Raw genomic sequence first — 72,089 nt, forward strand, 5'->3', positions numbered from 1 at the left:
AGAGAAAGATGCAAATTGACCATACCTTCACCATGTCCACCAGCCAATCAGGAGTGAGTATGCAAATTAACCCAACAAAGATGGTGGGTTAATTTGCATACATAGGCACTGAGCAGCCGGGGGCAGGGAGGGACGCGGGTTGTGCAGCCCCACCAGCTGCTCCGGGCTTCTGGGCAATGTGGGAAGGCGAAAGGCGGCTCTAGGCCAGAGTGAAGGCGGTGCCAGCAGCCAGGGGAAGAAAGGCCCATTCTTGCACGAATCTTCGTGCAGCAGGCCTCTAATGTATCTATAATAACAAAAGGGTAATACGCTAATTAGACCGGACATGCTTCCTTCTGGATGAAGCCGCGGCGGGTGGGGGCAAGGCATAGGTGGCCACTGTGACAGGCAGTAGCCAAGGCATGAATTTTGTGCTTCGGGCGTGTGTGTGTGTGTGTATGTGTGTGTGTGTGTGTGTGTATGAAGAGAAGAAAGAAGAAAAAGCACACAATTTAAAAGGTTTGACAGTCCTTCTCTGATGTGGACTCAGACATGGTAGACCAGATGCAAAGCAGATTTGGGGCCATTTGATTAAAAAATATTAAATTTTCCATTTGCATGCCATAAAATGATTTCATTTTTCTTAAATAATATTTTTTGTGAAAATTGCCAGAACATGTTTATGTGTAGTCAGTTGTAACCATTAACAAAATGATGCAAAAAACCGACCAATACACAGATGGGTAACAAATTTTATACACACAAACATATTCTTGCCACAGTTAAGAAAAGATATTTTACTGATTGAGGGAAAGAAATGCTTCTTATGCTATTACCGTAGATTTGGCAAATTCAAGCATATAAACCCTAAGTGACAATAATGTCCTTAATAAAACAAGGAGAAACATCTGTGTTTTTAAAAGGAGTATTATAATTGATGATATATGTGCTGACATTATCCTAATTATTCAAATTTGTTAATAATTGTCCTCCACATAATAGTAGCACAAGTACAACCTTAAGATGCCTATGTTTTGCTAATGTTAAGATTAGCTGATTAATATTGATGGCAGCAAAGGCCAGTGGCTAATGTCTGACATCTGTTTGGGAAATCAGTGTTCCAATTGAGAAAGCTGGCATTTCTGTTGGGGTTAGACTGAGGGGTTATTGTGTAAGGAATTACGATTAGGGTTTGTGTATCGTTAAGGTTAGGAATAGGGATATGATCTCTTTCATTTCTGTTCATCTCAGTGTATTTCTGGTGTCAAGCTGCTTGCTCTATTCTGTGTTAACAGAGAGGTCTCCCCCTCAGTTCCCTTGAGGCATGTTTACTAGGGCACATTAGTTCACTTGCTCCTTCTGTGTTAATGGACCAGCCGATCTCTTTTTCTTCTCCTTGTGAGTCCTTAAACAATCTTTTCATTTTGGACAGAGGCATTTCTTTTTGTTTCATTTTTTTTTCTTTCTCTTCCTGTACCACCACCCCTCCCAACCCCCCCAGTACACCTAGACACTTGCACCTATTTAAAGTCAGGGGTTAATTTTTATATCATCCTTTTCCAGATGCTAACCTCAATCTTGATAGCAAAACCACATCAAAGGGCATTTTAGTTTGATGAGGGAAAGGTAAAAACAGATTTGTCTCACAACTGTGAGGAATTTTTAAAAAATACGTTTTTATTGTTTTTTTTAGAGAGAGAGGAAGGGTGACAGAGAGAGAGATCAGAGAAAAACATTGATTGATTGCCTCCTGTATGCACTCTGACCTGAGACTGAACCTGTAATCTGGGCTTTTGCCCTGACTAGGAATTGAACCAGCGACCTTTCGGTTCACTGGATGACTCTCAACCAATTGAGCCATACTGGCCAGGGCTGTGTGGAATTTTTGTGAATCAAAAACTATAAACCAAAAAGAAAAAAATGTCATAAAATCTTTGGTATTTATTCAGGCATAGTATTATTTATTTTATTTCTCTATTTCTAGTGGACTTCAATTGGCTCAAAATTTTAACTGGTTGTGTAGAAGAAGTAAAAAGCAGAGTACTCACACAGCATATACAAATACAGTGGGGCCTTGACTTACGAGTGTCCCGACTAACGAGTTTTTTGAGATACTAGCTGTCTCTCAGCCAATTTTTTGCATTGCGTTGATAGAGTAATTTGAGTTAACGAGCTCCTTAATGAGCTCGGTCTCGGAACAAATTAAACTCATAAGTCAAGGCCCTACTATAGAGCAATGCAAACGTTGTAACCCACTATTACAAAGAAGGGACAGTAATGAAGTGAAGTAGCCACAAAAATTCAGAAAATGGATCAACTGGAAAATCAGAGAATGTTGGAACCTTTCAATGTGTTGAACAAAAAGCTCAATTTATTTCCACTTTGCTTCAACTGAAAAAATCAAGTAGAAAAATGAGCAAACCTTAAAAATTCAGGAAAATTTTTCACAAACATCTGAGGATCTTTCTATATTAACTAGAGGGCCAGTGCACAAAATTTGTGCACTGGGCAGGGGGGAGTCCCTTAGCCCAGCCTGCACCCTCTCACAGTCCGGGACCCTTCACTCCATAACACCCGCCTGCAGCGGAGGTGGGAGAGGCTCCCGCCACTACCGCTGTGCTCACCAGCCGTGAGCCTGGCTTCTGACTGAGCAGTGCTCCCCCTGTGGGAGTGCACTGACCACCAGGGGAAAGCTCCTGCGTTGAGCATCTGCCCCCTTGTGGTCAGTGCGCATCATAGCCACTGGTCATTCTGTTCAGTCGATTTGCATATTAGGGTTTTATTATATAGGACAGTGATGGCAAACCTATGACATGTGTGTCAGAGGTGACATGCGAACTCATTTTTTTGGTTGATTTTTCTTTGTTAAATGGCATTTAAATATATAAAGTAAATATCAAAAATATAAGTCTTTGTTTTACTATGGTTGCAAATATCAAAAAATTTCTATATGTGACACAACACCAGAGTTAAGTTAGGGTTTTTCAAAATGCTGACATGCCGAGCTCAAAAGGTTCGCCATCACTGATATAGGATGTGCATTGCTTCATTGATGTTCGTAATGAAGACCATAAAGCCATTGAGTCAATGTGACTAAGACATTTTGTACCATACAGCGGGAAAATGGAACTTTAACACATTCTTGGAAGATTATTTTGAAAACTGCTTTTTAAAAAAGACTGTTTTTTATGTACAGGTTAATGTTAACACCAAAAAATATTTTCTTGGTAAACATCTGTCTATGAGGAAAGCAAATGAAATCAGGCAAAAGTTAAAATTAGCTGAGAACATTCTAGGTTTGGGCTAGAAAAAGTGGTATTTTCTGTTATGATCTGGACAAATCACTGTTAACTTTTAGACAAGGACTTTCTTCCCCACCCCCATTTCAATAAAATATCCCAGTCCCCCAACTTCAAGCTTGGGCAAGGTGCTCCTCAAACTTTCTATGCCTAAGATTTGACATCTTTAAAATGGGCATAGTAATAGGGATACTGTGATGATTAACGAAGTAATCCGTATTACACAAGAAGGCATGTCTGCTAGTAAGTGCAGAATAAATATTTACACTAATAAAAGAGAAACATGGTAATTAGCGTACGACCACTACCCTTTTCATTGGATAATCAGTGAGTATATGCAAATTAACTGTCAGCCAAGATGGCGGCAGGGAGCCAGGCAGCTGAAAGCGAACATGAGGCTTGCTTGCTTCAGTGAAGGAGGACTCCAATGTTCCCCGCCTGCACTGCCGGCCTCTGAGCTGGCAGTTTGAAACTTTGTAACAAATATAGAAGCTAAACAAAACCACAGGGATCTCAGAGCTGGAGTTATACATTGTTTCGATTATAGAACGCAAATAAACCAGCAGCAGAAGCCTCAGAGCTAGAGCCAGAGCTAAAGCTGGCTCAGAATAAAAAAAAGAAAAAAAGAAAAAAAAGAGCGGTTGGGAGCTTCAGTCAACAAAACGCCAGCCTGAAAGCAGCCCTCAGCCCCTCACCCAGACTGGCCAGGCACCCCAGTGGGGACCCCCACCTTCAAGGGTGTGTGACCAGCTGCAAACAGCCATCATCCCCTCATCCAGGCTGGCCAGGCACCCCAGTGGGGACCCCCACCCTGATCCAGGACACCCTTCAGGGCAAACCAGCCAGCCCCCAGGCCTCTATCCTATATAGTAAAAGGGTAATATGCCTCCCAGCACCGGGATCAGCAGAGCAGCGAGGCCTCCTGGCACCGGATCAGCATGACAGGGGGCAGCGCCCAAACCCCCTGATCACCCTGCGGCTCTGTGTGTGAGAGGGTGCGGCGTCCCAACCCCCTGATCGGCCCTGCTCTGTGTGTGACAGGGTGTGGTGCCCCAATCCCCTTACCCCCCGACAGGCCCTGCTCTGTGTGTGACAGGGTAGAGCCATAACCTCCCCATCGGCCCTGCCCTGAGTGTGACAGTGGCAGCGCCCCAACCCCCTGATCGGCCCTGCTCTGTGGGTGATAGAGGGCGGTGCCCCAACCCCCTGATCCGCCCTGCTCTGTGTGTGACAGGGGGTGGTGCCCTAACTCCCCTATCGGCCCTACTCTGTGAGTGACAGGGGGGAGCTCCTCAACCCCCTGATGGGCCCTGCTCTGTGCATGACAGGAGGTGGCGCCGCAACCTCCCCATCGACCCTGCCTTGAGTGTGACGGGGGACGGAGCCCCAATCCCCCAATGGGCCCCACCTTGAGCGTGACTGAGGATGCCATCGCAACCTCCCAATCCGCCCTGCTCTGTGCATGACAGGGGGTGGCGCCCCAACTCCCCAATCAGCCCTGCTCTGAGCCTGACCAGGGCTGCACCTAGGGATTGGGCCTGCCCTCTGCCACCTGGGAGCAGGCCTAAGCCAGCAGGTCATTATCTCCCGAGGGGTCCCAGACTGCTAGAGGGCACAGGCTGGGCTGAGGGACCCCCCTTCCCCCTGAGTGCACAAATTTTTGTGCACCGGGCCTCTAGTTGTTTCATATTATAGAAGTATGAATATTATCTGGTGTAACCCCCAGTATTGGCTCTTTTCTTAGTATGTGCTCAATAAATGAATGAATGAATAAATAAAATATCCATAGCATCCCCATAACAATAAAATTCAAGGAAATTATAGAAATTTAGAATTAGGAGTTATTTATTATACTCTCTTACTTACTATGGCAGTACTCTAACTTCTGTAAATGGATTAATATTGTCCTGCAAAATATTTTCCTTTAATTAAGATAAAATGTGAACACATTTGTCATTTGCTTATTGGTGTGAGCTTTAACCTCTGAAATCTCACAGAGTTGGTTATATAGTAACACTAAATATTGGAATACTCTCAATCAACTTGGTTTTCTCAAGAACTGATTCTCAATATTATTATTATTATCATTATTTTTATTATTTTGGTTAATCCTCACCTGAGGTTATTTTTTCCCCATTGATTTTTAGAGAGAGTGGAAGAGAAAGAGAGTAGAAGAGAAATTTGTTGACTCCTGCACATGCCCTGGCTCTGGGCTGGTTTGGGGCCTGCAACCCCAAGTACATGCCTTTGACTGAGAATTAAACCTGGACCTTTAGGTCCACTAGCTTATGCTCTAACCACTGACCAAGCCAGCTAGGGATTACCCAATCATTTTGATTTGTAAATGTCTTCTTGCATATACCTCCGCTAGAAAAGAATAGACTTCAGAAAGATCAAACTATGCCCAGTGGGATTAATAACTATTTTTACCCCAGCTAACAAAATTGTAGCACTTGTTATGTGCTAGGTACTGTACTGAGGCTATAGATGATTTAGTTGTTGTTCAGAACTCTCACAAGGCAGATTTCGTTACAGTCAGTTCTTCTCCTTAGTCTAGCCTGATTATATCAAGCCTCAGGATTTGCATCTCTCCATGAGAGAGCCAAATCTCAAAAATTTGTCTTTTCTGATAGGAAAAAAAAAGAGCTTTTACCTCTTCACTTGGCTGCTATATTTTCTGCCTTTTTCTGGATACTGTGATGTAAACCTTTGTATTTTTAAAAATATTTTTATTGATTTCAGAGAGGAAGGGAGAGGGAGAGAGAGATGAAAACATCAATGATGAGAGAGAATCACTGATAGGCTGCCTCCTGCATGCCCCTCACTGGTGATAGAGCCCACAACCCTGGCATGTGCCCTTGACCAGAATCAAACCTGGGACCCATTAGTCCACAGGCTGACGCTCTATCCACTGAGCCAAACCAGCTAGGGCTAAACCTTTGTATTTTTTAAAGATATGGCTAAGACCTTAAAAATTCACCAACAGTTAAAAAAAAAATTCCCCAGAAGTAGAATTTGGGTTTGAGTAGTTGATTAGGCTTCTGTATACCAAATAAAATTCCCGCCCAGAATGGGGGCTTTACATATATTATTTTAGTCAACTCTCAATTATGAGGTAGGTGTTATTATTGCCATTTAAATTAATAAATATCGTGTACCTCCCTGGCCACACATGAATCACTAATGCAAGGATATTGAATTTGCATACATCAGGGGTCTGCCCGCCCCGCTTTGTGAATAACATTTAAGATGGCATTAGCATCCTTGACAGTCATGGCATATTATTATTGCATATTAATCTGTGCCGACTAAAACAGTTTTTTCAGATGAACTGTTCAGTGGACATAGTAAAATCTTGTACCTCTGTGACTAAGGATCTAAAAGCTAGGTTCTTAAGAGAACAATTTATCAGATCATTGCTCTAATGGGCATCTTCCCCTAGGGGAGATTCATACTCAGTCTGGACTAATTCACTTCTGAGGCCCTAAAGTTACTTGCTTGTCTCTGCTGTCAACTAAAAGTAGTACCAAATAGCAACAGGATACAAGCACGAAAGCAAAGAAAAGGAAATGAAGAAAATTTAATGATTTGACATTTTGATTGTTGCAGAGCTCATGCCAATAAAAATCATTATTTAGACAGCATCAATGTAGTTACTGACTCAAGCAGTGTGTTCATGCATGCAATATTTTATTCAGATAGTCTTTATCTTTAAAAAATGATGATAAGGAATGGACGTACCCTTTTTCTGAAAGAAAGACCATAACAATATAAAGCAGTTTGGGCATGTGGTTTGAATAAATATTTCTAAAACACAGGTCATGAGAATGGGAGGGTTTTCCACCCATAATAGTCATCAGGAGATGGTTATTTTAGATCTTTGAATTAATTTAATAATGTAACCATCAAATCACATGCTTTATATTTTAGAAAATGAAATAAATAATTGGAATTATGGCAGCAAAAGGATATTTTTTAAACCAAGTGCAAAGTGAACCAAAAAATGAGACAAAATAATCAATATCTCAAACAGAAAAGTATGCTTAACACACAAAAGTGAGCAGTTTCCCAGGATGCTGGGACAGGGGAATTACCTCTTTCAATAAAGTGAGTCAATTGTAACCAAATTTCAAAATAATCTTTTAATATTTGATTTTTTGATTCATGATATTAATTTTACGGCAGACTTTTAATATAACAATATGTTACAGGCCTAGAGAACTTTCCTAATTGAGTATTTGAAACCTTGTGTAACGAAAATGTTTTCCTATTTTTATATTTTCTTGTAATAGCCTTAGCTTATGGCACTCTTTTGAGGGGCATTTTATTTTCCCTTGCTAAGTTTCTGTAAATAGATTTACTACAACTAGATGCATAAGGCGAGGTAGGTAATTTAACTGTCAAGCAAACTGTAGGCAATTAGACTACATAACAACTCTTTGTTTCTCTTCCATAAAAGTACCAGTTAAATAGCATTCATTTCCTCTAAAATACTTCCTCACCTCAACCTCTAAAAAGAATTTCAGTGCTAGTGTTAAAAATATTTTGAATCATTGGTCATAATGGAGTTTTAAAAACTCCCTGTGAAGTGCTTTAGGGACTCACCCTGTAGCATCTGGAGTTTTCATTCCTGTTCAAATGAGAGAATGGGCAATAAGACTGGCTATAGCGGTTGCCTGCTTTAAATGAATCATGTCCAGTGGAAATCAGAGAAAAAAACCAGACAGCATGGATAGTTAAAAGTAAGTTAGTGCTTCTGAAATCAGTTTAAATTGTTCTAATAGCTATTTATATTTTAATAGCATTCTGTAATATTCATATTTTGAAATTATACCTATGAAAATAGATGCTAAATTGAGAAAGTATTTGCATATTTAAAGGAATATTAATTTTCAGAACAGTATTCTTAAGACTGATATGAATTACCACAAATGCCAAAATCTGACACAAAAACAAAAATATCTCAAATTCATTTTTTGCTCTTTGCTTTCTGATTTTATAAAAAATCTACTTAAACATCTGAATCTTCACTAAACCCTATAGATGATGGCTGTATTTCCAGGAGAATGTTTTAATTATTCATTTTCACTTACATAGTATATTATGTTGCCTGGAAAGGTATTTATGTAGCAAAATACAATGACAGAAAAACAACCTCAGTAACTGAGAATTCTGTTGCATCAGGATCCATTATATATTTTTATTTATTTTTCAACTCGGGGTGGGCAGGTTTTACAGATCTGACCTATCCTTCCTTCTTTGTTTAAATATTTTTAAATTCTAGTCATTGTGCAGTGCGAATTTGCAGGTGTTTCTCAGAGAACTTTTTCCCCTCTAGCTGGATGTGGAAAGGACAATGCAATTAATAACAGATGGCACAGGATGACCACGTCCTTGAGAGAACGCCTTATTGGCACCTCCTGCTAATTGTATCACATATAACACAACTAAAAGCATAATAAATCTGAACTGGGGGACATTTTATGCAAGAGCTCCTCTCCTTTTCCAGACGGTAAATTGCTCAGCTCTTGAAATATCTATAACCTTGTGACACCCAACTTGCATTAGCTTAATTGCCTTTTTTCCTCCCCCTCCCGTGCTCGCTCGCTCTCTCTCTCTCTCTCTCTCTCTCACACACACACACACACACACACACACACACACAGACACACACACACACATTTTCTTTTCCTCTTGGGCATAAAAGAACAATTGAGCTTTTGTTTTTCTACCTAGTTTAGTACTGTGTATACAACAACTGTATTTCCTGGCTTGTGTAGAATATGGTTAGGGTTTGATCTGGCTTGAATGGGAAATTATTTTTTTAGAGACTTAAAATACTTGTTTTCATATTAATGTTGGAAAATGTATGTCTAACTGTTGACATAATTAATAAACATGTAGAAGAGATTTTATTTATAAAGAAAAACATGTATACTTCAGATGGACATATCTACACACACACACACACACACACACACACACCACTCTCACATACTCACATACACACACAGGCACAGGGCATTCTTCTTAGTGCACAGCTCAATATCCTGGAGCAGTAAAGACAATTGAATTGTCACATCATAATTTGTTCCGTGTTATTTTAAAAACATTTTTAAATCTCATCCAAGGATATTTTTTAAAATTAATTTGAGAGAGAGAGGAATAGAGAGAAATATTGATGTGAGAGAGAAATATCTATCCGTTGCCTTTCATACTGGGGATTGAACCCACAACCTAGGTATATAACTTGACTGAGAATCAGAGCCGCAACTTTTTAGTATATGAGATGAGGCTCCAACCAACTGAACAACCCAGCCAGGGCTTGGTTTGGTGTTAGTAATAATTTGTAAAGTAAAAGTTCTATAGTATGTTAGAATCATTCTAAACCCTTAGCAAGCATTTTTTTCCCTCTAAGAAAATGCTTTAGTGATTAGCCTGAATGTCATATTTGTTTTCTACACATGCATTTTCAGTTTTGGACATTTGCTTATAAGCAAACAAAGCAAACAACCAAGAAAGCAATGTAAATTATATTTGGAGAGGGTTAAAACAAGTACATCACACCCATGGAATATGTGTTGGAATTGCGTTTTGGCTGACTAGATGTGTGTACTGTGTGCTTTTCCTTAGATACATAGATTTCTATTTCTGTGCAGTGATTTATCCTCACTAGTGAGAGTAACCTTAGTATCTGTGTCAGTTGGATAAGCCAACCCTGAAATAATAAGATGAATAGTAGCCCACACAAGAAATGATTAAAGTAAGGGAAATCAACCATATTCTGAGATAGTCCTGGTATCAGTGTTATCTCTGGATCTACTATGGGCTACTTATATTTTGACACAACAACTTTCAGGCCGGTTCTGGACCTGGGACACACTTGAAATTAGATAGTAAAAAAAGGAAGATTCTGACCATTCTCCTTCTGGAGTCTGGTGAGACTGGAAGCATACTGTTGAGTTACCTGGTAGGCATATAATCTCCAATAGCAGGTTTGCAGCAGGGCAAATAAAGTCAACTTTACTGTGAACTCCAAGAGAGGTTGATTTAAGTCGCAGTCTTCACGTGTCGCTAATGAATGACCTTGGATGTGTCCCACCACTTTTCTGAGCATCGTCATCTTCCCTTACAAAGTGAAATATCAGGATTAGAATCGGTAATTGTCAGTGTTCCTTTGAAGACAAGGAGTTCTGCAACCCCCCTCTGTGGGTGTTGGAAAGGAGGAGAGGGAAAATGTAGAACGGGGTCCACTGTTAGCATAGCAATGTTGGTATTGTTTGTCGTTGTTGTATTTCTTTCATAATGGATTTCCTTTGAACAATGGTTTTGAATAGATGTTCTCGTGGCTAAAATTTTTTAAAGCAATTAGACTGCCTAATTGCCAAGGTTTCTTTCAGTGAGAAATTCTATGATATATATTATGATATTCTATGATATATATATAGCATGCTAATATATATATATATATATATATATATATATATATATATATAAGCATGCCTCTTATTTAATATGACTGCGTCTGATGTTCTAAATGAATGAAACATGGCATCCAGAAACAATTATTCTTTCTCCATTTGCTCTGCAGTTCATTTGAATAATAGACAATAAATATAGGGATGAATATCAATAAACTTCTTTGCACTAAAGGCCTATGTGTGTGTGTGTTGTGTGTGTGTGTTCAAAATGTTTGTAAGTTTGTGTCTATATTTTGCAGAAGCAGAGTCATTTATGCAGCAGGCAGGATCTTTTCAGCTGATGTGAGTAATGGATCTTCTGTTTTCCTTTGATTTCATGTTTGTCATCTTCATCCCTGTATATTTATCATCCAGAATCTTTAGGTCAATGCCGATGGATAGTTGCCAGTACATGAAGATATTTTTATAACACTTAGAAATAAAGACTGAAATCATAGAATTAATTGTCATGACATTTGATCTTTGTCTCTTCCGTGACCCTGTTTGTATCAGACATTTTCTGGGAGCAGATCTGTATTTCTGGTTCAGTGGGCAAATAAAGATGTTTCCTATAAACAGTGGAAATAGAGGCTAATGTAATAAGAACGACACTCATTACCTTGTATCTCTGCACAATAACTCATCCCATTTCTGACTTTTTACTTTCGGTTGCTTTGAGGACTAGAGCAATTATACAGTGAAGTATTTGAAAAACATAAAGCCTCAATTGAATACAATAGTCTCTTGTAGATGTGAACTTTCTCTTGCTTTTCTTTGTAGACACATGTCAATTAACATGTTTCCTAACCCATACTTGATGTTCAGATACACAAATAAATAAATGAGTGAATGACAATTATATATAACTAGAGGCCCATTGCATGAAGAGATTCGTGCAATAGGCCTTCCCTTCCCCTGGCTGCCGGCACCGGTTTTCCTCTGGCACCCGGGACCTAGGCCTTTGTTCCAGATGGAGCCTTCAGTCTTCACTCCGCCGCTTTACCCCTACGTATGCAAATTAACCGCCATCTTTGTTGGGTTAATTTGCATACTCTCCTGATTGGCTGGTGAGCATAGCAGAGGGACGGTCAATTTATATGTTTGTCTATTATTAGGTAAGATTCTGTACTTGGGCCAATGCATAAGATAAGGTGAATGCTACATGGAGTTGAGTTTCTGATCTCTGACTTATTTATAATAGGAATAATAGGAAACAATGAACATGTGTGTATATGCTGCTTTTCTATAGGTTATCATATATTATTGCAACAGCAAAAATAAAACAGATGGCTCTTAAAAAGATGGCTGGCTAGCCCAGCTGACATGGCTCAGTGGTTGAGCCTCTACCTATGAACCAAGGGTTCACGGTTTGATTCCTGATCAAGGTACATGCCTGAGTTACAGGCTCGATCCCCAGTGTGGGGTGTACAGGAGGCAGCTGATCAATGATTCTTTTCATCATTGATGTTTGAATCTCTCCCTCCTCCTCCTTTTGTCTCTGAAATCAATAAAAAAAATGTTTTAAAGATGGCTATATTTTTCCTGTATACAAATATCAATAAAATATTGTCATTTATTGGGGGTGGGGAAAAGACAATGCCAAAGATAAGAGGAGTCAGAAATAAAATGTGACCTTTTTTGGTTATAATAACCTTTTTCGTCTGCCACTCGGGGTTTTGCTATTCTTTTTTGAAACTAATTTTATATCTAGTCCACACATACAAGGTGATATCTCCCTTATGTCATTGTAAATTATTTACATCACAGATTCTGGGTAATGAAGCAGAGGTAATGGAATATTTTTATAAATATTTAAAATTTTAAAATTTTAAAATTTTAAAAATGTTGGGATCATGTCTTATTTTAAGCCTCTTACACTGATCATTTTATTTGTCCCGCATTAGCTTCTGGGTTTAGGTATTAGTGCAGTGAGTGGGATCAGGCAAACAGTAAGCACACTGTCCCTTCTGATTAATATTATACCTCAAATCTTTAGGTACTTGCTGATATATTTGGGTATAATCAGGACAAAGTGTTATACTTTCTATTTATGTCTGACATTGGATAAGTCATTTGAAATTGTTCAGATCCTTGTTCCTTTCAAAATGACAATGACAGTACCAGGTACTGACTCATTTAGAGTTTGAGATCATCATAATGGTGGGTACTTTCCCCGAAGTACCTAAACTGATAAGCATCAACTGTTAAAAAACTAGGTAACAACAATGCTGGCTTTGGAGTCCATCTGACTGAGATTCAATTCTTGGATTTCCAGTTACTATATGATATTGAAACAATTTCTCATACTCTAGGTTGCTTATCTATAAAATAGAATAAAATTGTCACATCAGATTATGTGGAAGATAAGAGATAATAAAAACAGAGTGACAGGTATGGTCTGTGCCTATCACATTTATTCAATATAGTGCCTCTTTTATAACTATTATTTAAGTCCTTGTTATTAACACAAGTGAAACTATGATTTAGATCGGTGGCTCTTAACTAGGGGAGGGTTTTTTGTTTCTGTTTTTGTTTTGTTTTGTGTGTGTTGTTATTGCTGTTGTTGTTGCTGTTGTTACAATCTGAAGACATTTTTGGTTGTCACAAGTTGGGTGAGGATACTACTGGAATTCAGTATGTGGAGTCCAGAGATGCTGCTAAACATCCTACATGCACAGGACAGTCCCAAACTATAAATTATTTGGCCCAATGTTTCAAGAGTCCTGAGATTGAGAAACCCTGGTTTAGATTATTTTGAGTCAAACCACTCTCTTGAAAAACAAAACCTGTAATTTAAATGAGCTACTTCAGACTGCAAGAATTTTAGCTAGAAGTATCTATACCAAATAGACTGAATATCCTTTCCATTATGTTATCTTGGTCTTGGGCTAAAGAAAATGGCTTCTGCCCTTAATATAACCTAGTAGAAATATCTCAAAATTTCCAGTCATTTAAGACATATTGTGTCTGAATTATAATTGCCTCCTGATCCAATTGGCTAAGTAGTTAAGAATTGAAGCCCCTATTGACCTGAATTAGTTATTCTGTGGTCTGTGTTTCGCACCACTGTTCGACTTAGCTATTTTCAGGAAATGAGAGGGATTATGGAGAATCGATGCCGCAGTGGATGGCTAAAAGCATAATTAATTTAGCTTAGCCCAAGTTTCTTTACTAACATTACTTTGAGTTCATATTATTTATTATATAAGCTCGTGTGTTTTATTCATATAATTCAATTTGGAATGTAGTCAGGGGTATTGTAAATGATTGGTTTAGGTTGGGACACAGCTGAGACAAAGACCTAATGTCATCATAATTGACAATAGCTTTTTTTTCTTTATTTGAAGGTAGATAAAACTATTTTTTTTATGTTGTCATTGCATAGCCATGTATTTTGGCAAGGCCTTGAAAATTACAGACTTTAAATACAAGATGACAGAACTGACATACATGAAAATCAAAGAAAACAGAAGAATCTGTGAGAATCATCCATTTATTTACCTTTATGAAAAGATAACTATTTCCAAAATATTCATATATTATATCAACATGGCTTTTGATCCTCAGAAGGAAAAAGCTAACATTTTGCTGTTGAAATTTGCCTGCGGTGGTAGCCCATGTAGTAACAAGGAGAGCGCCTGCTCCCTGCAAGTTTATGCTCCTTTGTTCCCTGTATCCTGACAAGTAGACCCAGACAGACATTTGTTGATTTGTGTTTTTTAAATGTTTTTCTATGTAGGAAGCAGTATTCTTAGACACAAAGAAGAGCACTAGCTTCTTTCAGCCAGATGTTTCCCCCCTGAACTCCCAGTGCCTTTCCTCTGCACATCTCCCTGCTCCTTTCCCTCTCACATTTCATTCATTTTGGGGCCCTTGTCTTCTATGGGTGGAGTATAAATAATAAACCCCAGCAAAGACAGTGTAGGTGCATCAAATAGATAAACTCGGTGAGGGAGGGAGGAGGGATAAGCCATGTTATATTGACAATCTGCACTAGAGGGCAAGAGAGAGAAGAATTCTAGCTTCAGCTACAGTTCTACAGAAAATACAGAAGGTAAGCTTGTACATTCACCCTTGGGAGGTTAGTAAATGAAATTTGTTTAAAAGTCTCTTTCAGATAGTCATGGCTTACTGGGGAATAAAAATGACTCCACAAAGTAGATTAAAAAATCTTTTCATATCTATCCCAGAAAAGAGTTCTTTGGTTTCTATGAAGAAGCCCTTAAAAAACAAACCAAAAACACCCTGGGAAAAAACTTTCACTTTGCTGGAACAAATCCACAAGGAAAACATGATAAAGCTTTAACAAGGAAAATAATCTTCCAAAAATCTGTAAGCTAGAAAATTCCTTGATGTTTTCCTTCTGCAATTTGTCAGTTGGTCATCTCTCCCTTCTGATGAGATTTTCAGTTGAGAAATTAATATGGTGAAGGTATCTTTGAACAAAGTACTTTCATGGGCTGGTGACATATCTCTTATTATAACAAACATGAATTCAAATGGGTAACATGGAGACATCGCAGTGGAAATAATAACACTTGCTTATTTATCTGTCATCAATGTACTGAACCATCAAGTAGGAGGAGATGGACTATCACCTGCTAGATCCCTAATTCATTTGCTTGTTTGAAACTGCATTTCTACTCCATGTGGCTAGAAATCAAGGAAAATATCTCTTTCTTACAATAGCAAGAACAAAAAACCAGTCTCTGCTCTTTGTGTATCTGTTTCACGTGGGCTGACTATACAGTATTCTTGGGTTTGTGAACAGAGTTGGGACCCATGTTTTGAACAATCTCTATGGGTTAAATAAGTTGGAATGCATTATAAATTCTAAAATCCAAACATATTGGAGATGTTGAATTAACTTGTAGAAGTAAACCCTAATACAATTACAAATTATTAATTTCAATGTAAAATCTATACAAATACAGAATAGTATATTGAAATTTAGGGAATATCAAGAGTTTATCAGAGGATTCTTATCAAAAATCATTATTCCTAGGGAATCATCCATAAGGTGTTTATAAGGACTTGTTATTATTACTTATGAATGCTCTGGAGGAAATGAACCTTTATGGTAGCATTTGAAAGGAGAAATAATGAGAGTAAAGGTGATTATTAAACAACTGGAAACTAGATTTTCTAATTCTGGAATTGGAACTTTAGGGGAGACACATAAGCTTTCTAAAATCTATTCTTAATATATCATTATACTTACATGTGGAAGAAAACTGGTTTAGATAGCTATTTAATATTCTTTTGGTTTTCTAGTAATTTGTCTTTTATTTGGTATATGTGAGTAAAACTATAATCACTCCTATTTCATACAATAGGAAAAAACAGCAAAAAATTTTAAGACTTCAAATTATAGTATTTGAATCAACTTGACAGGAAAAGAATAGTGGAATCATGTTGAACACTTTTCTAAACATTGCTAAACCAGGCCTGATGATTCTACCAAACAGAGCTGACTTCTGGGAATGAGCACAGCTCACCATAATAAGGAAGGGGAGACTAGTTGCCTAAGGAAGTGTAAAATCCAACTTGTCTCTTTTCATTTAAAAGGAGCCCCCTTTCTCTTGTGTAAATGTCACCATGCAGAATGTAATGAAAACTTGAGGAAACCCTGAGGGGGACCTGGTGCTTTTAGTAAGTGATGCAAGCCCCATTGACTTACAATGAAAATTAGTTTCTGGTGTATTTACTGCTCCCTTTGGCACCTGAGTGCACTCCATTCTTGCAGAAGAATCAAGAGAAAGAGGCAGAGAACATGCAACGTCATACCAGTGCCTTAGCAGGGGGCATGAAAAGCACTGGTATACCAGAAGGTTTATGCTTTCCTATGAATGGACTCACCTGACTAAACCTGTATAAGAAATGGTGCTTTGAAGGCAGGGGGACGGATAATCAAGCTAAACAAACATCAGAGAAAGTTTATTTGGGAAGTCGGTTGATGGAGGCAGAGTAGATATTTTGTATATAACTGGGCAACTTTTAGCACTTTAAAAAATTGCCAGTATTGTGTGCTTCCAATCAAACATGAACATACACACATATTTTAAACATGGATTTTTCTTCTCATTGTTTCAAAACAAGCTCTTGTTAACTCTTGAATACTTATTTACTTATTTCAATCAAATATTTGTTACCTGGCCTTTAACAACAACAATGAAAATATAATTCTGGACGCTTCTTAATAATGTAGAATAAGTTTTTAGCCCACAAAACACTTTATATCTTATGAGAAATTGCTCCTCAACTGACCAAGGCACTGACTTTTCCATAAAGAAATGTAAGAGTTTACTTTGTATTCGTCCCATGGTGGCCCATTCAGATTTACTTCCCCAGAAGATTTCTCACAAACCCAAGTACTCAGAGCATGCTTGAATTGTTGTGTTTCCAGGATGGAACCATTTCTCTAGATGTTTATATGTCTTTAAGATCTCTGATATAAAAGTCTGCCTATGTTTGGTTACTACTCATGCAGTACAAATGCAACTTTCATACAAAGCCAGTTAACATATTTAAAAAAAATTAAGGAATGAAGTAAAAATTTAAAACCCATTTATATAAGACAGGCATATTATTTACCATGTTATCCAAACAAATATTAAAACATTTTAGAGGTTGTTTTTATCTTCCAAGGAGGAATACAGAAGAGAATGATGAGAGGGGAAAAAAGAAAACATTTCCCCAACTATATATTTACAACATGAAGAGACTCTATGCAGTCATCTTCATTAGTAGGACATGTGACAGCTGTGCCTGCAGGTGGCACTAATATGTAACTAGACTGTTGGCCAATAGCTGATTGAGGAGTACTAGTGCTGTCCTACTCTTGCTCAGTCTGATTTAGCCACCTCCTCAGGCCTGAAGGCAGAGTTAGAGTCCACATACACAAGGAATATCAAACCAGGAGTCAATCATATTTCTGACCGAAGAGGTCAAGTATTGAACTTAACCTGCTGTGTGAAAAACAAGCCGCTTGTTAGATCTGTCCTAAGAACAGGGAGTCGGGTTCTTATTTCTTATATCTCAGTGGCAGCAGTGTCTTGGGTTTGGAATACTGGAAAAACAGAACTGAAATACTGTACTTCAAAACTAAAGTTACTAAAATGGATCTGGGGAGTATGTTTAAAATCAGTAATATGTCAAAAGTTTTATTTTCACATATTATCCCTAAACTATTGAGAAGTATATTTTTTCTTGTTTTTATTTTTGTATAATAAAGTGCCTCTCATTTACCAAGTGATGTAGTGGGAACTTTATCCATCATCTCCTTTAATTCTCACACACATACACACACAATGTAAATCTCATCTACACTTAATAACTGAGAAAGCTGAGGCTCAGGTAGGATGAATAGCTAGTATTGATACAGCCAGAAATTAGACCACTTCTCTCTAGAGCTAAAACACATGTTCTCTCTACCAAACCAATATGAACTTAAGTGTTGTGTGTTTTTTAAGTCACTGATCTCTGTTGCTTTGCCTTTAATTAATTGTTTAATATGTATGAATGTTTAATTTTTTACTGACGTTAATATGTTGAATGTCAATTATGGGCAAATAGATTTTTTTTATTATTATGACCAGAAAAAAAAACCAATGGACTTTAGTCCAGTTGATACTCTGATGATGTCAGTTTTAAGAATGGGGAAACATTTTTTTCTTTTATAAATTCAGACAAATACAATGTTTTCTTTTGTAATAAATATTATGGTATAAATATAATAGTTTCAAAGATAGTTAAGCTTTTAAAATTTAAGATTAGAGCTGCAGGATTAATGTGTTATATTTAAGACATAAATATAATCATATAGCCTGTAAGCAGTCTGGTTTTTGCTTTAATGAAAAAATTGAGAATGGCTTTAAAAGTATGCCCAACTATAAGCAAGAGATTAAGTTGATTTTGGGTAGTATAAAATTTAGGAAGGGTTATTAAATATATGTTGTTACAATTTCTGCTGTCCTGTACCCTCTGCTCTTTTTAACTAGTTAATGAACTGGGAAGATAGACATATCCAAAGATAAAAAGGGAAAGAACATTTCTGAGCGTCTGCTATGTGCCAGTGACTGAGCTGGGGTGCTCTTCATCCATTGCCTTCTTAAACTCAGGTAAAACTCCTGTTGCTTTCTCCTCAGGAAAACGAAACTCAAAGGGGTCAGCTGGTTTGGGAAATGGCACAACAGATATTTAAACGACATCTCCCTGGCTGTAGAAGCTTGGCATTTTCCTGCGACTTCGGGGTCTTTGACTTTCCTTTTTAATGCTGACAAAATAGATGTTTAAATAACATGAGGCTGAAACTTAAGAAACTTAAGAAAACCAGGGGAATCTTAATGATTCACATTTTGCCATCTCACTTCATATACTTCAATTCAGTTGCTAACCTGCCATAGGTAGATTGCGTAATTGGAAACTGAATTCAATTCTCTTTTTACATTGACTTTCACTTTAGTATCAATTGGGGGCTATATTTTATTTTCATTTTTCGTGCATCTTTAGTAGACATCAGTTCTTAATCACTTAAGCTTTACATGTCCCATTTAGGTTTTCAAGTGAGACCTGTAAAAATATGTTTTCAAGTACACTTATGTTTTAATGAAACAGTTTTATAAATTATTTTTGAATGCCAGTATTCTTTAACTTTTTCCTCCTCTTAATTTAGGACTGATTAATTTAATTTTATGTTGGGGAAGCTATCTATCTTTTCTGAAAAAAGGTAACTTTTTCGGAACTTTAAAAATAACAATGTTATGTAAACCATATGAGGTCTACTTTCATCCTGAGGTTAGAGAAGCCAATTTAGGAACAGTATGTTATGATGAAGAGAAGAAGGCAAAAAATAAAAACACCATGTCAGAGCCATCATGACATATAATCAGTATGGTCTACATGTAATTAATAAGGTTATAGTTTTCAAAAAATTAAGATTTTTCATTAAATAATCTTGTGAGTTGTCCAGTCATCACCAAATTACACACACACACACACACACACACACACACACTTTTTTTTACTAAAAAATTACCTGAAAATTAATTTACATTAGTTTGTTAAATGACATGGCCAACCTAATAGCAGACAATGTCCTTTTTTGACCCAGGACCTCTCCAAATTTATTTGACTGCAAAGTAATGTCTGCAACTAGAAATAAAAAGTCACATTGGGAAATACTGTTCTAAGGACATATCCAAAGCCACATAAGAGAGGGATTTACTGGAGCCAGTTTGAAAGAGTGATGAGAATAAAGATAGCCATAGTAGATTGCAGGAACTTGACATAGATGAGAGGCAGTGAACTCAGGATAGGATGTACAATTGATCTGATTTAGTGACTATTAGATGAAGAGGAAGGAGTCATAGCAGGTCTGGCTTGTGTGATGGTGAACCAGTGGTATTCTTACAGACAATGGGGAGTCCGAAGAGGAATTGTTAGGGTAAAAGGAAGGAGTTAACTTTTGGACAGTGGCTTGGAAATACTTGGAATTCATCCAGGTTGACTTTTCTGGTAGAAGCTAGAAATAGGTTTGGAGCATACAAAGAAAAAGTCTCAGAAAAGATGTAGATGTTGGAGTCACCATGCTGCATGAAGCTCCTGGGAGATGGATGGCACTCAGGATGACTTCATCTTCACGAGGTGGGGATCCAAATTACTTCCTTTAATGCATTAAGTAAAGCAAGATTTTGAAAAAACAAACTATACTTTGATATCATAAATCCTGTCTTTGAAAAAGGTAGGTAAGTAAATAAAAAATAAATTTACCTTATGCCTTACATATTAACTATTTTAGATATTACATGTGGCAAGGGATCCACGATGCTGAAATTGAAGTTGTCCCACAAACACACACACACACACACACACACACACACACACACACACAAGACAAAATTTAATATGGTAAGGCTCTGATGTTTTAACTTCTCTATGGGCTCATGCCAACAAATACTGCACTAAGTTTATAAATCCATTAATCAGGAAAAGAGGTGATGAATAATGATTCACCCAGAGCTTAAATAATCCTGTGATCTATTTGAAGCAGGCTGACAACATAGGAAATAGTGAATGCATTTCCTGTATAGCATTTGCTTGGTTCATTTACAGTAATTCCCTGTTCCTGCTCAACTATTCGCTTTTGTCTGAAACTGAATGTAGTTACATTCAGTTCAGTAAGCAGCGATGCCCACTGATAAATGGCGTGTCTGAGAAGGGTTGGTGTGCTTTCAGGTTAAGTGAACCTTGAGTTGATATCACTTCCCATTTCAAGAGGATAATAGTCAGAGTACCGGCTATTGTATGCTAAGTGTCTATTAGTGCCTTACTTCCGTAAGAGCTTTGCACATATTATCTAATCTTCAAATCAACTTCTAAGGGGAATTATATAATTGTCCTTTAAAGGCCTAGAAACTGAAGCTTTGAGTTAATATTCAAAGTTATAAAATCGGTAAGAGGCAGAGCTCAATTTTGATTATTAGGTTGAATGATTCCACAGTGTGTGGTCTTTCCATTGCCTCGTGCTTCCTATACATGGAAGATAAAAAAGATGGGAAGAGAAATGATCCCTTTTCACATCAATTAATTACATTACATAGAGTGACATTTATATGCAAACTTTTATACTGTATTTTCCTAATGTTTTGTAATAGCCATACACATGAGCAAGAATTTTATTTTTTAAACTTTGCTTTGTTTTAGAAAAACCACTTGAGCAATGGTGGGAAACAATTTTAAATACTAGTACTGTGGAAAGTGAAAAATGAATTGATTTAAAAATATAGATAGATTGCCCTGACTGGTTTGGCTCAGTGGATAGAGCGTCCGCCTGTGGACTCAGGGGTCCCAGGTTCAATTCCAGTCAGGGGCATGTGCCTTGGTTGTGGACACATACCCAGTGGGGAGTGTGCGGGAGGCAGCTGATCGATGTTTCTGATTCTCTGTCCCTCTCCCTTCCTCTCTGTAAAAAATCAATAAAATATATTAAAAAAAAAAGATTCTCAGCCATAAAAATATAGATAGATAGCCTTGACCAGGTGGCTCATTTGGTTGGGAAGTCATTCTATACACCAAAAGGTTTCGGGTTCAATTCCCAGTCAGAGCACATAGCTAGTTCGTGGGTTTGATCCTCGGTCAAGGTGTGTACAGAAGGCAACAGATCAATGTTCCTCTCTCACATTTATGTTTCTCTCTCTCTTTTTCCTCTAAAAGTCAATAAAATCATTTCCTTAGGTGAGGGTTAAAAATATATACCGAGATACATAGGTAGATACACACACACATACACACACACACACACATACATATGTGTAAGGAATGCCAAGTAATTGTCCCAACATAGGAGCTGAATTTATTTCTTTAAAGAAACACTGGTGCTTCCTTTTGTAAAAATACCCCTTTAAACATTTTTTAAAGAGGAAAGTACAGAATACATCGAATATTTCACAAAAATGCCCTGCTTTGCCTTTTAGACGCAATCAGAGGAGGAAGGTCAGTCAGCCAACCATTTATTCAAAATCTATTAAACAAATTAACTCATCATTGATTAGTTTCTCATACAGCATGATGAGTTGAGGGACTAAACAGGGGATTCTACCATCAGAGATATGCACAACTCTTCTATGTCCATGAAAGTCCTTTGATTCTAGTTTAATTTACTATCACCAATGAAATTCATTATGCCTTCTATTTCAGCTATGTGTGGGATCCGACTGTTAATATTTATATTTGAAATTACTGAATATTCTCTTAGAGTTCTGATAGTAATAAAAATTTACTTCAAAATTTGCTATTGTCAATATCTTACAGATACTGACATTGATCTATTTTTCTTCATGTACAAGTTTAAAATGAATTCTCACAGATAAGTAAGGTAAGTAAAATTGAAAACAAATTTAGTCAAAGGAAAGAAGATATGTGAAATATTTATATAGAGATGCCTTAAATGCTACCAACATGCATTAAGGAATGTGTTATATAAAAGCAACTTTCCTTATCTCTAGGTGAAATATCTACATTCAGGCTAAATGTTTTTTGATAGGTTTTGACATTTTAAAATGAAAGCTATTTTAACAAAACCATATTCAAGAAAAATGCTTAAGCATTTTAAATGCTGCCTGGTATGGTGAATATATTTTTGTTTCTCATGCAGATAGGGATTTTGTCAAATGACATTTTTGGTATATAATGAAAAAAACACTGAAAGTAATAATATGAATTAAATGCTTGCATTTTTGAGGTGGAGGACAAAAATAATTAAACAAATAGCATGCTAATATAGCATCCAACCAAATAAAGCTATCATCTCTAATACTTTTATATTTTTTCAAAGTTGTTCCCCTTCACTATATTTGATCTCAGCTAAAGAGATCACTGCTTACAGTTGTCTTTAGAACAAAGCAGAAATGAAAGTGTCTGTGGAATGGATTGTTTTGGGGAATATTTTACTGACTGATGATTGATTTGTAACTCAAAACTCATCTTAAAGGGAAATAACTAGCACTTCTGTAATGTTTTTTGCCTTCAAATAACTGATGTAATTAATTCTAATTAATCTTTACAAAACCCCTGTGAGGTGACAAATTGACTAGAACTGTTCCCCAATATTTATGTGATTAATTATGATCCTGTACATATATATTGAAAAAAGTTATATTTTACTCCTTAAATTTGTTTATGTCTTTAAAATTATGCAAATTGTATCATATTCACTTGAAGAAATAATGTAGTAAAAAGTGAACTGATTTTAAAAACATGTCAGTTGAGCGTTTATGGGAAAATCAGGCTTGGGCTTTGGATTTGCCCTTGTGGGTAGAGCATGTTTGAAGCAGTGGAGTGTGAGGGGGAGCACCCTGATCAGCACCTATAGGACCCTAGATTCTAGCTGTAGTTTTTTTTCATTAACTACATGCCTGACCTTGAAACTTATTTTTCTCAGCTCTAAGGTAGTGATAATGTTACCTGCCTTGCCTATATCACAGGGATATTTGAGGGTTAAATGTGACAATATATGTGAAAACACATTATTATTTTAAAGCATTTTCAAATATAAATCATAAAACTATGAAATCATAGATAACTAATACTATAAACACGTAATCTTAAGGACAGAAATGAGACTTCTGGGGACTTGCCTTTTAATCCATTAGGTCAAGATTTTAAACCATGTGTTTATTGAGTGTCTACCACCAGTGAGAGCACCCTCAGAGACACATGGGAAGGGCATGTATAGATGGGCAGGGTACATACACTGAGACTGTGTAAGATGCACATATTAATTATGATCCCAGTGGGCCAGGCCTATCGTAGCATTAAGTTTCTTAATGAGGACATTGAAAGGAGGAGCATGGGACTGTAAGACCTTCTGACTGGATCATCTGAGTTATGAATAGTGGAGGAATAAGTGGGTCTCATCCTCTTTGACATGTTTAATCATAAAATCTAAAAATTACTAAAACAAAGGCTAGCACTGGATGCAGCCTGTGTGCTGTTCACCTCATGACCTCTCTCTGTCCTTGGTCCCAGCCCCACGCCTCTCCACCTGAAATACGCAATCTGAGACACACTGCCTTCCTCAGGACCTTCTGTCCTACAGTGGAACAGTTCCCAGCCCAGGGACTGCCATCCTCATTTCTCTTCCCTGCTTTCTTCTTCTACTTGGAAGGTGTCTCCTTCTGTGGCTCCTTCGCTGGTTACGTCATATCCGTCCGACCTCTAAAATTAGAACACTCCACAGCTCACGGTATTTGGGCCTTTTTTTTTTTCCTGTTTGCATCAACTACCTAGGTTGTCTCATTTATTTCTCCATGGTTAGAATGCCACCAACTCTCAAATACCATTGACAGTTTCACATCTCTTGCCTACACTTCTCCCCTACCCTCTAGACCAGTGATGGCGAACCTATGACACGCGTGTCAGAGGTGACACGTGAACTCATTTTTTTGGTTGATTTTTCTTTGTTAAATGGCATTTAAATATATAAAATAAATATCAAAAATATAAGTCTTTGTTTTACTCTGGTTGCAAATATCAAAAAATTTCTATATGTGACACGGCACCAGAGTTAAGTTAGGGTTTTTCAAAATGCTGACACGCCGAGCTCAGAAGGTTCACCATCACTGCTTTAGAACCATATTTCCAATACCTAGTCATCATCTTGACCATCTATAATAATAAAAGGGTAATATGCTAATTAGACTGATGTCTTCTGGACATCCTTCCTAATGAAGCCGGGGCTGGAGGGAAGCTAGCCTAGGTCCTGTGTGCTGGAGGGAAGCCGGTGCCGGCAGCCAGGAGAAGGAAGGCCTATTATTGCATGAATTTTTGTGCATCGGGCCTTTAGTGTCTAATAAGCATCTCAAACTTAAGTCCAAATCACATTCCTGACTCTCTGTTGTGCCCACTTCCTCCCACCTTTATCTTTTCAGTGAGTAAATGGCAACTCCACTCTTCCAATCAAAAGCCTCAGGGTTACACTCTGTTTCCTTCAGTCTCATATACTCCACATATCTTACTGGCTCTACCTTCAAAACATATCCACAGTTCACCTCCTCATCACATCCACTGAAACACCCTGGCTTAAGCTACTGTTGTCTCTTCCTATCCCAACAGTCCCTTGCTTCCACCTTGCTATCCTCTAGTGCAGTGGTCGGCAAACTGCGGCTCGGCAAACCACGGCTCGAGAGCCACATGCGGCTCTTTGGCCCCTTGAGTGTGGCTCTTCCACAAAATACCGGCTCTTCCACAAAATACCGACTTCTGCACGTGGGCCACAAAGTTTCAATCACACTGTATGTGCGCGCCCCCATGTGGTATTTTGTGGAAGAGCCACACTCAAGGGGCCAAAGAGCTGCGGTTTGCTGACCATGGCTCTACTGCATTCATAATATATCATTTGTAATATATCATTAATAATATGTCATTGAGTTGTGGTTCTCAAACTTCATCATGAATCAGAATTACCTGAAAGTCTTGTTAAAGTATCGATTGCTGCCACTCTCAGAGCTTGTGATTCTGTCAGTGGGGCCACAGAATTTGCACTGGTAGCAAGTTCCTGGGTGATGTGAATGCTAATGGTACGGGGCCATCCCTTGGGAATCTGTGATGTAGAGCTTGGTTACTCAAGGTATGGTTCACTGACCAACAATATCAGCGTGACTGCAGAACTTGTCAGAAATGCAGAATTTCAGTGAGTTTCACTGAAGCAGAATTTGCATATTAAGATGATTCCAAGGTGATTCTTTTATACATGACAGCCATAGAAACACTAATGAAGAGTATTATTTTTGCATTTCAGGTAACATTACTTAAAATAGATTTTCATCTCAAAATGGATGAAACTCTAAATCTTTACCAAGTTTAGAAAGTGCTGCATGATCTGGCTTCCTGTTTATACCCTCTGACTTTCTCTCTTCCCACACTGCTGACGCTCAGCCTTCCTGCTGCCTTGATCCTTTGATCTCCCGTTTCTGCCCCAGCCAGGAATGCTTTCCGTAGTAACTATATTGCTTATTTTCTTGCTTTCTTTAGTGCTGTGCTCAAGGGTCACCTAATCAGTAACACCCATTTGCCAACAATATCTGGTTCCTGGCCCCTCTCTAACCTGCCATTCCTTTTATAGCTTAATCTGCTTTAGTTTTTGTGTAGCACTTTTCATGATATGACATACTGTATATTTATATACCAGCTAATTTTATTTCTAGAACATAAGATTTTGACTCTTTACATTTTTTTTATGTCCAACTAGAGGCCTGATGCACGAAATTCATGCAAGGAGCTCACCCTTGCAGTCGTGGCGGCTTGCCTCAGCCCTCACAGCCCCAGCTTAGTCCGGAAGGTCAACCAAAAGGTCATTCGGCTGTTTGGTCTAATTAGCATATTACACTTTTATTATTATAGATGACTAGAACAGTGACAGGCACATAATAGGTATGAAAATTTTTTGATCAAATACATAAGTTTTCTAAATCTTTTTCCAGGTCTGAATTTTTAATGGGAAAATATGAGACCAGGGTATTGAAGAGAGGAGGAAAACAAGTAAATAGAGTTCAGGATTAAGAGTCAAACAAGGGGAGAATGACTAGAAGACAGATTCCTTTCCCCACAGTTTTTCTTAGGGTTTATAAATGAGGAAATTGATCTCCAGATTATTGATACAGCAAGATCTTGAAAAATCTCTTTTTGTTCAGCATTTCTTTCATTATAATGTTGATGAGATGCCCTAGGAGTTTACCTTTTTATTATTATTAAATTTATCAGGGTGACATTGGCTAATAAGATTATATAGGTTTCAAGTGTAGATTTCTATGGCACAGGATCTGTATATTGCATTGTGTGTCTATCACTCAAAGTCAAATCATCTTCAGTTACCATATATTTAGGCTCCTTTTCCCTTTACTCCCCCACTCCCCCACTCTCTTTCCTCTGGTAACCACCATACTGTTGTCTGTGTCTATGAGTTTCAGTTTTATATCCCATATATGAGTGAAATCATATGGCTCTTAGCTTTTTCTGACTGACTTATTTTGCTTAGCATAACATTCTCAAGGTACATTCATGAGGTTACAAATGGCAATAATTCATCTCTTCTTCTGACTTGCCTCTTTATATTAATTAGCCTACGGTAAAATTGGTTTCCTTACATGCATCATTTCTCTTAAAGTTACAGAACCTATTGTTAATGTTAAGTGAGGACTTACTGTAGATCTCATGTACAAGATATATTTTCTCCAGTTTCGTAAGTTATTATAGGATGAGAGACCAAAATGATGGAAATTTACAAATGTGTTAACTGTCTGCTTAAGTATATTCACACCAAAGGACCTATCTGTGATGACTTTGGGCTGAAGAATTTTTAATTAATGGTAATAATATTAGTACCTCGTGTACAGTTAAGAAGAGGTAGCCAGTGAGATGGTGCAGGGATGGGTGTTAGAACTGTTTTTATTTAATGCCTTTGTTAATTAAATTCACTGGTTTAGTAAATTGGAAGGTGCCAATGGCACCAGGGAGAAAAAGAATAAATGCAGAAGGCCTTGGAGGAGTCAGACAGAGTGCAGAGACATGAGCATGAGTTCACCTGTAAGAAATGAAATTCAAATTGAAATGTGTAGGACATATTTAAACATATTTAAACAGAAAATGTCGATATTCCTTTGATGATGATACTATCATTGATAATGTGGGAAAGATTAATTTATTATGGCTCATTTCTGACTCTTCTGCATCAAGAGTGGCTCAGTCATTGTCATGCACAACAACCCATCACACAGGGCCTGAGTGTAGCAAAAGGCAAATCTTATTCCTAAAATAGAATGAGATTTGTATTTAACTATGTCTAGGGCAGTGATGGCGAACCTTTTGAGCTCTGCGTGTCAGCATTTTGAAAACCTAACTTAACTCTGGTGCCATGTCACATCTAGAAATTTTTTTATATTTGCAACCATAGTAAAACAAAGATTTATATTTTTGATATTTATTTTATATATTTAAATGCCATTTAACAAAGAAAAATCAACCAAAAAAATGAGTTCGCATGTGACCTCTGACACGCGTGTCATAGGTTCGCCATCACTGATCTAGGGTATTAGATGGGGTGGCCATGTGAGGAAGCATTTAGCATTCTGGGAAATAATTCTTCTTATGGAAAGAACTGAGGGCAGTTTAGACAATGGGTCAGAGTTGGAGGGAGAGGTGTTGTCTGTGCTCAGGACTTCATTTAGATTGCATTCTGGCCCAGCCTCCATGGACTCATTTCTGAATCCCAAAATGAAATTTTCAAAATTTAAGAGCCACTAAAGCTATTAGGTCATATAATTGGTCATAAATGGTCAGATATTGGTAATTTCATGTTTCAACTAATGAGCCAGTTAGTATAAGAATCTCTCAGTCATAAGATGCCAACTACCCTGCTTCCTTGGGTGTTGGCATCTGTACTCACAAGACATCCTGCCAGCTGGAGTGTGTACTGAACACCAGATTAGGAAGCTCTGGTGGGCAGCAATGCAGCACTGACTTTTGCTGAGTGCTAGCAATGGAGATGGAAGTTCTAGTAAGAGTTAGCAACTGGGAAGAGAGAAGAAAAATGAATGTCAAGAAGTACCTTTGAAGACTAAAATGTAGATGGGAAAGACTTAAGGTTTTGCAGAAATATTTGGGAGTTATTACAGAGAAGATATTTGGGGTCAAAAAAGGCTAATTCACAGTTCTTATTTTAATGTTTATGTGTTGCCTCAGGCTGTTGAGACAAAGAAAATAGAGTTATATACTTGGTATCTTAGGAACCAAAGCACGACAGAAATAGGATCTGAAGGACTTTAGGAATTTTGTGACTTGTTTCAAGCTGCAATTGCTCGGATTCTCCTGTTTGCTCTGCTACAGCATGTACCTATGGCAGCAGATGGTGTTCTCAGAGGTAAAGTACAGCCGTTTTGGAGCATTCGGAATGAAGGTAGAATCATGGTGTTGTTACCATGAGTACATGTGGAACCTTTGGGAAAACATATTGTTGGCCTTCCCTAAATCTAGGCTCTCAGAAAACCAGATGTTCTCTATCTGGAGAGCCAGTAGAACTTTCAGACTCCTCGCATTCTGCAACCTTAGGTGCAACAAAGCAAAAGAGAAATGATGCGGGAATACACACCAGCCTTCCACATGGAGTGTCCCTGTTGAGCCATGTGAGGGATATTGGTCACCACACTGTGCTTCTCTGATTCTCAGCTGCCTTAGGTATAAAATGACAAGGGCACCAGAAGCTCTCAATTACTTTTTTTAAGATGTAATATTCACTGCTGCATTGAAATTTTTGGTGGATTTTGTTTACATATTTCACTTCACCAGAGAGCCATTTTGTAACTGAAATGATAAAAATATCAACATATGAACAACAATCCTAACTTAAGTAGCTACCATTTAATCATAATGAATGGTCATTGTGTGCCAAACATGGTGCTCATGATTTGTCATGAATTATCTGATTTTTAAATCTCAAATACGGTTAGGGTTCCTTTAGTGCCCAGAGGAAAGCATAGAATGACAAGAATGGGAGTGCTAGAATTAAACACCTTCTGAAGGTTTTATTCCCACCCCTACCTGGTTACACACAGGGCTTTTTTTGCTGTAGAGAAATGTTTTCCAATATTTTTTTATTAATAGAAGATGCAGGGAATAAAACGGAAATAAAGAAGACATGTAAGTACACTGCACAAGTAGTGTGATGGGCTTTTTTTCTCATGCAACCAGCAAAGTGCCATCAACACTGTCCACTGAATGTGTTTTATACAACCAAGAAGAGTTTTATCAAATCCTATTGCATTTCTCAAAAGACCAGCTCCCATGCTCTTTCCCTGGCTTTGCATCAATTTGATGTTTACATTTATGATGAGCTCCTAAGAAAAGCATGCTGGATTAAAACATTCTTTTTCCTTTTTATAAAACTTCAAAACATAGTGTAGAGGCCATTGATTTTTATACAGGTGTCTGCTGTTTCGTATTTCAGTAACATATTCACGCAAATTGGTAGTTCTAGGCTCCTTGGTGTCGCAGCTGCCAATGTTCCCTAAGCTGGAGTAGATCGTCAACCATCCCTCACAGGTGATTTATAGCAGGGCCAACGGAGCTCCTGGGCACCTGGAGAGTGGAGCAAATGCACTGTGTTGAGCAGCTGAGGTCATTTCTTGACAGATTTTGTTGTAGGTAAAAATGCAAGACCTTTTCTTCTACAGATTTTTAAGACATATATTGTAAGGGAAGGAAAATCCATATGGTATTGATTTATTTAAATGTTTTAAAAATTAGATATTGGGAAAGCCTTTTATATTTGTATATTTCTTAGAGAACATTTTATTTCACCAAGAATAAAGAGGAAAAAAGACCTGAAAATCCATGTTTAGTTCCAAATTTAAAGTCAGATTTGACATGGTTTTAAAACATGACCAAACAAAAATTAGTCTGTGGTTTCAAAGACTAAAGTAAGCTATAGGGGGAGGCAGGCAAGCTGTTTTACTGGCAGACTTCTCATACCCTCAGTCAAAACAGAGTCCTCAAGTAGTAGCACCAAATGGTAGTTCAGTTCATAATTTTACAGAATTTATAGCTTCAGTGATACAGGACTGAGTATTAATTCATGGTTTCTGTTTCCTTTATGCTACAAGAGAAAAAGAACTCTGTTCCAAGGGGTAATGAATTGTGTGGGCTGTAATTGCTGTTCTGTCTGTAGCTGTTACTGGCTTAGAGTGCTTCAGAGCGAGCGGGAGGTAGGTTGTACTGTGTAGTCTGCTAACCCATATTTGTTAGTAAACAGGGAGAAAGGAGAAAGAACGCCTTCTAGAGTATCTTTAGAGAGCATCTTTACTCTGGATGAACAGACTAAAATGTTCCCTCGTTTACCCAGTTTTAAGTAATTTTTATAATGATACAAAAAAATTTTACAAACACTTAAGTCCCACATACAGGGTTGTGTGAAGAATTACTATTTGAAGAATACTATAAAGAAACTTTTTCTTCTTTCTCTCTCCCTCCATCTTTCTTCTCTCTTTTCTCTCCTTCCTCTTTCCCTCCCTCCACCATTCCTTTCTTTCTGCCATCTCATATGTATCTATACACATATCTACCTAGTTAGGTATGTTTTTTATTTATTTTAATATTTTTTAGGAATTTGTTACATCTCACATGTGGCCCTGAAATATAGAAATGCCAGTTTCTCTTCCTGTCCTTGACCCTTTCCCTCAAAACTTTTTTTTTACTCAAAACCTGGTTATTATATTTCATGCTGCACTATATATGGATATATATGTGTATATTTATATGTATATATACATATATATGTGTGTGTGTGTATTTTGCTGAACCAGCATAAAATTAATTTATTTGCTGAGATGAATAGAATGACATTAACAAAAGTCTGTTGGTGGACTAGAAATAAATTATTTTTAATTAATAACTCACATTTATATTTCTAAGAAACATATCTATCTTTATTATTTACTTTGAAGGTTTGATTTTTTATATTTTCCAAATAATTAAATAAACAGAAGTCATCCTCTTCTTTGACCTTAGCATAAAATCTTTGAGGGCATGCCAAATACCTATTTTTAAAATGTATATTCAAGGAGTCAAATATTATGGAAAGAGTAGTAGGTGTCCTTAAGATCTCAACTGATAATTATTGGCTAATTAACAAGGCACAAGAAAAACACTTTTAGAAAATATTTTATTTTTATAAATATTACTATGCATTTACTTTTATTATGTTTGTTTCTGAACACATACAATGTAGATGTCAACAATAGAATTAAAACAATGAATGGCCATAGCCAGTTTGACTCAGTGGATAGAGCTTTGGCCTGCAGACTGAAGGATCCCAGGTTCAATTCTGGTCAAGGGCAGGTACCTCTGTTGCAGGCTCCTCCCTGGCCCATGCAGGAGGCAACCAATCAATGTGACAAGCACATCGATATTTCTCTCTGTCTTTCCCTCTTTCTTCCACTCTTTCTAAAAATAAATGGAAAAATATCCTCCAGTGAGAATTAAACACACACACACACACATACACACAAGGAATGAAAGTGAGCATCAGGTATATGTTAGATGCATTTCATTCTCAAAATTAACTTAATTCTTATGAACATCTTATGGATTAATATCCCATGCTACATTCAAAGAAGACTTATACAGATTATGAAACTCATTGTTTATAAAGGTTAGTAGATCTTGAATATGAACCAACATCTATCAACATCTACTTTGCTCCAAATAGTTATTTTTATTACTTTCTTTGCTAAAGTAGAAAACAAACAACAACTACAAAAACAAAATTTAAAAAAACAAGAATGAGAAAAAAATCGTAGATAATGTGTATACAAACACATATGCATACTTTAAAAAAATGAAAATCCTATTACTCAAGACAAAGTATGTTACTTTCTTAATTTGCCTCTGTATATCTGAGCACAACAAAACCAGTAAAATCCAGAAACTTTAACCTTATGCAAAGTATTCATCTTCTATCAGGTATTGATTATATGTTCTCAGACAAATCTACTAATTTTCCATTTGAAATTTACTTACCACTTAAAAAATTCTTTAAGAATTAGAAATCATTATTCTCATATTCTAAATAATAGGCACATAAGTATGTTTTTTCTTTCTTGTGAGCTCTAATATATTAGGAAGATAAAACATGTAACATATGAAAACATAAGTATCTAAGTTGCATAGACAGATATAATAAATTAATGTCACAGAATTTTATTTGTTTGCCTTTAATTTTTTATCTATCCAAGTACACGTTTTACAAGGGAGATCTATGGGATAATAATAACAGACTATAAGACAAGTACAAAAATTAGCTTTAATACTCACATGAGCTTGAAATCCAAATTTATTTCTAAAATTAACCTAGGTTCCTAGGCTAAATATCAGTTTGCCACTAATTTTTAAGATTGGGTTATTTCTTTTTTATTATTGGGTTTTGAAAAGTCTTTAAATACTCTGAATACCAGATATATGATTTACAAATATTTCAACCTGTCTGTCTTTTCTTTTTTTAAATGTCCTTCAAAGAGCATAAATTAGTAAATTTTCTGAAATCAAGTTTGTAAATTTTAATGGGGTATGGTTTAGGACTTATATTTACAAAGTCTTCGATTTACTTGAGGTTACAAAGATTTTTCTCTTAGATTCTAGATACTAAAAAAATAGATTTTACATATTGGACTATGAATCATTTTGTGGTAATTTGTCTATATTTTGTGAGTTATAGATCAAAGCTATTATTTTACAAGATAAATATCCAGTTCTTCCAGTGCATTTGTTGAAGACGTAAACATGGCAACACTTTGCACTTTATACTTTGGCAAAAATCAATTGACCATATACATGTGTTTATTTCTAGGTTCTATTATGTTCCATTGATCTATTTAGTTGTCTTGATGCCAATCACATTATCTTGACCTTTGTAGCTTTATTTTTTTTTTTTCGCTTAAAGTATTACAAAGGGTATTACATAAGTGTCCTTTCCCCCCCCCCCCCGCCCTTGACAAACCCCTACCCTCCCTTACCCCCCAGTGTCTTATGTCCATTAGTTATGATTATATGCATGCATACAAGTCCTTCGGTTGATCTCTTACTCCCCTCCCTCCTGCCCCCCAACTCTCTCTGGCCTTCCCACTGCAGTTTGACAATCAGTTTGAGGCAGCTCTGCCTCTGTATCCATTATTGTTCAAAAGTTTGTAATGGTCTTTATTATCCATGAATGAGTGAGATCATGTGGTATTTTTCCTTCATTGACTGGCTTGTTTCACTTAGCATAATGCTCTCCAGTTCCATCCATGATGTTGCAAATGGTAGGAGTTCCTTCTTTTTAACAGCAGCATAGTATTCCATCGTGTAGATGTACCACAGTTTTCTAATCCATTCATCTACTGATGGGCACTTAGGCTGTTTCCAGATCTTAGCTATGGTGAATTGTGCTGCTATGAACATCTGGTTACATATATCCTTTCTGATAGGTGTTTCTGGTTTCTTGGGATATATTCCTAGTAGTGGGATCACAGGGTCAAATGGGAGTTCCATTTCCAATTTTTTGAGGAACCTCCATACTGCCTTCCATAGTGGCTGCACCAGTCTGCATTCCCACCAGCAGTGCACAAGTGTTCCTTTTTCTCCACATCCTCTCCAGCACTTGTCGTTTGTTGATTTGTTGATGATGGCCATTCTGACAGGTGTGAGATGGTACCTCATTGTTGTTTTGATTTGCATCTCTCGGATGATTAGTGACTTTGAGCATGTTTTCATATGTCTCTTGGCTTTCTGAATGTCCTCTTTTGAAAGGTGTCTATTTAGATCCTTTGCCCATTTTTTGATTGGATTGTTTATCTTCTTTTTGTTAAGTTGCATGAGTTCCCTATAAATTTTGGAGATTAAGCCCTTATCAGATATGACGTTGGCAAATATGTTTTCCCAAGAGGTGGGTTTTCTTGTTGTTTTGTTGATGGTTTCTTTTGCTGTGCAGAAGCTTTTTATTTTGATGTAGTCCCATTTGTTCAGTTTCTCTTTAGTTTCAACTGCCCTAGGAGCTGTATCAGTGAAGAAATTGTTTTGGCATAAGTCTGAGATTTTGTTGCCTTTGTATTCTTCTAGAATTTTTATGGTTTCCTGTCGTACATTTAAGTCCTTTATCCATTTTGAGTTTATTCTTGTGTATGGTGTAAGTTGGTGGTCTAGTTTCATTTTCTTGCATATATCTGTCCAATTTTCCCAACACCATTTATTGAAGAGACTATCTTGGCTCCATTGTATGTTCATGCCTCCTTTGTCAAAAATTAATTGAGCATATTGGTTTGGGCTAATTTCTGGACTCTCTATTCTATTCCACTGGTCTATATGTCTGTTCTTGTGCCAGTACCAGGCAGTTTTGAGAACAGTAGCTTTGTAATACAGTTTGATATCTGGCATTGAGATCCCACCTACTTTGTTCTTTCTCAGGATCGCTGCAGCTGTTCGGGGTCTTTTTTTATTCCAGATGAATTTTTGGAGAGTTCGTTCTAGATCTTTGAAGAAGGCCATTGGTATTTTAATGGGAAGTGCGTTGAATGTATAGATTGCTTTGGGTAGTATGGACATTTTAATGATGTTGATTCTACCAATCCAAGAACATGGTATGTTCTTCCATCTGTTTATGTCTTCCTCTATCTCTTTTTTCAACGTCCTGTAGTTTTCTGAGTAGAGGTCTTTAACCTCTTTAGTTAAGTTTATTCCTAGGTATCTTAATTTTTTTGGTGCGATGGTAAATTGGATTGTTTTTCTAATCTCTCTTTCTGAAAGTTCACTATTGGTGTATAGAAATGCCTCAGATTTCTTGGGGTTAATTTTGTATCCTGCTACATTGCCAAATTCATGTATTAAGTCTAGTAGCTTTTTGATGGAGTCTTTAGGGTTTTGTATGTATAATATCATGTCATCTGCAAATAAGGACAGTTTTACTTCCTCTTTTCCAATTTGGATGCCTTTTATTTCTTCTTGTCTAATTGCAATGGCTAATACTTCCAGTACTATGTTGAACAGGAGTGGTGAGAGTGGGCATCCCTGTCTTGTTCCTGTTCTTAGGGGAAATGGTGTTAGTTTTTGACCATTGAGTATGATGTTGGCTGTGGGCTTGTCATATATGGCTTTTATTATGTTGAGGTATGATCCTTCTATTCCCACATTTCTGAGAGTTTTTATCAAAAATGGGTGTTGGATTTTGTCGAATGCTTTTTCTGCATCAATTGATATGACCATGTGGTTTTTTTCTTTCCATTTGTTTATGTGATGTATCACATTTATTGATTTACGGATGTTGTACCATCCTTGCATCTCTGGGATAAATCCTACTTGGTCATGGTGTATGATCCTTCTGATGTACTGCTGGATCCGATTTGCTGAGATTTTGTTGAGGATTTTGGCATCTATGTTCATGAGGGATATTGGCCTGTAATTCTCTTTCATTGTGATGTCTTTACCTGGTTTTGGTATTAGGGTGATGCTGGCTTCATAGAATGAGCTTGGAAGTGTTCCTTCCTCTTGAATTTTTTGTAGTAGTCTGAGGAGGGTAGGTTTTAGTTCTTCCTTGAATGTTTGGTAGAACTCCCCTGTGAAGCCGTCTGGCCCTGGGCTTTTGTTTGCTGGAAGCTTTCTGATGACTGCTTCAATTTCTTCCATAGTTATTGGCCTATTGAGGTTTTTAGATTCTTCCTGATTGAGTTTTGGAATGTTGTATTTTTCTAGGAATTTGTCCATTTCCTCCAGGTTGTCTAGTTTGTTGGAGTAGAGTTGCCCGTAGTATTGTTTAACAATCATTTGTATTTCTGTGGGGTCTGTTGTTATTTCGCCTCTATCATTTCTGATTTGGTTTATTTGGGACCTTTCTCTTTGCTTCTTGGTGAGCCTGGCGAAGGGTTTGTCAATCTTGTTTATCCTTTCAAAGAACCAGCTCTTGGTTTCATTGATTTTCTGTATTGTTTTTTTGGTCTCTATGTCATTGATTTCTGCTCTAATCTTTATTATCTCCTTCCTTCTGCTCACTCTGGGGTTTTCTTGTTGCTCTCTTTCTAATTCTTTGAGTTGTGGAGTTAGATGATTAACTACCATTTTTTCTTGTTTTTTGAGATAGGCCTGTAGAGCTATAAACTTCCCTCTCAGGACTGCTTTCATTGTGTCCCAGAGGTTTTGGATTGTTGTGTTTTCATTGTCATTAGTGTCCAGGATGTTTTTAATTTCTTCTTTGATGTCATCGGTAACCCAATCAATATTTAATAACATGCTATTCAGCTTCCAAGTGTTTGAGTATTTTGGGTTGTTTTTATTGTAGTTTATTTCTAACATTATGCCATCGTGGTCTGAGAAGATGCTTTTTATGATCTCAATCTTCTTGAATTTGTGGAGACTTTGCTTGTGACCCAATATGTGGTCTATTTTTGAATATGTCCCATGAGCCCCTGAGAGGAATGTATATTCCGCAGCTGTGGGGTGTAGTGTTCTGAAGATGTCAATTAAGTCCATCTGATCTAGTGAGTCATTTAGGATTGCTGTTTCTTTGCTGATTGTTTGTCTAGCGGATTTATCCAGTGATGTCAGTGGTGTATTAAAGTCCCCTACTATGATTGTGTTATTGTCGATATCTCCCCTGATATCTTCCAGAAGTTTTCTTATGTATGTGGGTGCTCCTGCATTGGGTGCATATATGTTTACCAGGGTTATATCTTCTTGTTGTATTGATCCCTTTAGTATTATGAAGTGGCCTTCCTTATCTCTGGTTATGGCCTTCACTTTGAGATGTATTTTGTCAGATATAAGTATTGCTACCCCAGCTTTCTTTTCCTTTCCATTTGCGTGAAAGATATTTTTCCATCCCTTCACTTTCAGTCTGTGTGAGTCCTTTCCAATGAGGTGGGTCTCTTGTAGACAGCAGATGTATGGGTCATGTTTTTTTATCCATTCAGCCACTCGATGTCTTTTATTTGGAGCATTTAGTCCATTTACATTTAAAGTTATTATTGAAAGGTACTTGTTTGTAGCCATTTCTTTTTTGTGTGTGTGTGTGGCTGTTTTCTTTCTGAGCTTGATATTTCTTCTTTTACACCAGTCCCTTTAGCATTTCTTGCATGGCTGGCTTGGTGGTGATAAACTCCCTTAGCCCTTTTTTGTCTGTGAAGCTTCTTATTTCCCCTTCAATTTTGAATGATAGCCTTGCTGGATAGAGTATTCTTGGATTCAGTCCTTTGCTTTGCATCACTTTGTAGATTTCTGTCCATCCTTTTCTGGCCTGATGTGTTTCTGTTGAGAAATCATTTGATAATCTAATGGGAGATCCCTTGTATGTTACTTTCCGCCTCTCTCTTGCAGCCTGTAAGATTCTCTCTTTATCCTGAGCATTTGCCATGGTAATTATGATGTGTCTTGGTGTGGGTCTTTTCGGGTTCACCTTGTTTGGGACTCTCTGGGCTTGTGTGACTTTTTTCTTCCCCACCTCAGGGAAGTTTTCTGATATTATTTCTTCGAATAGGTTTTCTAATCCATGTTCATCTTTCTGTTGTTCTGGCACCCCTATTATTCGTATGTTGCTTCGTTTCATGTTGTCCCAAAGTTCCCTTAGGCTCTCCTCCTGTCTTTTAATTTTTTTCTCCATTTGCAGTACAGTTTGAGTGTGTTTTGCTTCCTTGTCTTCTAATTCACTGATTCGGTCCTCCGCTTCTCCCAGTCTACTGTTGATACTTTCAATGGTGTTTTTTATTGCAGCTATGTCGCTCTTCATTTCTTCTTGGTACTTACTTAAGTTGTTGATTTTTTCATCTGTTTCTTCTAGCTTCTTGCATACGTAGTTGAGTTTTTCATCTGTTTCTTCTTGCTTCTTGAACATCCGGTGCATGTACTCTAGGAACCTTATTCTGAATTCTTTTTCCGTCATGTTGCATATCTCTGTCTCACTTAGCTGCTTTTCTGGCGAGTCCTCCTTTTCTTTCCTTTGGGGGTTTCTTTGTCTACCCATGTTTGATCTCACTGACATTACTAGTTGTTGAATCGTTCAGTGGCTGGACCCTGGGTGGCAGTGGCTGCTCCCTGGGTGGCAGTGGCTCCTCGGTCTGTGGTTGCTCCTTGGGTGGTTGTGGTAGCAGCGGCTCCTCTGTTGATAGCAGGGCCTCTGATGGGTGCTGTTCACAGTTGTGGTGGCTCTTCTGGCTGGTGGAGGGAGGCTTCAGACGCAGCAACTGTTCCCCAGGCAGAGCGTGTGGTGATCAGGAGGCCGCTGTTGCTTGAATCTGTTGCGTTGATTTAGAGGCACAAAATACAACACAACAAGGCACAACGTACCAGGCACTGAACACTATTGTATTTACGATATTACTAACCCCAAATAAAGGTGGCCACCCGAGCTAAGAGAGTTGGGAGATAAGGGGGAAAGAAGAGAAAAAGGTAGAAGAGAAAAAAGAAAGAAAGAAAAAAAGGAGTGCAAAAATGAGATTGGAAAAGGGAGGGGAAAAGAGGAGGAAAAAAAAAAAAAGAATGAAGAAAAAAAGTAAGAGAGAAAAGAGAGTGAAGTGTAAAAGGGGGAGAGACTATTTATGTGAGGAGAAAACTCCTATAGGTCCGCCACTAATACCAACAAATTGCAGCAACAGATTCCTGGAGATGAATACAAACTACAAACAACCAATAATATCAAGCGACGCAAGGGGACAGAGAAGCGCAGAAATAACCGGGGGGGGGGGGGGGGAAGAGGGAGGGGCAGGAAAATAAAAAGAATAAGCAGTCTAACCTCACAAACAATCAAAAAAAAACAAAACAATATACTCGTCAATCAGGCAAACAACGATAAAACAATAGAGAGAGAAAAGAAGAAGAGAGAGAAAAAAAATGGATAGTGAAGGAAGATAAGGGAAAGGTATATAAGGATTTAGAACAGGGGATTGGACATAGGATATTTAAGCAGGGTTAAATTTTGACAGAGGGTAAAAAGAATAGGGAAGATCTAAAGCTGGAGTAGGGTAAGAGAAACAGGACAGCAAAAGGGAAAAAGTGGGGAAGATTGTTTAGCACAGAGGCAAATTGAGGTAGAGAAAAATGTTGCTAAAGGAACGATGAAAATAGAATGGAGAACATTAGTCCCAAAATAAAATAAAGACAAGATAAAATGACACTTTAAAAAATGGTAAAATGGTAGCGGTAATAATACTAGTTAAAAATAAAAATGTAGTAGCTGAAAGGGCAAAATCGGGTGATGGAGAAAAAGAAAAATGAAAAAAAAAATGTTTTCTTAGTTAAAAGGAGAAAAAGTAATTTAAAAAAATAAAACTAAAAAATGTGCAGTAATGCAGGTGCTTCAGATCTTCTACTCTTCTTATTGGCACGCCCGGAATTCAGGAGAATGTTGACTTTCCCTCTGATACACTGTTCCTCCTTGTTGTAAGCCACAGTCCTTATTGCCTTATCTGTATTTACAGAGGAGTCAGTTCATGGCTCTGCCTCTGGGTGGCAGTGTGTCTGGGTTGACCTCCGAGGCTATAAGTTCTCTCCAACCAGGAGCTGCCTATTGTACCTGAACCAGCTCCGCCCAGAGGTAGTTCCCCCGGCGCCACTCCCAGCTCTGTTTCCCAGGCTCCCCAAAAACAATCTTCCCCTACAAGCTCTGCTAGTGACCCCAACTGGGCACTCACATGCACTGGGCTCAACAATCAAACTCACAGAAGTAAGAGGAAGTGTGCAAACAAGAGCCTAGGAAGCTGTTCGAACTTGCAGGGTTCCACCCTCCAGAACCGCGCGGAGTGTCTGCGCGCGCTCAAGCCCCTGGCAACAACAAGTAGCCAGCTATCAGGGAAACTCTGAGGCAGCCCTTTTGCATCCAGTCCAACTATGGGCTCATTTATAGTGTTACCTTCTGGCAGCAGCCCTGCGGGAGCCCTCCCCACTTGCGAGACACGCTGGCCTCTATGGGCACGGATTTTGGAGAGCGCGGATTTTGGCGGACGCAGATTTCCCCCTGCGCCCGCGCGCGCGTTCCTCGTCCAACCTGAACTGCGAACCGCACCTTTGAGGTAAGTCTAACCTTTCCGTGGAGGGGTGCAGGTCTCCCCTTGGCTCTTGCAGTCGCGCTGTTTGCGAATCATTGCCTCCGGGTTAGTAGCCGCTGGGTTAGTAGCCGATCTCTGGATGCCGGTAAACGCTGCCTGAGATGGCGCGGTCTCGCTGCTGCGCTGGCGCCCAGAGGGAGGTTTCAGCCTCAATCTCTAACCATCCGCATTTTTTTGGAGTTTTCTGTCTTTCCTGGCTGCAGACTGTCTCTCAGCTGAACCTCCCCAGCTTGATCGGGCTGATTGTTACCCGTTTCAGCTGCTCGCCCCTATCTGGTCCGGGACAAAGCACCAACACGTCCGTCTAAGCCTCCACCATTTTCTCCTCGACCTTTGTAGCTTTAAAATAAACCTTGATGCTCTAGCTGGTTTGGCTCAGTGGATAGAGCGTCAGTCTGTGGACTGAAGGGTCCCGGGTTTGATTCTGGTCAAAGGCACATGCCTGGGTTGCAGGCTCAATCCCCAGTGTGGAGTGTGCAGGAGGCAGATGATTAATGATTCTCTCTCATCATTGATGTTTTTATCTCCCTCTCCCTCTCCTGTCCTCTCTGAAGTAAATAAAAATATATTTAAAAAATAAAATAAAATAAAATAAAATAAACCTTGAGTCCTGCCAGCTCAGTTGGTCAGAGCACCAAGGTTGTGTGTTTGATCTCCTGTAAGGGCATTTACAAAAAGCATCTAAGGTATGCATAAATTAATGGAACAACAAGTCAATCTCTCTTAAAACAATGAATAAAAAATAATGAAATTAAATAATCTTGAAATCAGTCAGTGTAAGTCTTCTAACATAGCTCTGTGTTCAAAGTTGTCTTGGTTGTTCTAGATCTTTTGTATTTCCATATAAATTTAATAATAAGCTTGTCAACTTCTACAAAAATTACTGTTATTTTGATTAAGATTACATGAAAGCTATAGAGAGAATTGACATTTACACAGTACTAAGTCTACCATTGCATAAATGCATGATATTACTACATTTATTTTATTTGTATTTTTTCTAAGCAGTATGTTGTAATTTTCAGATCTAACAGATTTATTCCTAAAGTTATATTTTCATACTATTATAAATGATATTTTAAAAATTATCACTTCTAATTGTTCATTACTAGTAACAGAAATGTAATTGACTTTGTAATATTTATTAATTAGTTCTAGGGGCTTTTTTGGTACATTCCATTGGATTTTCTACATAGGTAGTCATGTAGTTTTTCAATAAAAATAGTTCTAATATTTTTCCTTGCAACTTGAATGTTTTTTTCCTTGCGGTATTGCACTGACTAGCATCTTCAGTGTTACATTGCATAGGAATGGGGAGACGAAATGTCCTTGTTCTGTTCCTGATCTTAAAAGGATAGTACATCAGTTTTCCTCATTAAGTACAATGTTAGATCTGTTTTCTTCATAGTTGCCTACTGTCCGTTTCCTGAAAATGTTTTTCATTACTTGGATAATGTCACACTTTTTTCTACGTCTAATGAGAGCATTGTATAATTTTTCTTATTTAGTATAATGTGATGAGTTGCAAGTTATGTATTATTAGTTTCTTTTACTAAATTTTATTTAAACTGTTTGCATCTTTATTTATGGATAATGGTCTGTAATTTTTGTTACTTGTAATATTTTTGTCTGCTTTTGGTATCAGGATAAATTTTGCCTTATAAAATGAGCAGGAATTATTCCATTCTCTTCAGTTTTCAGAAAGTGTATAGAATTGAATTTATTTTTTTCTTAAATGTTAGCTAGAATTTATCACTGAAGCAATGTGAGGTTTTTAAGTACAAATTCAAAAACTTTAAACAGATATAAGGTTATTTAGTTAAACTATTTCTTGAGAAAGCTTTGCTAGTTTTAATATTTTAGTGTGTTTGTTCATTTTATCTATGATTTTGAAATTATTGCCAAGAAGTTGTTTATAACATTCTTATTATCTTTTTAATATCTATGGAATCTTATGGTGTCGCATTTTTTATTACTTACTAGAGGCCTGATGCACAAAAATTCATGCACTCAGGGGGTCCCTCAGCCTGGCCTGCGCCCTCTCATAGTCTGGGAGCCCTTAGGGGATGTCCACCTGCCAGATTAGGCCCGCTCCCCTGTGGCCACCTCTGCAGAAGGTGCAGCTCAAGGACCAGGCCTGCACCCATGCCGCCACCTCTTCCGCCACCTTTGCAGAAATGGGGGCACCGGTACAGCCATGGCTGGCCTGGCGACGCAGGCTCACTGGCCCCATCCCTCGCCTACTGGTCATTCCAGCAGGTCGTTCTGGAAGGTCATTCTGGAAGGTAATTCTGCAATCTGGTCTAATTATCATATTAGCTCTTTGTTATGTAGGATATTCAAAGTTTATGTCTTTTTAATTTCCTGGTCATTCTAGCTGGAGTTTAATTGATTTTTTTAAAATATTCTCAAAAAAAAAACAAAACAGGTTTTGATTTAATTTTATTTCTTTTTTATATTTCTCTTATCTATTTTTTTTATTTTTTATTCTTATTTTAATCATTTTATTTCTTCTGGTTTCTTTCATTTAACCTCATCATCTTTTTATAACTCATCTATATGTTCCTCAACACTTGTTGTTATCAGTTTTTATTTTTTTAACTATAGCAACCCTACTGAGTGTGAAGTGGTTTGTATCTCATGTGGTTTTGATCGGCATTTTACTTATGGTAAAAGGTACAAATTTAGAGGGTCTTTAATTCCTTCTTAGAATATCTGTTATCAGTGTGTCTATCAACATTCAAACCCTTCAAGTTGCAATAAATACATTATTCTTTTCTAATTGCCTTTATTACTTCCAGGAATCCTATCTAATAATAGAGAAACATGGTAATTAGCCATACCTCCGCTACCCTTCCCATTGGCTAATCAGGGCGATATGCAAATTAACTGCCAACCAAGATGGCGGCCGGCAGCCAGGCAGCTTGAAGCTAACAGGAGGCTTGCTTGCTTCAGTGACGGAGGAAGCCAAGCTTCCCCGCCTGCCTTGCTGGCCTCTCAGCTGCAACTCTAAGAAACATTTTTGTGCATCGGGCCTCTAGTCTACACTAATAAAAGAAAAACATGCAAATTAACCATCACTCTGCCACTCAGCCACACCTACCAGCCAATCAGGAGTGAGCATGCAAATTAACCCAACTAAGATGGTGTCTGCCACGGAGCTGGAGTGAGCCGGAGGCTTGGGTTGCCCCCAGTGATGGAGGAAGCCAAGCTTCCCACCTGCCCTGGATGGCCCTAAGCCCTGCTCAAGGCTACAAAGTTTCAATTATAGAAGATAAATAAATCCCAGATAACTGCTTCCAGCCTGCCCTCGCCTCCGCTCAAGGAGGCGCTAAAAAAAAAAAGGGAAAGGAGAGGCTGGGAGCTTGAGTCGCAGGGGGGTGTAGCCAGCCTGAAAATGGCCCTCAGCCCCTCACTCAGGCTGACCACACCCCCATGGGGTGAGGGTCCCCACTGGGGGGCTTGACCAGCCTGGAAACAGCCATCAGCCCCTCACCCAGGCTGGCCAGGCACCCCAGCGGGACCCCTACCCTGATCCAGGACACTCTTCAGGGCAAACCAGCCAGCCCCCACCCATGAACCAGGCCTCTATCTATACTAATAAAAGGGTAATATGATAATTAGACTGGGAGACCTTCCAGACGTTCTTCTGGTAGAGGCGGTTAGAGGACAAGAGGGGAGGGCAGTTGTGGGAGATGAGGGCAGGGCCATTGGGGGTAAGCAGACCAGCAGTGGGGCCAGTTGGGGGCAACCAGGTCATCAGTGGGGGTCAGTTGGAGGTGATCAGGACAGTGGAGGGGGGGTGGATTTGGAGTGAGCAGGCCAGCAGGGGGGCAGTTGGGAGTGAGCAGGCCAGCAGGGGAGGCAGTTGGGGGTGAGCACACTGGCACAGGGGGCAGGTGGGGGTGATGAGGCTGGTGGGGGGTATTTGGGGCTAGCAGGCTGGCTGTGAGGGGGAGTTGGGAGCGAGCAGGCCAGCAGGCAGAGTGGTTAGGGGCAATCAGGCAGGCAGGCAGGCAGGTGAGCAGTTAGGAGCCAGCAGTCCCAGATTGTGCGAAGGATGTCCAACTTCTGGTTTAGGCCCGATCCCTGTAAACTGGCAGTAGGACATCCTTTGAGAGGTCCCAGATTGGAGAGGGTGCAGGCCGGGCTGAGGGATACCCCCCTATCGTGCACGATTTCGTGCACCGGGCCACTAGTCCTAATAATAAAATTACCATTAGTGGTAGCCAGTACTGTTTAAGGACTATTTGGGGGTCTAGGTTTTTTGTTTATCTTACTCACTTCTCACATAATCTCACAGATGAAGAACATTATGTTAAGTGAGCTTTAATAACATGGATTTTATAGGCCAAATCCACCCAACTATCTACTTTCATAATGACCTTATGCTAAGAATATGTGACATTTTAATGTGTTTTTAAAAGAAACAGGATATGAAACAGAGACCTGTGTGGCTTGGAAAGTTTAAAATATTTAATATATGGCCCTTTACAAAAAAAGTTTGCTGCCTTCTAATAATGACATACAGCTGGTTCAAAGCCAGCTCCACCAATTTTGGAATGTAGGTTATAGCTGACAATATACTTGTAGACATACAAGACCTCCAGTTTATCCGACCTAGTAAAAGAGCAGGGGAAAACAAACACACAAGCCTATCAATTTAAAAAAAAAAAAAAGATAAATTGTGTTGACTCGTCTGTGTTTTAATATAAAGCCTATGACTTGATGTAGAAAATAAAGGGAATTTGAATATGATCCCTGGAACATATGTGAGGAAAGAGAAAACTAACTCCAGTTGTACAAGACCTGAATAGAATGTGTAGCCTACAGATATTCTGAAGGTCAGTGCATGACTTTACTCCTCCATGGTACCTAAGGAGGCTTTGTCACTATAGATTGGATGCACTCACCAGAAGGATAAAGACAAGTCACAAGGTTGTATATGATGCAGGCAGACAGACTGGCCTAGGTTAGTAATTTATGGTAGACAGTAAAATCACCAATCTGAGGGAATGGATTACTTGAGTGGCAAATAGTAGTTAGATGCACTGTACAAAGGTGACACTCACTCTGACATTGCAGACCAAGTGTCAACTCTGAATATTGACAAAGTGACATTCACAAATCAAGGCACTCAAGTTTTTGTTTGAACCATTTTATGTGTCCTCTATGCTGTACAGAGATCTGAGTTCATTATCATGTGGTCTTGGAATAATAGTAGACTTTCTCCTGTGATTACCAGCGCTGGACCATGCTTTCTGTTCCCCACCTTACCTGCTGCTCCTGCCTATCTCCTCTATCCTCCTTTAAAAAATCAAGTAGCCACTCTACTAGTAAGTCCTCAGTTATAAAAATGAAAACATAGGCTTGTACACATAGTATCTTTTAATTCATATCCTTTGTTACTCAATGCCATTTTTTTCTAAATAAATTTTGCTAATTGGAACTCAGATCCAGAAATATGAATTTTAAATTCCCAGAACAACATTGTTTACTTTTTATTGTAAAATAATCATACTTGAAATAACTAACTAACATGTGAAACTAAAATAACCACCATATTTTTAAAAAAGCATTAGTTGGTACTACACTGTCTTGAGGCTTAAAATTTTATCATTAGTAACTAGATTTTTTTCATTCTTAAAAGAAATTAAATTCATCCTTTTCTCATCAGAATGAAACACCCTCAAATATAAACAACTAAAAATTCAGACAGTATCTTTGATCAGGCTGAAATATGAATTGCTTGCTTAAGAATCACAATAGTCTGTATTGTCTGTCATTGATGACTATGCTAACACAATTATAATATTTTATGTTTCAGAATGGCAATGTAACTGATCCCAAAGGACACGCAAAATTTTTTTATCCACATCCTTTTGTGCATCGCTAGGTCATATTGGTTTCTTTCCAGAATATCCTCTAATTTAATTTTCCTTTGAATAATTGTTTACCAGAGCAAATCTATCTCCCCCGCCTCCCCCAGAAATCCTTTTGACCTTTACAGAAGACTGGACTTATAACTGAACAGTGTGCCAATAGAAATGATAAGATTTATTCTAAGACTTTAAAAATTTGCTTAAAGGTAGTGGTGGATTAGTAAATATTTAAAAGCTCTTTTCTTACACATTCTTAGCAAAATAAATAATGTAATATTCTTTAAGCATTATTCGTGAGATTATTTAAAAAGTAAATTAATTTTAACCCTTATTATAGTCTTTCTTCTTTAATTTTTTCTGCTGGCTAGCAAATATATAATAACTTATTTAATCTGCCTTTATTTCTTTACATATTCACTATAATTCCTGGACTTAGATTGTGATAAAATAGTGTATAATGAAATAACCAAATTAGTGTTTTTTTTTAAGTAGGGACAAAATTACATATATAATTGAATCAGGCATGTTGTCTAAATCATTTTTTAAATTACCCAGTTCATCTTTGCATATTAAAACTGTAAACACCCTTTAGTCACATTGATACTATAATAATACTAAAATAATTAATTCTGTCTACCCTGTATTTTTTCCATTCTGTTATTCAAGGCCCATTTTAATTTGCTGCTTCCTTACTTCTCCAGATTACTTTCTTTTTTTCTTTTTAATAAATTTTATGTCCCTTCAGAAGTAGTCTACATATTTTTTTTGGAAAATGATTGTCATAGGTACTAATTGATATTTATGCAATTATTTTGTGATTAAGATGCTTTCAAATTTCATTCATAAAAATCTCCTCTCACTCCTAAAGCCCACATTATACCTGCTCTATGAAGTTAACTCTGATCATTTGATTCACCTCTTTTCTAAACTATTCTAGCATATATTTGAAAAACCATTGCTACTTTTACCACTGTATGCACTTTCATTGTATTTGTCTTGAGGCTCCAACTAGGTAGACTTCAAGTACAAGGAAAAGGATTTATATCTCCTTAAATCTTTATTACCTATCACATAGTAGATATTGAATATATGTTATAGCATATTTAAATTGAGCATTTGTTTTAGTTATAATTAATGTTTGTGTAAGGATTAAACCACAGGCAGTTGAACATAGGGAAATACTGAAAAGAAAGTATTCCAATTAAATATTAGGGGCCAAAGAGGAAATGGAAAGTAAACTTGTGGAAACCATGAAGGTTTGATGGGTGACATTTCACCTCTGTTTTGATTAAGGAGATGTTCATGCTAGCTCATCTCACCCAAGCATGTACGTTCTCAATAGTGTATCTTTTTAATCAAGAATCTTCTACCTTTGCCTAAGGAAGGTTCACAGCTTATTCCCAACCAAGTAACTGGAGTGATCGTCTCTAAAATAAGTCAAATCATTTCATGACCGTCTTAAAAATTTCCACTAGTTTCTCATTGTACTCAGGATGAAAGTAGATGACCTTAATAGGTATGAGCTATGCATGAGTCAGGATATTTTATAAGCAGTAACAAACAACTCAGAATCTTAATGACTTAAGCCAGAGTTCATTGCTGCCTCTGCTGTGTTTTCCTTGTGGAGACAATGAGCTCTGCCCTGTAATGAGCTCTGTGCCTGCTCCGGGACAAGGTCTGGTGGAGCAGGCACCATCTCAGATATGCTTGTCACCATGCTAGGACAGTTTTGCTCCTGTATACAAGAATAGCACCTCAGATTTTGATCACAACGCTTTGTGTTTCAATGTTTGCCCTGAAACATGGGCTCGGGAAATCGAAACTTACTGGAAAAGGGACAGAATTACAATCCACAAGGCCTTACATGGTCATCTTATGCCTGCATCCACATTACCTTCCTGACTTTTTCCCCTATTACTTTCTCTCTGACATAATTTTAAGTCTTCTACAATAGCCTCCTTATTGCTACCTGAATACTCTAGGCATATTCTTGTAATCCCACCCTAAAATGCCTTTACCCCAGATATCTTCAATGTTAGCTTCCTTGCTACTAATTCCACCAAGTGTGTATTCAAATGTAATTGCCTCTGTGAGAACTTCCCTATTACTCTATCTAACATGAATGCCTCCCCACCATACCACCCTGCCTTTACTTTTTTTTCCTTGGCCTTATCATTATATTATATAATGTGTTATTAGTATCGCCCTGAAAATTAAATTTAATGAATGAAAAATAAATTGGATGTTAGTTTGTTTTGCTGTATAACAGCATGCAGGGCAGAGTCATGGTAAGAGCTTAACTAATATGTGTTGCATAAAGTTTAAGGAAAAAGTTATGAACAATTAAGCCTCTTAATTTATTTTAATTATGACTACAATAACATTCAGAATTACAAGTTATAATTATTTTTAGATGGCTACTAAATGATGAATGTTTATTTTATGCAGATATTTTACTAGGCACTTTCTGATATATTAACCCATTTTGTTTCATGCTAACCCTAGGAAGTGAATACAATCATCCCCATATTACAGCTGTGGAAACAGGTGAGAATAATTAGTGTGCTTATGGTCACACAGGAATAGAAATTTATCTTAAGATATGTCAACATGGATATGTTTTCCTTTAATGCTCATTTTAACTAAAGAATTCCAATGCCAATGATGTAAGTGGAAGAAGGGCATTGCTTGTTCTAGTGATGAAAGAAGGTAGGAAACTTTGTAACAGGCAATGATTTTCAAGGCATGAAAGTACTGCAGATAAACACTCATTCACATTTCAACATCTTTGCATAGGGAGTCCTCAATCCCAACTGTACATTAGCATCCTGCAGGGAGCTTTAAAAAATGCTGATAGCCTTCATAAATTCTGGTTCAAGCTCCCTAAGGTAATTCTAATACGCAGCTGTTAAAGAGAAAACCCCAGGCCCAAAATGGAGTCGCTCGTGCTAAAAGCCCATGATACCAAACCTAGATTGAATACCTGATCTAATTGTAATTTTAACCTCTCCCAGAAATGTAATCTTAATTGACCTTCACAGTCTGGAATTTTCTGGTCAAGCACCAGTAAAGTAACATAGGCTCTCTTCACCTCCATAGAAAAAAGCTTCAAGGCAATCTACATGATAAGAACCATTTTTCTTCCCTTCCTCCAAATCAAAGATGTCCCAGCCCCCAAATAATCCTTTATTTCCCTAATCGCTTCCTTGCCCCACTCTTCTTAGCAAATCCCTCCATTTTGTACCAAATCCCCCCTGAAGCCCCTTCTACTTGCTGATGGAATGCTGCGGAGGCATGATTCACGAATCCTTAATAAAGCCAATTAGACCTTCATGTTACTTGGTTGACATTTGTGTCATAACACAGCCAATGCTGAGAACCGCTTAGTTAGACTCTAAAGATTTCTTTCGGCACACTGGTTGGAAGTCCCTGAGTTAGAGGATTAACTTAATCACTGAGCTTCTGGTGGTGGCAGTGCCAGGATTTGTCAATACTATTTGTCAGAAATGAGGAGTAGTTACCAGTGGGTTCACATTAGATTACATACAATTGCCTGTTTGTTCCATTTGCTGCTGGGGGAATACACGAGTGGAATTCCTCTTTTGTTAGTGAGAGTGGGGTTCTTGGGGCATCGCTGAACTAAGAATTTTCAGAAGACCCCACGGGAAGGTGAGAGGTGGTAGATTTTATTGGTGTGGAGGTACATTCCTCAGTTTCCAATGCCCCACTTTCCCCATGCCAGTCCTGAAAGAGGGGCAGCTGGGAGTTCAGCAGAGCCAGAGGGAGGGCCAGTGTCCAGAGTTTCTGTTCCACGTTGCAGCTGGGTGTGGTTCAGCATCCAAGCTAATTAAAGTTCATTAATCCATGTGTGAGTCCAACATGGCCATGCACCCTGTGGGCACTGGGCAGAGCATCCCCTGCCACAGGATAGCCAGGAACCCAGCACGTGAGAGGGAGAAGAGAAGACAGAAGAGAGCTCACTTCTTTGTTTAGAAGTTTAAATATCCAGGTTTCCAGAGCTTGTAGTGGTCACATCCATCCTGGCCACTAATTTGTTCCCAGGTATGTCTGGCAGACCTTATTGGGCATGTGCCTAAACTGCCTTTGTCTAGTTCTTTCCCCCATCAATCAGAGGGAAACAGATTTGGGAAATGCTAAGTGCACCTTTCTGGAAAAGCTGTATAAATGGAATGCCCATATCTAGTCTTCCCTTTTTTTCTTTGCTGTTAAATAATAACCAGGTCATTACAACAGCATCGCATTGACCAAGGAAATCAGTGATGTAAGCAATAGGTTATTTTAAAAATGCATATATTTTCATGTATCATTCTCTTCAGTCTTCCTTTATGTTTTCTGATTTTGGTAAAAACACAAATTTTTTGGAAACCAGAGAAAAATTGTCAACTACTCTTCAATTCCTTTTTTCCCCCTGTATTTAGATCATTGTTTTTGGCAGAGCCCAGAACTTTCCAAAAGTTATTCTTTTATTTGGGACTAGAGGCCTGATGCACAAAATTCATGCAAGGGGCTCAGTCCTCGCAGTTGGGAAGGTCATCCGGAAGGTTGTTCAGCTGTCCTGTCTAATTAGCATATTACACTTTTATTATTATAGATTATTCATATACCTTTCACATATCCAGTTCTGTTCCTGTATGCTAAGTGGGTCTAGCTCTATTCTGGGGAATTGTTCTAAACATATTTTTGTTAATGAATTGATGGAATTCTGAGTTGATAGGTGAAGATGTTTCTCTCCTAGTGTCATCTCCACAAAGTTGAGTTGCTTTAACTTTATTCGATATTAAAATATTCATGATCCTTGTAGTGAAGAATGGCCCATGTTTTCAGTCCATCTCATGAATTAATTCAGTAGTTAGGTTTAGAAACCTGGAAGGTGTTGGCTTCTATTTCAGATAAATTATTGTGAGGAAAGAATACAATAGATTTATTACATATCATCTGAATGATATAGCACCTTTATGGCATGCAGCTTGTGCAGTTAAAAAACAGCAATTCTCTGCTTCAGTTAAGTAATGAATATACTACTCAGTATTTCTAAGGTTGCAAAATGCCTGCAGAACTATCCTCAAAGAGATTTACTCACAGGATTCAGTTCTAGAATATATGAGGAGGGAGCAATTCTCATTTCCTATTATTTATGAGTGGGCCTTGGCTTATCATTCAAGATCTTGAACTTTGTCAATGTGCATCAGATTTCTCACACTTGTGCCTCAAATGCACATCTCAAAACATTATACATCACACATAGCATGCTCTAGCAAAACAAATGAGAACTTCTTGAAGGGCTTATTTCATTTGAACTCCGTTATCTCTCTGGGGTTACCATTTCCTACCCCTAATGGTATTCTAAGAACATATGCAGCACAGCCTAATTATAACAGTACCTACTATGTGAACTCACATGGTTAATTTTGCCTTCTTTCTTTAGACAGTGTGACTTCTGTTGAATCAAAGACTTTCTTAACCATGGAGCAGCACTAGGTTGTACAAGAGGATAACCAGAATCCTCGTTGTGCCTAAACAGAGGGCTTGCCCTGGTTTTGAGATCTCCTGTACATTTCTTCAGTTATTTCTCATTAACACAAGAAAAGGTGGGTTTTACCATTCCAGTGAAGCTCCTTTCTTACAGAAGGCTCTGAGGGGCTTAGCTTTCTGTATTCTTTACTGTGTGCTCCAACAGGTACTTCACCAACGGGTCTCTTAAAAGGTTAACACAGAAATCCCGGCATTTTTCTAGGCCTTTGAAAAAAATTGGCATGCCTGATGAAAGTTTATTTGAACTCCCTATCTTCATTATATACTCCAGACCCACATTTACCTTTTCAAGACCCAACAGGAAAGAAGAGAAAGAGTTCCAAAGCATCTCTCTAAGCCTCTTAGATTTTTTATATCCATATTTTTCCAAGTAGACTGAAAAATACTGAGTATGGAATTAGAAGACAGTTTAATTACTGGCTTTATTGCATATGTTTATGTGAGAAACATTTAAACCTGTAAAGAATTTTTTTTAAAAGTTTACTTGAGCCAAACTGACAACATGTTGGGAAGCAAGATCTCAAATGCTCTGGAGAATTGTGGTTTCTTTTATATATCTGGAATTGAAGGAAGGTAAGAAAGATCCCAGGAAGGTGGGAGAAAGAAAGGTATAGGATAATTAACAAGATTATGTGCTTTCTTAAGAGTGCTCTGGAAAAGAGAATTACTTTTGGAATCTCACAGGTGTGTTAACCTAGGTGTACAAGAACAATGGGCAACGCTTGCTTAAAAACATTGTATTAAAGAAGTTATAGGCCTAGGGCATGACAACCCATCATGACCCGCTCAGTTGGGAATTTATGATCAGATCACCCTGTAAGGTTATTTCCAGTCACCGAACTGGATGTACACCTTTTTCATCCACACACTTAAAAATGGGCAGTGTTGAAAAACTCTAAAAATCTTGAATTTCAAATTTCTTTTTTACACATTATCTGTAAAGGCTACTTGAGTTAAATATATTTGTGTGAATGGTTGTGGAAAATCTAAAACTGTAGTAGGCAGTTAGACAGGCATGAGCAGAGCAGGAACTGTAGGCCAGGTCTGGTGCAGAGGATCACCACTGCAGAGAGCCCCGGGTGCCAAGAAAGAGGCAAAACTACAAGCCCTTGCACGACCACCCCCGTAAGTATTAACCCTTGGAGATAACATCTAGGCCTCAGCTGTGTTTCAGCTCCAGGCCCAGAAAAGCAACAAAACCAAACAGAGTGATGCCTTGGGCAGGTCAGGACCAGTTGCATTGACCAATGACCCTCTGCCCTGGCACTGACCAAAGAGTGGAGACCACAGCCCTGAGGAGACACAACTGGAAAGCTGATGAATACTCTATTGGGATCCTCCCCTGAGACATCCAGATACAAGCCCTCAGGACACAGGGCCCAGTACTGCTCTCCCTACGGAGCATGCCTGCATCCTTCTCCACCCCTTCCCCCACGTGTCTTTGCCTTGCCTCTCTCTCCTAAGCTCCAAGGGCCATTCTTTTGCCTCTATAACTTGTTTCCTGGGTCCATTTCTATTATGGCTCATTTTTTCTACCTCTGTGATTTTCTAAATAAGCTTTCTTTTATAGTTTGAGTCTTAGAATTGAATTCTTTCTTAGCCAGAATTCAAGTACCAAGGTTGCTGAACCAAGGTCCGGTCTGACTCCACTAACCTGGTGCTGTTTTGCTGCCAACAAAACCACTATATAAATTTGTGCTGAACATTCTTTTTGTGTGGTCACTCCAGATCGATAATCTGCCTTTCTTCTCCCTGCTCTGTGCCTGAGGAGCTGAGCCCACGGGCTGCTTCAGCAAGGCTCCACTGCCTTTTGACTTGTTGCTGGCCGGTGGGCAGCACCCGTCGAAGCTAGGATGGAGAAGGAGTGCTCATCCTTGGTTCCCTCCTTGCAAGGCAGCTATTTGCCACTGACGGTTTCCATTCTTTCTCTGCCAGTGTTCAAACTCCTTTTGGGTTTCCCTCTTCCATACCTATAGGTCCTGATGGGTCCAGGTATTTGCCCCTTCAGGGTTCCTTCAGGCCCAGGAGTGGCAGTGGCTTCCTGCTGTTGCCAGCCCCAAGGCACTACTTCATAGTACTTTACTTTGTTTCCCAGCCCATCTTTCAGATTCATTAAAAGTCTCTTCAGCATGTTCTCCTTCATCTGTTTAAAACAAAACAAACATGTTTTTATTAACTTTAGAGAGAGAGGAAGAGAGAGGGAGGGAGAAATAGAAACATTGATGAGAGAGAAACATCAACATCGATCAGCTGCCTCCTGCATGCCCCTCACTGGGGATGAAGTCTGCAACCTGGGCGTGTGCCCTGATCGGGACATGGAACTGTTACCTTCTGGTTCATGGGTCAATGCTCAACCACCGGTCGGCATCATCATGTGTTTTGAGTGTGTCATGTTTCTTGATGGGACCTTAAGTAAGACAAATAATGGCATTTGTTATTGCTAATTTATTAATAATTATATACTCTATACTTCAATATAAATCCACATATAGAAATACATATTTTTTCTAAATTTTCTCATTAAATACCCATATACACACACATTCCTAAATATACAGTTTTCCCCTTTTCCAGAACACATTTCCAGTGGAGATTCAAGAACTAGGTTAAATTTTAAGGATATTATGTAAATGTATACTCACTTTTATTTAAAACTGTGATCTTATTTCTACTAGTGTTGGTTTTAATTTTAACTATTGTTAACTTAGTTTTATGAAATTCATATGTAGGTATTTTCATCACCAGTATTATTATCTACAGTTTTAATAATTAATAGATATACTTAATAATTAGTATCATATATAATTAATATATATTAATATGTATATTTTTATTATATTGTATACATACATTGCATTTCAAATAGAAATAACTGGCAACCCAATGGCTAGAGCAGTTATAGTCATAAGGCAAAAAAGTTACTTTTAAGTGAAACTTGACTGTTTTCAATAAATTGTTTTTCCACTAGAATGTGAGAAAATGTGCGCTATAGCAACTTCTAGGTCATTCTTCCTAAGAAAGTCTCAGCCATGAAAATTTCAGAACATTGTCCTTGAGGTTCATGTGCATGATACATTCTAATGGGTGCATCAGGCCCACGTACAGCACAGCTGCTAATACACCTTTGCCAATCAAGTTAGATATTTGTGGACTTGCCTTATTCAAATAACTTTAAGTCTAATCATTTTTGAATAATGATATAATTTGCAAACATCATTATCAGTAACCCGTGACTAGAATTGCATATTATAAAACTTTCATGTCACCCAGCTGACTACTACTGCTCTTAAAGTTCCGCCCAGGGTCATTCAGGGGTAGTGCAGGCAGGAATCGCTGTTTTAAGGAAATCTGTCCAAGCATCAGAGCGATCCTGAGTTCCATGACTGAGGTAACTCTTTGCCTCATCAGCCGTATATCTGCCTCCTTAGCTCCATTCTGAGGCAGGATGAGGATTGACTTCTTCTTTGAAACTTTACCTCAATCCAAAGTTGCCCCATTCATCACTGTTCTAACCTTGGAAGAGATAGCAATAACTCCAGTCATTCCTTCTATTGGCCAGGCTTTGACTCAGCTCCTTAGGGGAACATGATAACAGGACATATACAGCTAGACAATAGAGATACATAGCCATCTCTATGTATCCATATCTTACCTATCTCTATCTCTACCATCACCCTTCCTGATGTTTTTCTTCTCATTTTGTTCCATTGCAAGTGTTAACACAATTGCCTGTGCTCGTATCTACAATGTTATTCGGATTTATGTTGCGATGAAACCAGTTTTCACTGAAAAGACTCACCTTTGCTTTAAACTTATCAATCAGCCCAGCTGGGTGTAGCTCAGCGGTTAAGCGTTGACCCAGGAACCAAGAGGTCACCGGTTCGATTCCCAGTCAGGGCATATGCCCAGGTTGTGGGCTTGATCCCCAGTTGGGGGGCATGCAGGATGCAGCCAATCAATGATTCTCTCTCATCATTGATGTTTCTATTTCTCTCTCCATCAACCTTCCTCTCTGAAATCAATAAAAATATATTAAAAAATAAATTTATCAATCATCTCAGTTATCCTCAGACACTAAAGTGAAGGTTTGAATTTGGGATTATGTATTTCCTACCTCTTGGCATGGTATATGTATTTCTAAGGATGAACTGAATTAAATTGCTAACCTGAAAACTAAATGGAGGCTGCTTGTATATCTAAGCTCTCAATAGATTTTAACTTTATGAGATTTATAATTAGTGTCAGTAGGATCATGCTATTTGAAGTTCATTGAATTTTCAAGTAGGTAATATTCATTTTTTTTTTTTTTGAGCACCTACTCCATATAAGTCTTAGTTGGTCTGCTGTGATGTTTTGAAAACTACTCTAACATATGCGATAGAGCATATATTCTCCCCAAACTGTGTTTGCCTATCAGTTATAACACTTACTAATTACATTAGATTGGATAAATGTTTTGACTTAAATTTATATATAAAAATGAGAGGCCAATTACCTACCATAGCAAGTTGTGAATAGTCAGTCAATACATGTTGATTTAATTTTTGTTCTCCTCTTTCACTTTTGCTTTATGTTACTCTTGCAATTGGGAGAAGGTAGCTCCTACTAGCAATGCAGCTAAAAGATATTTTTTACTTTTTTAGTATATATGTAGGAGGAAGGGATAGAGAGAAAAAGAAACATCAATTTGATGTTCCACTTATTTATGCATTCATTGGGTGATGCTTATATGTGCCCTGATGGGGGTTCAAACCCGCAACCTTGGCATATGGGGATGACTCTCTAACCAACTGAACTACCCAGCCAGGGCCCATATAATATGATTGTTTTTGAGTTACATTTGGGTTCATAATATATCCAAATATATATAACCAATTACTTAAGATGTGTATGCTACTTAAATAAGCATTTAAATATACATACATCATGTAACTGTAATCCTCAGTACATTATATAAGCATATAGGTATAATAATAATTATTTCCCATAGAATTCTAATCCATTATTATGAACAATGAAGAAATGGAAAACTTACAGAATATCTACTCTCATTCACAATTTTCTGCATACCTAAAAGAAGCATTTCCGGATTCAGTGCATGTAAAACTTTCAATAGATATAGTTTTCTAAATAGCCCCCTAGAAATTTAGTATCAATTTAAACTCTCCTTTGCAGTTTCTGAATGGCTGTTTGTACATCCTTAATAATACTAGATGGTATTAATCTTTTAACCTTGCCAATCCGATAAATAGAAATGAGAGTTATTTTGTATTTTAGTGAATTTCCTCAAATAATGCTCAACTTTAAAATTTGTCTTGAGTGGAGTTCCTCAAGAAAGAGACTCTGAGATGCAGACCTGCATGCAGGAAGCTTGCTGGGGAGTGCCTACAGAAATAGCTGTCATAGATTGGGTAGATCTGGGCAGAGGGAGTTGAGCTTCGAAGTAATTGAAAGAGGCAGTTATAAGATGATTTCCCAGGCTGGCTAGGAACTAGGATGGCATTTCTGAGTTTTTTTGATTTAAGATATGCATGCACTCACTCAGAATGTCTGTATATTCCCTTTACTGAGTGTATATTTATTTAACCAAGTAAATGGCCATGGGAACTTTTGGGAAAAGAATGGGGAACCTCTATCATATACACCTGCTGATCTGTTTCAGGATGATTTCTTTTTTTGCCTTTTTATTGAATTTATTGGGGTGACACTGGTTAATAAAATTACAAAGGTTTCAGCTGCACAGTTCTAAAACACGTCATCTGTACACTGTATTGTGTGTTCACCACTCCAAGTCAAGTGTCCTTCCATGATCATTTTTCTCCTCTACACCCTCCTCCACCTCCCTCCATCTCCACCCTCCCCTCAGGCAAGTCCCGCACTGTCACCCATGTTCATTCATTTTTTCTTTTTTGCTTAATCCCTCTCCCCCAAGATCTGTCAGTCTGTTCTCTGTCTATGAGTCTGACTCTGTTTTGCTTGTTAGTTCATTTTGTTCATTAGATTCCACATATGGGTGAAATCATATGGTACTTGTCTTTCTCTGACTAGCTTATTTCACTTGAGATAATACTCTCCAGGTTCATTCATGCTGTCTCAAAGGGTAAGATTTTTCCTCTTTTTTATGGCTGAGCAGTATTCTACTGTGTAAACGTACCATGCTTTTTTTATCCATTCATCTACTAATGGGCACGTGGACTGTTTCCAAATCTTGGCTATTATAAATAATGCTGCAATAGCATAGGGGTGCATATGTTCTTTCCAATGAGTGTTTTGGATTTCTTTGGATAAATTCCCAGTGTTATGGCTGAGTCATAAAGCAGTTCCATTTTTAATGTTTTGAGGTAACTCCATACTGTTTCCCACAGTGGCTGCACCAGTCTGCATTCCCACCAACAGAGCCTAAGGGTTCCCTTTTCTTCACATCCTCACCAGCACTTGTTTGTTGCTTTATTGATGGTCCATTTTGACAGGTGTGAGGTGATATCTCATTGTGGTTTTAATTTGCACTTCTCTGATGATTAGTGATGTTGAACTTCTGTATTCTCCTCTCCTTCAGAAAAGAACTGGCTCAGGTCCAGAAACTGGTCAAGAACTGTGTGTGTGTTGGTATTGCTGCCTTACTCTCTTGTCCCTTCTTTATAATTTTGATTGTGTAAAGTGTGCACTATCTTATTGGCTGCCCATCCATCTTGCCCCTAAAAACACCTGAGTTTTCATAATTATCTCCATAGGTCTCTGTGGGTCAGGTTTCCGTTGCTATCATTCCAAATTTGCTGCTCATATATGATATCTGTAGTTCAAAGTTGTAACATTTTCTAACAGAGAATTCGGCTTCTAACTATAAAGAATAATTTGACCATCTTAATTTACTGAGATCATTAAATAAATCTTTATATTTTCTAGGAGGTATTTTAGTTTTGAAACGTGAAGCTTTCCTGATCTCCTCAGAGCTATCAAATGTAGCTTCAATTGAGACTTCACTTTCCTTGAATTAAAATCTGTATCCTAAGGTAGCCTTAAAAAAGAAAAGAAAAGAAATGTATATCTGGAAAGCTGACAGCAAATCTTAGTCATATTTTTTTTTGAAATTAAGTTTATCCCAAATTATGTTCTTGATCTGGATTAATGATTTATTTCAGTGTTATTGGGAATCTGATAGGAAACATTAAAATAAATGAATGGAAAAGCTGTAAAATCCAAATGATTAAGACAATTACAATTAGAGCATATGGAATAATTATTCTTTTTTCTGGTTTATGCACCTGTCAACACTAGGAAAGCTATTGGATAAAATTGAATATTAAATCTGAAAGTGTCAAATATTTGACAACTTCAAAATAAAAGCATAAAAATTGAGATCAAGTTATTAAAAATTGGAAACAAATGGAAATGTAAATTTTATTATTAACATATTAATATGTTGGAAATTCTGTATAAAATTTAATAAAATTTTAGGATCTCTTCTATAAAGACTGTGAAATGCTGATAAATGACCTAAAAGAAGATCTAAGTAAACAGACATGTTGATAGCCGCTCTATGCAAAACCACCCAATGGGAACTCCCCCCGAATGGAATTCCCCTTCAGCAAGTGAAAGGACAAACTGTGGAACATTAATACAAAGGGGGGAAAAAAGGAGCAAACTACTGATGCACACACAGCACTTTGAACAGATGTCAAGATCGGTCTCCAGAGTGGTAAATGCCAATCTCCAAAGTTATATATTCTGAAAAGACAAGATTATAGTGATGGGGACCGGGTGCATGGTGCCGGGAGTAGGGGTTAGGGAAGGTTGTGATATAAAGGAAGAGCGGGAGGAAGATTTGGGGGGATCTTGACTTCAATGGTGGCAACATGAACTTTTCTTTGTATTAAAATTCATATAACTGTACAGGAAAAAGAAAGAGAGCCAATTTCACTGCATGGTGATTTTTTTTAAATTACACACACGCATAATTATTTTTGGTTTAAATAGGATTTGAAAGGATGTTGAATCCAAGAAAACTTAATGAACTTAATGAAAAGAAAAAGGTTACTATCAGATCAAACACAGAATTGCTAAATTTTTAAATGAAGTAGTTACCAGTGTTTATGATACCACAGAATACCAAATAATTGATTTAAAAAGAAAAACTTGCTCAAGAAATTCTCTCAGAATTCAAAAGTGATGATGAAGAAATGACTGCAGTAAATACAAAGATAAAGGGATGGAGATAGCTGTATGTAAACTGACAAGAGAACAGATGGAAGTGAAATAATAAATGAAGTAAAAACTACAATTCCTTAAACTGAGAAGATTAAACTTACAGCTATTTGGTGTTGGAGGAGTGGGTATCCCACCTATAAGAAAAAATAATGAAGTTATTAGGCTTTACTTGTGGTCTTGTTATGTGGGAATAAAACAGACCCCATTATTTTGGTTGATCTAATGTCTAGCTGCAGGTCCCATCTTTCTTGTTCCTGTGATTGCTTCTGGAGAAAAGGCCTAATATAGACCAAAGTCACTCAGAACACAGTCCCTGGGAGCGAGGACTAATTCAGGGTTGTTAAACTACTCAAAACAGAATGAACTTGGGACGTTTGCTTTGAATGTGCTCAGGACTGTGATGATGTGAGCCTAGAAATTCCCACCGCCATCTTGCCATCATGGAGTTAATCAGCCCGAGGCTGAAGGTGACACTGATGAAGTGGATGTGACTGACAAGGGTTTAGCACAGAATTAGGCACCTTGAGGCAAGGCTGCTCTTTGACTCATTAGTCAAGGACTTTATTCTTGTGTTTCAGACAGTCCAGGCTGGATTTTCTGTTACATGAAATGAGATGCATCTTGAAAGATCAAGCATTTTAATATTTATATTTTATTTATTCCTTACAATTGAAAAGAAGTCAATAACAAACTAATTTTTACCATTTTTCTTTAATAATTTTCAGTATCCACAATTAAGATTGTATGTGTTCAAGTAAACATTATTCTATATTCTGTATTTACTTAAGTTAATATTTCTTTATATTCAGAATTAGTACATCATAGTCTGTCCTACTTATTTATTCTGCGTAGCAAATATGCTTTAAATCAACATCTGATCTTTTTTTCCCCTTTATGATACTTTGAAAATGAATTGGGGAACCTTGGCTGAAAGTATTCATGCAAAAGTTATTTTTACATATACATGGATTTGATTTCCACTGATTTATTGACTATGTATATTATATGTTATAAGAAAATTAACCACTAAATCTTTTGATATTATTTCATGATATGGAATACCTAATGGAATCCTTAAAAATATTTATTTAATGTCTAAAATTCTCCTCATTTTAACTTTTTTCTCACTTTATAACTCAATGGCTAGGAATCTATATAAATACGCATGAGAATGTTCAATAAGCAATTCAGTAATTTGAAAATTGTATCTGAGAAGACAATCTTGTATTATTTATAACCGAATAATTGCTTAAGGTAAGGTCATAAATCTCTTACAAGTTTAGATCACTATATTCATTAGTGGGCATATAAATAACACTTTTAAAATATCAATAGCAATTTTGGCTGTGTGTTTAAAGTAAATTAGAATAATACAATATAGAGCAGATGGAAAATAGAAAGCAAATGTAAATTATTAGACTGAGTGTTTTTACTCACAAAAGCATTCTGATCAATGGTATGATCACCAACAAAGTTCCACTGTTCAGAAGTGCATCAGGATGCTGAACTCAAGATCAGAGACTTTAGTGTCTAGAACAGTGATGGCAAACCTATGACACGCGTGTCAGAGGTGACACATGATCTCATTTTTTGGCTGATTTTTCTTTGTTAAATGGCATTTAAATATATAAAATAAATATCAAAAATATAAATCTTTGTTTTACTATGGTTGCAAATATCAAAAAATTTCTATATGTGACAAGGCACCAGAGTTAAGTTAGGGTTTTTCAAAATGCTTACACGCCGAGCTCAAAAGGTTCGCCATCACTGGTCTAGAACCATGAATTTCTTTGAAATCAAGATTAAATACATGACCACATAATCTTAATATGAATGAAATTGAATTTGTGTATATAAACTTTTCCCAATAACTGAATTTTAACAAGAAACCACCTGGGTCTCTTTTCTTGACATCTTACATTACATGCCTACTTCAGTGTCTTTATACAATAGACTGCGATCATTCAAGAGTCAAATACCTTGCAGAAAAAGAAAAAAAAAAAAAAGCCACAGAAAATTCACTGTAAATGGTTGCTATGATGTTGTGAAAATCTAGTTGGTTTATAGACAAATGACAAAGTGTATATTCTAGAGTTAGAAAAAATATTTTATATACTTTTGTTTTGATATAGGTCCTTTCTTTTAGTTAAAGATTTGTCTCTCATCTGTAAATAAGTTACAAAGTAAAATTTTAGAAAATAATATTTCATAGTTATAACAATGACCAGGAGTGACTTCAGTATATATTCTTTAAATTCATCTTCATAACTGAATCACATTATTGATTGTTCATTAAATATATTTGAAATAAATGAAATGACCATGTAGATATTACTGAAATTTAGCTTAGAATTAATTTACAAACAATATTTTTATAAACGTTCAGAACCTTGAAAGGGCATGTTTGTTTTTCTTTAAGGACAATTCAATAAAAATAAATTCCGCCCTAATTGGTTTGGCTCAGTGGGTAGAGCGTTGGCCTGTGGACTCAAGGGTCCCAGGTTCAATTCCGGCCAAGGGCATGTACCTTGGTTGCGGGCATATCCCCAGTGGGGAATGTGCTGGAGGCAGCTGATCAATGTCTCTCTCTCATCGATGTTTCTAACTCTCTATCCCTCTCCCCTTCTCTCTGCAAAAAATCAATAAAATATATTTTAAAAGGTTTTTAAATAAATTCCAAATGAAAATCATATATATACTGTATAGATTGATAGGTATAAAAAGATATTTGGGATTAGGTATAAGATTTTTTTAATTCTCATCTGAGAATATGGTTTTTTTTGTTTGTTTTTTAAAATTGATTTTAGAGAGAATAAGGGAGAGAGAGAGAAACATTGATCAGTTGCCTCCAGTAAGTTCCCCTACCTGATTGGAGATCCAACCTGCAACCTAGGTATGTGCCCAGACCAGGAGTTGAACCAGCAACCCTTTGATGTATAAGAAGACACTCCCAACTAACTGAGCTACCTGGCCAGGGCAGGTATAACATTTTTTCTTACCAATATTTCTACCAATATAATTTATATTGAGAGTAAAATTGTTTGTTTTCATCAAAATAGCATTTATATTTTGTGATAAAAACAAATAGCATTGTAGACAATTTGAAAAACAAAAGCATAATAAATAAAATAATTAAAAATTGATCATTCAATTACCTTCAGAAAACATCAGTTCAAATTCTGATATTCTGAGTATTTTAGAAGCAAATTAATTTCTGCATAAAAATATAGCCATTAATCAAAAGTGTGGATTCACCAGTTATTTAGAAACTTGGTTCAAAACTGTTTGTTTTATTTTAGTGATAGTGTTTGAACTGATATCAATGAAAACCTAGAGAAAGCAGGAGTTATGTCTTTTAAAACTTGCTAGTTAGAATAATCATGCATTCCTTTTAAGAGAATATTTTTATGTGTACATGTATGTTTGGATATGTACACATAATTTATTTGGGGGGAAATGTGAGTTTCTATTAATTTTATTAATTCAATAGTAATAAGGACCAGTTTTATTATTTTGGACCATTCTGATACTTCTTAGCAAAAAAAGAGAATCACTTCCAATCCCAATCCATTTGACAGATTTAACATCAACAATCCAAAAACATATAATAAATATAGAAAAGTTCCATAATCTACCCCGTGCATACCCACTCCTTCCAACCAACAATAATTTGACAGGCGTTATGTTGCCAGTGATAACTCTTATGGCCCAAAGTGTTTGTTTTTTAATTCCTATTTTTATAGAAGTTGTTCTGTCTTGTTGGGGAGATAGCTTTTAGGTCCAATATCTTACTGTAATAATATGTTAGGAGAAATTCCATAAATAAAGGAGATAGCAATTATAATGTGTCATAACAGATCTCATCTGGGAACTTTAGATCAACCCCCTTATCTTTGGGCAGTTTTGGGCCAAGCCTTAATTAACAAAGGAGTCTCTGTAGAATCCCTGCCATTGTCCAAGTGAAATTTATTGTTTTTTTCTCAAAAGTAACTAAAAAATATAACAGCAGAAGAAGTATGATCTTTATCTCCAAAATAAGCAGAAACGTTACTGATAAAAACAATCATCTGTTAATTTATACATTCAAAGGTTTTGCTAGTTCTTATTTAACATGGCTTATTTTTGTCTCTCCCTATTAAAATTCCAAAAAGAAATAACTGAATTACTATAAATAATGAATGGATTAGGAAAATTTAAAAACTATGGGTGAATTTTTTTTAATATATTTTATTGATTTTTTACAGAGAAGAAGGGAGAGATATAGAGAGTTAGAAACATCGATGAGAGAGATCGATCAGCTGCCTCCTGCACGGCCCCCACTGGGGATGTGCCCGCAACCAAGGTACATGCCCCTGACCAGAATTGAACCCAGGACCCTTCAATCCGCAGGCCGACGCTCTATCTACTGAGCCAAACCGGTTCGGCCTATGGGTGAATTTTAACAAAAGTGCCTTTCAGCTTCTGTCATCCCTGTGTAATTCCTTGGAGGTAGTTCATTTTTAAGTGTTGCCTTCTTTTTACCACTTCTTCAATTAGATATTTAGTACAATTCCCTGAATGTATTTTATAGTTTTCCAGAGAATACTACCTAATATTTCAGTAGAAATATTTTGTTAACTTTGCACAACAATTTTTGGATGCCTATTTGGCATATCACTAGATAAAAATGCCAAAGGTTTGCTGATGTGGCCTTGTACTTCTCTGGGTGAGTTACAAGATAACTCTCAGGCATTTTAGTGAGTTGTTCAATAAATTTCCCATTGAAAGTTAAGGGCTAGTATGTTGAAGTGCTCTTGAAAATGATTTACCATATCCTAGCTACTTTACCCATAATTCAAATGCTGTGAATCAAACACACTTCTCAACAACACAGAATTTTAAAATAAATTTTAAAAGAGTGAAGTAAAGCATTTTTTTTTTTTTATAGAAGAGTGAACAGATCATGGTAACAGTAACAATTGGGCAGAGCAGTGAAGTATCTTTATTCTTGAAATCTGTTTGGATATTTGTGAGCACCTACCATGCGTTAACCACTCTTCCAGATTCTTGCAGATATGGTGGGAAACAAAAAAGATACAGCCTCTACTATAAAGCAGTTTCAATTGATAAATCCCATAGAGTTGTTACTAACTCTTTATTACTAATATGCCAATGTACATAATTTTGCAAAAGGCATTTGTTAATTTTATATTGTATCTGAAGAAATGGCAGTGTAAACATTTACAATAAGTGTACACTAAAGGAAACCATAAACAAAAGGAAAAGACATGCTACTGAATAGGGAAAGATACTCACCAATTATATACATCTGATAAAGGGTTAATATCCAAAATTGATAAAGAATTCATACAACTCAACACCATAAAAACAAAAAATCCAATTAAAAATGGGTAAAGGACCTGAATAAACACTTCTCCAAAGAGGACATAGATTTGGCCAATAGACATATGAAAAGATACTCAGCATCACTAATGATCAGAGTAACGCAAATTATAATCACAAGATAACATCTCACACGTCAGAATGACTATCATAAAAATACCAACAAAAAACAAGTGTTGGTGAGGATGTGGAGAAAAGGGAAACCTTATGCAGACCGGTGTAGCCACTATGGAAAATGGTATGGGGTTTCCTCAAAAATCTAAAAACAGAACTTCCTTATGATCAAGTGACTCCACTTCTTGATCCAAAGAAATCCAAAGCACTCATTCAAAAGAACATATGCACCCCTTTGTTCATTGCTGTATTATTATAGTAGCCAAGCAATCCAAGTGCCCATTAGTAGAGGAGTAGATAAAAAAAAAAGCAGTGGTACATATATTCAATGGAATATTACTTGGCCATAAAAAAGAATGAAATCTTATCATTTGCAATAGCATGGATGGACCTAGAAGGTGTTATGCTAAGTGATATAAATCAGTCAGTGAAAGACAAATACCATACAATTTCAGTTATATGTGGACTCTAAAGAATAATCTAAATAAATAAACATAACAGAAACAGATTCATAGAACAGACTGATAGTTGCAGGGGGAGGGGGGTCTTTGGGGGCTGGGTGAAAAAGGTGAAGAGATTGAGAAGTATAGATTGGTAGTTAGAAAATAGTCACAGGATCTAAGTACAGAATTGGGAATATATAAGGGATAATATTGTAATAACTATGTATGGTGCCAGTTGGGACATATTGGGGGGAACACTTTGTAAGATATATGATTATCTAACCACTACATTGTACACCTGAAACTAATACAAAATAATATTGAATGTAAGCTGTAATTCTAAAAAAATTTTTTACAAGAATAAAGCTATCAAAATAATTTTTCTATGGCTTTTCCAGCATTCAGTCTTGAAACATCCATGTAATCCTTTTATCTCCTAAGATTAAAAAGTGTTTCATTGTTGCTTTTGCCTTTGTACACTGTCCTGAGGTATTGTGGGGATCTTAGAGTGGGATTATTTTTAAGCTTATTGAGGCTAAATAACCAGTCACCCATTTAGTATTTGGAAGCCAAGAAAAGATGATTGAGGTCAGATTGGATTAAACACAAACACTGAACAGTTTTCATCTGAGGGGGCATACTTACAACATTCAGAACAGCCTTATCACTCTCATGTTTCTACTTCATTAGCTTTATTTAGCTGGGAGGCTGTGGAGTGGGACCACAGATCTCCTCACCATTAGTCCACTTCTCTCGAGCTGTGAGGAAAATGGCAAGAAAAGTTCATTAAGCTTTAAAGGGCAAGTATGAATAGATCCACTTCCTCTCCCTGACTTCACCGCCTGACTTGGTGATGACTGACGCCTGATGCACATTCAAGAAAAACTTGCATTTATAATTAATATAATGCTCACTCACTCTTCCATGGCATCTCTAGGAGTTGTGCCTCTTGCAACCTGCTGGAAGAAAAATGTGGTTTGTCTCCAATCAGAGTCCACCAGAAAGACAATTATCTAACAGAGAGGATTATCCACCTTATATCACCTGGACCCAGCCTGGGGCCAGAAAAATTTGGACGCTTGAGACACAGAAATATCAAAGCAAGCTTTACGTAACCTTAGGCTAGCAAAGTGAGGGAGAAATTCTCATGTGTGTCCAGTGTAATTCCCTAACTCTTTCTCACTACTTAGGATTGTAGATAGCCTAATCTCTCCCATGGTAATTCAATTTCAAAAAATAAGACTCCTAATGCTCAGTTTCATTAACTCCCTTTTCATATATCTCAGTTGAATATATGTTTTAGATGCTGAAACATATTTCTCAGACTCTGCTGTACTTGCTTTAAAAAATTCTTCAAGGCAGTATTGGAAAAAAATCATCACCATTATCATCATCTTTGATTTTTCTCCTTTCATAACCATCCATTTCCTTTAAGAGAACATGAATCAAGCGTTTAGCCTAAAAACAGGGAAATCTTGATGGGATTGTCTAGGTTTAGGTTCTTAAGTAGAATCTGAAATGGGTTTCTCGAGGTATTTTAACATTGACCCACCTGCTATATAAACTCTTCTCTGAAGGGAAGTCAGAATCAGAAATCCCAACTGAGCACTGACATTAATAATACATTGCTGTTTGCCTACAAACTTGTCATCTATTACACTTTTTAAAAGAGTAGATCATATCATTTCCCTCCTTCAGCCACAATTCCCTATTCAGTCTTTCCCTGGAACAGCATTGGACAGAAAGTTTCCTTGGATGAAAGCATCTTTCCACTTGGTACAGTGGTAGCTTGGTAGCTGAAAGCACTTTGGGGGAAGCTGGACATCTTTAAAATCTCAGTATCTTTTCTATCTTTCTTGACTTCCCCTGCCCATTGGCTACTAACAATCTGAAAGGCACTCAGCAAAAATCAACTTGTAATTTAAAATAACTAGGCTGTTTCCAAGTCAACTGTGTTTAATAAGAATTCAAATATAGCTCATCATTTGAAAATTGAAATCCATATGTTACAAATAATCCTGGAGGAGCCCTGGAGTGTCTGGAGTGCTGGGAGAAGGAGGCAGCACTGCTTTGGACCTACTAGCAGTTCCTTCTTGGAGGTTGGGCCACTGTTAATGGAAAGCACTGTGCAAATGAGTAAATCTTAAACGCTACCAAGGCTGCAATGTGGATCTCAATAGCATTAGGTCTGCCTTGAAGTTTCTCTTTCTACTTAAGTTATCTTCAGAACTTTGTAAAGGAGATAATAGCAAGTGATTAAGCCAACAGCAAGGTATTAGAAATGGCAGGCAGGGACTTAGGAAAAATTAGGAGGAGATAGAGATCATGGTTAGGATGCCAGACCGTTAAGAGTATATGGAGAGAGCCCAGCTGGTGTTGCTTAGTGGTTGAGCATCAACCTATGAGCCTGGAGGTCACAGTTCCATTAATGTCACGATAGTGTTGTAATTCTCATATCTGACTTGATAACTATAGGACTGCAGCAAGCTCATCTTTCTAGGCCTCATTTACCTCTTTGTAGTATTGGGATTATGGGAGTTGACAGGATTAGAGTATGAACCTGCATTAAACAATCTCTTTTTATGTATTTAAAAAATTCAACTTACTTAAACTAAAAAATAAACAAACAGTTCATCCATTTCTCACACTCCTCCACCCCTCACCCCTGGCAACCACCAGTTTGTTCTCTGTACCTATGAGCAGTATCTATGTGGAGTTCCCAGAGAGCCTCAACTCATTATTTGTGGATTCCAAAGAAATAACCTGCCCGGCCAGTGTGGCTCATCCCCAGGTTTCAGGCTTGATCCCCAGTGGGGGATGAGCAGGAGGCAGCTGAATGATGATTCTCATCATTGATGTTTCTATCTCCCTCTCCCTTCCTCTCTCTGAAATCAATAAAAACATTTTTTTTTAATAAAAAAGCTTAAAAAAAACCACCTAACCAGTTTGGCTCAGTAGATAGAGTGTCAGAGTCCACAGACGGAAGGGTCCTGGGTTTGATTCCAGTCAAGGGCATGTACCTCAATTGCAGGCTCCATCCTCGGCCTTGGTCTGGATGCATGCATGAGGCAACCAATTGATGTGTCTCTCTCACATCAATGTTCTCTCTCTCTCTCTCTCTCTCTCTCTCTCTCTCTCTCTCTCTCTCCCTCTCCCTCTCCCTCTCCCTCCTTTCCACTCTCTCTAAAAATCAATGGAAAAATACTAGCTGAGGATTAACTAAAAAATAAAAGATTAAAAAAAGAAGAAGAAAGAAAGCACCTGGAGGTCTGGCTGTGAAAGACATGGGTGTATTAGGACTTACTTGTGCACTGGTGGAGGCCTGCCGGTGAAGTTACCGCCACTAAGTCCCATCTGACCCGTGAACACCCACCCCACACACACACACCTGGGGCTGACAGCCAGTGCTAGTGTTTCACTGCCACCCAGATGTTTCCAACACAAGGTTCTACAGAGTACAGAAAACAGAGAAAAACAGGGCCTGCAGGGGGAGTGGGGTGGGCTCTGTGTGAGATCCAAACACTAGCGGTTTATAATTCAGGCTCACCTCTAGAAGCAGTTTTTCTTTGGCCTTTCCTGGACCAAGTTACTGGCCAGGTTCCCAAGGTCTCAAGTGGCTTACAGATGGCCTTCACTCTATTTCCCATGGGTGGGGGGTAATGGAAGCACAGGAAGGGGCCCATGTTCCCATATACCATACAGTCTCCCAGGTACAAGAGAGCATATGGCACTTGGCTTTCTCCATCTGAGGGTCATCGATGTTGTCCCATTTCATTTGACCACAGGCGTGGGGTTGCAGTTCTAAACAGAATGCTCAGAAGAGGACTCACTGAGAAGGGGATAGTGGAGCAAAGAAAGAGGTAGAGAGTTAACCAGGAGGTATTATGGAGGAAGGACATTCTCGCCAGAGAGAACGCCTTCCCTGAGAGGAGTTGTGAGATTGGTGGGACGGTCATTAAGCCAGTGGCTATGGATTGGATTAGGAGTGGGAAGGATCACAAGCGTCAAGTGATATTGGAGACAGGTCAGCATCATGCAATTTAAACACTCTAGCCTTTCCTGAAATGCAGAGCCTTTGGAATGTTTGAAACAGAGGGATGACGAGAATATGACTTACATTTTTTGGAAGCATAATTCAGACTATTTTATTTTATTTTCCATCACCATTTATCCCCTCTATGCCCTCTTTCACCTCCGTTCCCTCCCCCAACAATAACCACACAGTTGTCTGTGTCCATGAGTTCTTTCTTTCTTTTTTTTCTGTTTTGCACAATCACTCCATACACCCGCAATACCCCATCTGTCTCTGTTTTGCTTGGTGGTTCAATTTGTTCATTAAATTCCACATATGAGTGAAATCATATGGTACCGATTATTCAACACTATTCATTAAAAATAAGACTTAGGGGGTAGTGATGGGAGATAAGTGACTACAAAGGAGGGTATTTCAGGCAAGAAGTTATGTGACTAGAACTGGATACCAGCAGTAGAACTGTAGAAACATGCTTGTCTAGATTCTGGATGCACTTGGAACTTTTGAAGCAAGGAAATGGAAATTCCTTTCCAGGAAAAAGCTGTGGAAAAAAAATTATGATTATATATCACTTAAAATTCTTACTGATTACTGAAAAATGTGGTATAGTTTACACTACAACAGATTAAATTGGCTATTAATGTATGATTAATTACAAGTGTAAAATTCTCAGTATTTTAGTATGGAAATTAAACTATATGCATTGTGTAATTTTTCAAAACGTGTACAATGATTTGTACACAATCCTGCCAGTACAGGAACATAGGCATCAAAGTGATCAATACTGGAAAAAAGAAATTTAATTTATTTGGGGTCATATTATTTGTTCATTTATTTAATATAATATACGAGAATGAAAAGAAAATCACTAGGATAGGACCTATTCAAACTATGATAAGAATTTTATAACGAAGAGCACTAATTCGTCAGACAGAGAAACTGCGGTCTGACCAGTTACAATTTTGTAAGGAAATTATTTTTAGTTATTTTGAATATAAATATAAACCTAGCAGAATGATACCCACCCAATCCCAAGCCCTAAAACCTGTGAATATGTTGGGTCACATGGCTAAGAAAAGTAGAGGTTATGGATGGAATTAAGGTTACTAATGAGATCAGCTAAACTTGATATGGGATTGCATTCTGGATTGTGCAGGTGGGTGTAGAACAATCACAAGGGTTCTCACATGAGGGAAGCAGGTGAGTCAATGCCAGATAAGGCGTAGCCATGAAGCACAATTGAAGTAATGTAATGTGATGTGAGGGCTCAACCTGCCATGTGTGCCTTTCAGAATACAAGAGGTCCGTCATCCAAGGATGTGAGGGCCCCTAGAAGGAGGGAAATTTTAAAGAAAAGGAAAAAAAATGTAGTTATGGCCTTTGAGCCTCCAAAATGAATAAAATCTGGCCAACACCTTGATGTTAGCCCAGTGAGACCCATTTTGGATCTCTGACCTCTGTGACTATATGATGATGAATTAGTGTTATGTTAAGCCTTTTGGTTTGTAGTAATTGTAATAGCAGCCATAGAAAGCTAGTAAAAATATGAATCTAATGTGTATCTGATTGATAACTGTTTAACTGAAATTTTTAAACGATTTTTGGTTGATAAATGGGTTGGATAAAAGAAAG

The sequence above is a fragment of the Myotis yumanensis genome, unplaced genomic scaffold (assembly GCF_028538775.1).
Source record: "Myotis yumanensis isolate MYYU_CA2020_CCGP unplaced genomic scaffold, mMyoYum1.0.hap1 SCAF_21, whole genome shotgun sequence".
In the NCBI taxonomy this organism is placed as follows: domain Eukaryota; kingdom Metazoa; phylum Chordata; class Mammalia; order Chiroptera; family Vespertilionidae; genus Myotis; species Myotis yumanensis.